Source organism: Littorina saxatilis, linkage group LG6, assembly GCF_037325665.1.
Source record: "Littorina saxatilis isolate snail1 linkage group LG6, US_GU_Lsax_2.0, whole genome shotgun sequence".
Taxonomy (NCBI): Eukaryota; Metazoa; Mollusca; class Gastropoda; order Littorinimorpha; family Littorinidae; genus Littorina; species Littorina saxatilis.
In genome coordinates this window covers 56,103,888-56,175,976 of record NC_090250.1, presented here as the reverse complement: position 1 = coordinate 56,175,976, position 72,089 = coordinate 56,103,888, and the positions used below count along the sequence as shown (strand labels likewise).

The 72,089-nt window shown below is 41.9% G+C and overlaps 2 protein-coding genes and 1 long non-coding RNA gene across 8 annotated transcripts in view; 1 reads left to right on the top strand and 2 right to left on the bottom strand.

Annotated features, from left to right (window-relative positions):
* Nucleotides 1-15,749: 15,749 nt before the first annotated feature.
* Nucleotides 15,750-48,650, bottom strand: LOC138969571 (complement C1q-like protein 3). 4 transcript variants are annotated; one of them, XM_070342413.1, is made up of 5 exons: nucleotides 47,622-48,650; nucleotides 39,239-39,471; nucleotides 37,795-37,976; nucleotides 22,007-22,120; nucleotides 19,778-21,637 (listed from the first exon to the last, which is right to left on the bottom strand). In XM_070342413.1, exons 2-4 carry the CDS (start codon nucleotides 39,450-39,452, stop codon nucleotides 22,016-22,018), a joined length of 501 nt encoding a protein of 166 aa, XP_070198514.1. In that variant the 5' UTR covers nucleotides 39,453-39,471; nucleotides 47,622-48,650; the 3' UTR covers nucleotides 19,778-21,637; nucleotides 22,007-22,015. The 4 variants fall into 4 exon arrangements, with proteins under 4 accessions (XP_070198512.1, XP_070198511.1, XP_070198513.1 ...); XM_070342411.1 differs by lacking the exons at nucleotides 19,778-21,637; nucleotides 22,007-22,120 and adding an exon at nucleotides 15,750-18,057 and having other exon boundaries at nucleotides 39,239-39,474; nucleotides 47,622-48,649; XM_070342410.1 differs by lacking the exons at nucleotides 19,778-21,637; nucleotides 22,007-22,120 and adding an exon at nucleotides 15,750-18,057 and having other exon boundaries at nucleotides 47,622-48,645.
* On the top strand, nucleotides 23,374-28,421 carry LOC138969570 (uncharacterized). The gene is made up of 4 exons (XR_011456499.1): nucleotides 23,374-23,574; nucleotides 23,736-23,805; nucleotides 24,410-24,488; nucleotides 26,760-28,421. It is a non-coding gene; the product is annotated as an uncharacterized lncRNA (long non-coding RNA).
* Nucleotides 48,651-60,195: 11,545 nt separating the features above from the next.
* LOC138969561 (calnexin-like) overlaps nucleotides 60,196-72,089 on the bottom strand; it is a 25,759-nt gene continuing 13,865 nt past the window's right edge. For 2 of the 3 annotated variants that reach the window (XM_070342392.1, XM_070342394.1), the window contains exons 16-22: nucleotides 68,588-68,703; nucleotides 67,765-67,839; nucleotides 67,216-67,365; nucleotides 64,541-64,669; nucleotides 62,376-62,549; nucleotides 61,430-61,500; nucleotides 60,196-60,797 (exon numbers count right to left, since the gene is read on the bottom strand). In XM_070342392.1, the coding sequence (XP_070198493.1) occupies nucleotides 60,761-60,797; nucleotides 61,430-61,500; nucleotides 62,376-62,549; nucleotides 64,541-64,669; nucleotides 67,216-67,365; nucleotides 67,765-67,839; nucleotides 68,588-68,703 (752 nt within the window). In that variant the 3' untranslated portion in view covers nucleotides 60,196-60,760. Of the gene's footprint in view, nucleotides 60,798-61,429; nucleotides 61,501-62,375; nucleotides 62,550-64,540; nucleotides 64,670-66,667; nucleotides 66,788-67,215; nucleotides 67,366-67,764; nucleotides 67,840-68,587; nucleotides 68,704-72,089 lie in introns of all 3 variants that reach the window. The other variant, XM_070342393.1, reaches the window with a different exon arrangement.

The following is a 72,089-nucleotide window of genomic DNA, read 5'->3' as shown; positions in this document are numbered from 1 at the left end:
TATTTTGAAGTGACCTTGACCCTGAACTATGGAAGATAACTGTTTCAAACTTAAAAATTATGTGGGGCACATGTTATGCTTTCATCATGAGACACATTTGGTCACATATGATCAAGGTCAAGGTCACTTTGACCCTTATGAAATGTGACCAAAATAAGGTAGTGAACCACTAAAAGTGACCATATCTCATGGTAGAAAGAGCCAATAAGCACCATTGTACTTCATATGTCTTGAATTAACAGCTTTGTGTTGCATGACCTTGGATGACCTTGACCTTGGGTCAAGGTCACATGTATTTTGGTAGGAAAAATGTGTAAAGCATGTGAGTCGTATGGGCTTTGCCCTTCTTGTTTTTAACCTGTTACAAATTCGTCACGAAGACCCATAAAAGCCCAGAAGGCATTTTTGTTACATTTATAACCAGAGACATTGGTCATGGATGTGAATCAGTTGTTATCTTTTTATGTTATTTTTCTTATGTTGTTGTTATGTTGTTGTATTTTATTTTGTTGTATTTTATGTTGTTTTTATGTTCTTGTTGTTGTTTTTATGTTCTTGTTGTTGTTGTTGATTTTATCCATTAAACTGATTTTATGTTTAACTCATCTGTTTTGTTTGTCTATTCAGTCATTTTAGCCTGTTATAAATTTGTCATGACTGAAGAGCCATAATAGCCCAGGAAGGCATTTTTTGTACAATTAGAACCAGAGGCATTGGTCGTGGGTGTGACTCAGTTTTTTTTTATGTTGTTGTTGTTGTTTTAATCCATTAAACTGGTTTTAAGTTTAACTCACTTTTTTTGTATTCAGTGCGCGCGCGTGTGTGTGTGTGTTATAAATGTGTGCGTTTTGGAGAGGGAGAGAGAGAGAGAGAGAGAACTCAGAAAATGTTATTTGCTACGCCAACGGTCATTACAAAGCTTCCACGACCAAAAACATTGTCAAAAGGGTTGTGGAGGGAATACACACAATACAGTTGAGCCACACACACACGCGTGCGTGCGCTCACACACACACACACACAGACGGAGGGAGGGGGGGGCGGGCGGAGAGTGCACGGCCTTATGCAAAGCAGAACAGTTCCTTACACAAACAGTTGCTCTTTCTATCGGTTGTCCTGACTGTGTCAGTGTATGTAAGTACTTGTACTTTTCCACTTGTTATTCACAACCCTTTTCTTCTAACAAGGATATGTATCAAAACATTTAAACATAAAAAAAAAACAAATAAATACAAAAATGATATGATAATGAAAAAAAACCTACTTTTATCAAGTAACAGACGCGTGGCCGGATGTATGAAAGTCAATCCACAATATTTTCATACATCCGGTTAACCGGATTTAGTAAAGACCGGATGTATGAAAGACAAAAAGTGGGTCCCGACGACTTTCTTACATCCGGTCTCGACTGTATTTATTTTTACAATAACTGCATGAGACATCGGGTCTACAGAAGTCGCTTGTTCATTCCAATGCTTGTTATTCTCTCACATGCAAGGAGATTGGTTACGCATAACTCATTTACTCTATTGCACGTCATATATGCATTAAGAGAGCTTACTTCCCCTTGTTTTTCAGATCCTAAAATAGCTCTCTGCTTTGTTAAAAACTCGTTGCATTGATTAACATTTGCTAATAATCAAACTTGGTTGAAGTTACAGGCAACATTCTCAATCATTTTTGGACAGACTGTAAAAGTGGTCTATGAAAACCTCACCAGTGGAGGGAAATACAACTGCAGCTCCTCAGATTTTGGAACAAAGTGCACAGTGATGACATTCAGTCTAACTTCACCTAAATCACCTATAAACAGCTTTATCACTTAAACGCCACCTACCTGTCACGGAGCGCAGCTTTTTTGCCCAAAGATGTGAAGGAGACACCGTCACCATCATGGAGCGAACAGCCACCACCGCACAGCACCGTCACTGAAGCGTTCAGTCACTCAGGGTGAGGATTCACAGACCTGTCCGCCCACCGCCGATGTCGTGGTCACAGTGTCACATGGAAAGTCACAGATCACAGTCACAGATCAGAGCTCAGGTCAGTCACAGATCACCTGCGCCTGGCGCTCGCCCGACAGTATTGTGACCATGAAGGTGTACCGACGTCCGACAGTATTGTGACCATGAAGGTGTACCGACGTCCGACAGTATTGTGACCGTGAAGGTGTACCGACGTCCGACGCACCAAAACGGAGCCCTGTCGTCGTCCGTTCCTCTGTGGCGGAGGCCACACCACAATGACAGCCTGAGTTGCCTCGTGCACCTCAGTCCTCCAGTCAAACAGAATGCCTGCAACAAATTAACTCCATCGTAAACTGCTGCTACAATCAAACCTTGGGGATGGGATGGGGAGGTGCACAACTCTCTATATTGTGTTTGCTTAACGCCCAGTCCACCACGAAGGGTGATATCAGGGCGGTGCTGCTTTGACATTTAACGTGCGCCACACACAAAACAGAAATCGCAGCACAGGCTTCATGTCTCACCCAGTCACATTATTCCGACACCGGACCAACCAGTCCTAGCACTAACCCCATAATGCCAGACGCCAGGCGGAGCAGCCACTAGATTGCCAATTATAAAGTCTTAGGTATGACCCGGCCGGGGTTCGAACCCACGACCTCCCGATCACTGGGCGGACGCCTTACCACTAGACCACCGTGTTGCGGTAACTCTCTGTATCGCATCATTATTCTCCACAGCAACTCAGTAACAGGCAGGGTTTTTTTCCCTGCTGTAATCTAACCCTCTGACTTTTTGCATAACTTTCTATTTCATGCATAAAGTAATTTGAATTGCCATTTGAGTTACTACATAGATACATGTTTTTTTCTTACATGGGATTTAGAACAAAAACATTGGCGAGGCCATTTCAAAAACGAATGCCAGCAAAAGCGAGACCAAAACAATGGCAACCGAAGGCATGCCTTTTCTGCGATCAACGAAACAAATGTTGAACTTTAGCGTTGTAAATTCAACTCAACTCAACTCAACTCAAATTTTATTGGCTTCAATTTTCATAGAAGAATTTGTCTTGCGCTTGGGAGAAAGTAAGAGTATAACATATAAAAACAGCATTCATATCACATTTCATGTATCACACACAGTAATCACTTGTATAAGCCTACAATTATCACATTTGTACGTGTATCATACATGCAAATAAATAGTATCACATTTCCACGTATCACACACAATATATACATTACATAACATACAGCAAGCTTCCATCTCCCGCGCCCCCCCCCCCCCTCCCACACATACATATCCTCGCACGTGCGTCGACTCCATACAAATGACATCATCAGTCCATTAACTAAAATGCACAATGACTAGTAGTGGGTACATGATACTTAATATGTGCTCAACTAGACCTGCTAACTAAAATAATAACAGAAACAAAAACAAGGACTGGGCACAACATTTACACGTGTGTGACCTACTTACATCAGGTGCCTGTGATCTATAAATAACAATGATTGCGTTTAAAGTAAAACATGAATAATGCCGATGTTTACTAACAATGAATACATAACAACTAAGATAAGAATGTATGTGCTTTCATAATATGATTATTTTATAAAACACAGTGGGGAAATTTGGAAAATAATTTTTATACGAAACTGCGCACATCGAGTCGAGCTCTGTAGCGTGTGTGTTCGGAGGCAGGAGACACACATAGCTCAAAATTCATTGGCATTGTTGACCTACTTTTGATACGAGTCACTAAGATCAAAGCAAAGAATAATTATATAATCGTGAAATTAAATGACAAATTGAGCCCCAAAATAAAGCATAATTAATCAATTTGGTCACTTGATCGAGATAAATCTCTACCCGAGTTGTCTCCCATTACAGAAATCGCCTACGTAAGATCGACAGAGTTTTCTCCCTTTCTGGTTGCGACGACGTTTCCCTTTAAAACCACATATACAAAGGGAACGCTTTCGTACATTTCAATCCGGGTAATCCATTCATAACTTGTAACAAATCTTGAACTTTAGCGTGTTAAATTCATAGTTCATAATTCAGAGGTATTTTAGTCTCCAAATTTGTAGAACCTGCACCTGTAATCATAATTTATTTTAGATCCCATATCAGGGTGGTGCTGCTTTGACATATGACGTGCGCCACACACAAGACAGAAGTCGCAGCACAGGCTTCATGTCTCACCCAGTCACATTATTCTGACACCGGACCAACCAGTCCTAGCACTAACCCCATAATGCCAGACGCCAGGCGGAGCAGCCACTAGATTGCCGGACGGTTTTTTCATTTTTTCGATAAATGTCTTTGATGACGTCATATCCGGCTTTTTGTAAAAGTTGAGGCGGCACTGTTACGGCACATATTGTCGCCCCTGCACATATTGTCGCCAGCGACAATAAAAAAAAAAGCGACCTTGGCGGCTCATATTGTCGTCCCGGCACATGTTGTTGCTACGTAACTGGGCTGAGGTTGTATTATTTGACGCCATTGCGACGGAAAAGAGAAACAGGAAAGACAAACAGGTGGACGTTAATCTGTCTCTTCTCTCCATTAAAGGGTTAATTTTAGTTGGTGGATTTCTTTAGCAGTAAGGTCTTTTGATCCTGCCAGAGATCCCAGGGCCAGCATGGTATCGCTGGGTGAGATGGGGCCTAGGCTGGTGTTAGTGATGGTATTAAACATGCCTACCAGTGTGTCTATCAGTGCCCCGGGACTTTGCTTTTGCCTGGCCTCGACCATGCCGACCAGAGCGTGTTCCACGAAATCCAAGAGCGGTGTTTGTTCTGTGGAGGGGGTGACTTTTTTAGTCTGGATTTTTATTAAAACTATCTCGGCTAACTCTTTCTCTGCCTCTCGTTGGGCTGCCTTTGTTGATTCGATCATGCCTTCTTGTACTTTGCTCATGACTTTTGAAAATATTTCGTTGATCATTTCGTCTGGGTTAATGGTTTTTGGTTCGGTTTGTCCCTCGTTCAAGTCTAGCTCTTCGGGGGGAGGGTTATGCTTTTGTTTATCCAACTGTTTTTTGCGGAGAGCAGGGACGGGGTGTTTCTTAATTGTGGAGGTGGGGGGATATGTTTGCTGCATCACGCACAGCGTCTCTGCCACGCACAGCCGCTTTAGCATAGCCGGGCTCTGGTGTGGAGGTAAGCCTCGCCGGCTGCGCGCGCCAGAACTCATCGCGCCGCTCAGCAGGGCCTGTCTCTGTTGTGTGTTTGTTAAGTTTTTCTTTTTATATTTAGTCAAGTTTTGACTAAATATTTTAACATCGAGGGGGAATCGAAACGAGGGTCGTGGTGTATGTGCGTATGTGTGTGCGTGCGTGCGTGCGTGTGTGTGTGTGTGTGTGTAGAGCGATTCAGACTAAACTACTGGACCGATCTTTATGAAATTTGACATGAGAGTTCCTGGGTATGAAATCCCCGAACGTTTTTTTCATTTTTTTGATAAATGTCTTTGATGACGTCATATCCGGCTTTTCGGGAAAGTTGAGGCGGCACTGTCACGCCCTCATTTTTCAACCAAATTGGTTGAAATTTTGGTCAAGTACTCTTCAACGAAGCCCGGGGTTCGGTATTGCATTTCAGCTTGGTGGCTTAAAAATTAATCAATGACTTTGGTCATTAAAAATCTAAAAATTGTAAAAAAAAATAAAAATTTATAAAACGATCCAAATTTACGTTTATCTTATTCTCCATCATTTGCTGATTCCAAAAATATATAAATATGTTATATTCGGATTAAAAACAAGCTCTGAAAATTAAATATATAAAAATTATTATCAAATTTTTTTTTTCGAAATCAATTTAAAAACACTTTCATCTTATTCCTTGTCGGTTCCTGATTCCAAAAATATATAGATATGATATGTTTGGATTAAAAACACGCTCAGAAAGTTAAAACAAAGAGAGGTACAGAAAAGCGTGCTATCCTTCTCAGCGCAACGAATACCCCGCTCTTCTTGTCAATTCCACGTGCACTGCCTTTGCCACGGGCGGTGGAGTGACGATGCTACGAGTATACGGTCTTGCTGCGTTGCGTTGCGTTCAGTTTCATTCTGTGAGTTCGACAGCTACTTGACTAAATATTGTATTTTCGCCTTACGCGACTTGTTCTTGAGTTACTTCGATTCGGGCTTGGTGCATGGCCTCTGAATATGGTATGTAGGTGGCCGAGCGGATTTTGTTTGCCCGCATGCGCAATCTGTATTCTTTGCACCCTTGATAGGAGGAAGAGTGACCCTCTTTGCAGTTTACACATGATCTTTCTTTGTCACAGCCGTTTCCGTCGTGGCCGTAGGAGCTACACCTGCCGCACGTTGGTTTCTTTGCTCTGCAGTGAAACTTAAGGTGACCCAGTTTCTGACAGAAGGTGCAGCGCCGCACCGGGCAGGCGAAGGCCTCCACCCCATAAACCTCCCCCTCCAGCACCACACTCTCCGGCAGAACCGCGGCCCTAAAAGTGATCCGCACGGCCTCTGAGGCCTTACCCTCTTTTGTTTTTAGTCTGCGGATCTGTCGGACGGCGGTCCCGCCTTTTTCGACCAGGCCCCCTCCATCAGTCCGAATCCGCACAGTAATGGTAATTTCTTTGAGGTCATCGTCCGAGTGGAACAAGGGGACCCTTTTTATAACTCCCTCTGTTGACACCTCTGGGGTAACGGTTTTGATCTCAATGCTCCCTATCTCTGTCAGAGACAGGAGGTTTTTTTTGTTGGGCATGTGAGACGCACCCCACCAGCACGCTTCCTCCAGGGAGTTTGCGCACTGATAAGATGGGTCCCACTGCTAGTGTGAAAGTTTTTTTGCCTGTTTAGACCCAGGCCATGAAGTGTATCCTCGCATACCACTGGATACTCGAGAAAGACTGGTGGGGGGGATGATGTTTCTGGGAACAAAGTTTTTCTTGTACTTGTCAAGGTTCTTGGGTTTTGTTTTTGTTTTTTGGGGGGAGGGTTTTCTTCTGAAGTTGGGATTTTCTCTTTTCGGTAGCGTAAACGACAGGTACCTCTGTTCCGGCCGTTTCGGACTCTGTTGGTAGATTTTGGACAAGGGTGGTTTTCCTTTTCTTGGATTTTTTTCTGTTTTTAACAAGAACGTACTCGTCCTTTTTTTCTTCTTCGTCTACAGTATTTTCTTGGGTGATCTCATCTCCTGACTCAGTAGACATTGATCGGGAGTGTGGCCTCTTACAGGGGGACCCCACCCCCGAACAGCTGGCCGACGGGGAAACCCTGCGTTTTTCGAGTTTGTTCTGGAGTAATTTGTTTTTCAGTCTTTGGGCAACTGACTCTGAGCCCCCAGGGGGGACAGACCCTTTGCTCATGGAGACATCCTCACTTTTGTTTACTTTTTCTTTGACAGGGGGGTGAAGGGGATCTAGGTCCCTCTCGTTCATAGTTGAGTCGTTTGTTGAGTCTCCGTCCTCATCAGTCTCTAGGCTGGTATCAGTAAGGTTTGGCATGTTGGACAAGTTGGGCGGGGGAGGGAGTGGGCGCTCAGGCTCCACTCCTCCTCTCTTAATCCGGAGGAATTCAGGGGTAGGTCTGCTAGATAGCTACAGCTAAAGACACTATCCTCCCACTCATTCATTCAGGACACTCACATACAGGCGGACGTGGTCCTATATAAACAAAGGCAGTCAGTAGCAATGAGCGTGAGAGTGTGCACTGATGAGTGCAACTGTTTGTAAAAATATATCGGCCAGTACAGCACCAGGGCTATTTGTTTGTTGGCTAAAGCACCAGGGCTATCTGTTTGCCTGCAAAAGCACGAGGGCTAAAAAAAAAGAAGAAAAAAAAGAAAAAGAAAAACCGGTTTAGCAACTCAGGACTAAAAGTCACGGTAAAAGCAGAGCTAGGACAGCTCACGACTTAAAAGAAATGAAAATTAACAACAACGAAGAAACAGTAAAAAAACCAACGAGCACAGGTGGTCTAAAAAACAAACAAAATCAGCATCAAGGGCTATGCTTACCACTGGGCATAGAAATAAAAGAAATAAAAGGGCCTCAGCAACGAGGCGCGGAAATAAAAGTGACCAGAGTTAAATCAAGCCCCCGGTTAAGGTCGAAAGAAAGTCACCGGAGCGTTGAGCGGAACAAAGAAAACAAAGAGCCCAAGCATAAACATAAGCAAACAGCGGCCAAAAAGGCAAAGTGAACAGCACAAACCGAAGCCAAGTAGTAAAATCAGGTAGTTAAAAGTCAGGTGTAAGCACGAAGCGCTGAGCGTTGGTGGCGTGAGAGCAAAACAAAGCGAAGCAACCTCAGCAGAATAAACGCAGTAGAGAAGCAAGCAATGTAAGGCAGACCGCTCACCCAGCACAACACCGCACAGACACAAGACACGTAGAAATGTGAGCGATGTGACTCGATGTGAGAGCAAGTTGACAAATGCGACCTCTCTCAAGCTCGTCTGGTGAGTGAATGATTCAGACTAAACTACTGGACCGATCTTTATGAAATTTTACATGAGAGTTCCTGGGAATGATATCCCCGGACGGTTTTTTCATTTTTTCGATAAATGTCTTTGATGACGTAATATCCGGCGTTTTGTAAAAGTTGAGGCGGCACTGTTACGGCACATATTGTCGCCCCTGCATATAGTGTCGCCGGCGACAATAAAAAACAAGTCGCGTAAGGCGAAAATACAATATTTAGTCAAGTAGCTGTCGAACTCACAGAATGAAACTGAACGCAATGCCATTTTACTCGTAGCATCGTCAGGCCACCGCTCATGGCAAAGGCAGTGAAATTGACAAGAAGAGCAGGGTAGTAGTTGCGCTAAGAAGGATAGCACGCTCTTCTGTACCTCTCTTTGTTTTAACTTTCTGAGCGTGTTTTTAATCCAAACATATCATATCTATATGTTTTTGGAATCAGGAACCGACAAGGAATAAGATGAAAGTGTTTTTAAATTGATTTGGACAATTTAATTTTGATAATAATTTGTATATATTTAATTTTCAGAGCTTGTTTTTAATCCGAATATAACATATTTATATGTTTTTGGAATCAGCAAATGATGGAGAATAAGATAAACGTAAATTTGGATCGTTTTATAAATTTTTAATTTTTTTTACAATTTTCCGATTTTTAATGACCAAAGTCATTAATTAATTTTTAAGCCACCACGCTGAAATGCAATACCGAAGTCCGGGCTTCGTCGAACATTACCCGACCAAAATTTCAACCAATTTGGTTGAAAAATGAGGGCGTGACAGTGCCGCCTCAACTTTCACGAAAAGCCGGATATGACGTCATCAAAGACATTTATCAAAAACATGAAAAAAACGTTCGGGGATTTCATACCCAGGAACTCTCATGTCAAATTTCATAAAGATCGGTCCAGTAGTTTAGTCTGAATCGCTCTACACACACACAGACACACAGACACACACACACACGCACATACACCACGACCCTCGTTTCGATTCCCCCTCGATGTTAAAATATTTAGTCAAAACTTGACTAAATATAAAAAGCGACCTTGGCGGCTCATATTGTCGTCCCGGCACATGTTGTTGGCCGTTCGTGCGCTTATCTTCTATTCGAAAATGTGTGTGTGTGTGTGTGTGTGTGTGTGTGTGTGTGTGTGTGTGTGTGTGTGTGTGTGTGAGAGAGAGATAAGATAAGATAATTCTTTATTTACGAGGGTGATGGAGTAAGCATGTGAATAATTGCTTTTTTACATCCAGCCCTCGCCCGTGAGGAAAACAATCTAATCAAATAAACAATGTGAGTAAATTAACAATTTGTAAACACACACACACACACACAGAGACAGAGAGAGAGAGAGAGAGAGAGAGAGAGAGAGAGAGAGAGAGAGAGAGAGAGAGAGAGAGAGAGAGAGAGAGAGAGAGATGTTAAAATGCATATAGCTTTATCAAATGACGTGACGTTTGCATCTTGCTTTTATTTTCGTTTGAACCTGAAAACACATAACAAAAACAACTCTAGAAAATCACTTCTGGTTAATACTGGACTCCTTCACAAACAAGACAGTTTGGTCAGCAAAGCGTGTGGAAGGGTTTTGGCGGCTTTTTAGATAATACTCATTAGCGAGAAGAATGCTTGACAATCCCTTGGATGGAGATAGACGGAAGTCAACAAGACTTATGCGATTTAAAATTTGTTGATTTTTTAATCATATGCATGTTATATCCGTAGGAGGTAACCTTTATCATTAACTAATATGTATGACCCTTAACAATGCAGAAACAGAGGAAAAGCAGCGCCCCGCCCCCCCTCCCCCCCAATCAGTATATGACTTTACAGTCACATGGGTAAACAAAATTGTATGCCCTTTGCAGATTTAAAAACAATTTCTGGTTACTAATTTAATTTGTCCAAACAGAATTAAAATCGTCTTCTTGTGGTCCGAGTTCCTGTCCGTTACATAATGGCGTGGGTTTTTTTTTTCTTTTTCTCGCTAACCTATTATGGAGGTACCTTTGTCAGTGTGGACATGAACTGTGCGAGAAAAATACATTCTTATTCTACTCTGAGAACTTAAATAATTTGAACCATCTTCTAGGTACTTTTTGTGAGATCTTTAGATCAATAAAAGCATTGCATGAGTTAAGTGTACAATGATATGCGAATCTATGTACCCGACATTAACTGGAATTAGTTTTCTTCCTCACGTACCGAACAAAATATGGTATCAGACCTATCGCTCCTTGTGACCTGGACAATTCCAGACCTTCAATGTAGTCAATATCAACACCATTGCCTCGATCTGTACCAGACATTGACCAGACTCTACCACTGGAACGAGTCAGGCTGTAGCCAAAGCCAGGCATCATACCACCTTGGGTTAGCCAGGTTTCTTCTGATCTCAAGTGCAAGGTCGCTCCCTCGGCCGGCTGCCTGTACCAGCCGTCTTACACTAACAGGATTCGGGACCGTAGAAAGAACTGTTTGGGTCTGTGTCCACATACAGCGTGTTTCTTATCTCGTGATTAAGACTGGACACATCTCGTGATTAAGACTGGACACATCTCGTGATTAAGACTGGACAGATCTCGTGATTAAGACTGGACACATCTCGTGATTAAGACTGGACACATCTCGTGATTAAGACAGGACAGATCTCGTGATTAAGACTGGACACATCTCGTGATTAAGACAGGACAGATCTCGTGATTAGGACTGGACACATCTCGTGATTAAGACTGGACACATCTTGTGATTAAGATTGGACACATCTCGTGATTAAGACTGGACACATCTCGTGATTAAGACTGGACACATCTCGTGATTAACACTGGACACATCTCGTGATTAAGACTGGACACATCTCGTGATTAACACTGGACAGATCTCGTGATTAAGACTGGACAGATCTCGTGATTAAGACAGGACAGATCTCGTGATTAAGACTGGACACATCTCGTGATTAAGACTGGACACATCTCGTGATTAAGACTGGACACATCTCGTGATTAACACTGGACACATCTCGTGATTAAGACTGGACACATCTCGTGATTAAGGCTGGACACATCTCGTGATTAAGACTGGACACATCTCGTGATTAAGACTGGACAGATCTAAGACTGGACAGATCTCGTGATTAAGACTGGACAGATCTCGTGATTAAGACTGGACACATCTCGTGATTAAGACTGGACAGATCCGTGGTGGCTCACATCGTTTGCGCTAGAAAGGGAGGTATCTGTATAAACTTCTTTACAAGGGGGACAACTTTGCCCCAGAAAAGGTCGTGTACGACTCCCCATTGACGCTGCCAGTACTTGTCTGTACGTGGGTTGTCTCTCCTTGCAGGAGGCGTAGGATGAACAGCAGACAAAGATCTTTGTCAGAAACTGGTTGCCTTTCCAAAGGCTTGCGTAGACCTACATTGCATTATCATCGGCTTGTCGCATCACCTGTTTGCATGCATTCACAAAGCAAAATGGGTAAAGAAAAGTCGATGGGCGCGCACGCACGTACGCGTACGCGTGTTCACACACACACACACACACACACACACACAAACCACACGCACAACATATACATACACACACATACACACCACACCACACGCATAACATACATACACACACACACGATTAATGTTACATGGTTTTCTCACCGTGAAGTAGAAGATATATGTGCCCGAGGAAGGGGCCGCGAAGTAGAAGATATATGTGCCCGAGGAAGGGGCCGTGAAGTAGAAGATATATGTGCCCGGGGAAGGGGCTGTGAAGTAGAAGATATATGTGCCCGAGGAAGGGGCTGTGAAGTAGAAGATATATGTGCCCGAGGAAGGGGCTGTGAAGTAGAAGATATATGTGCCCGAGGAAGGGGCTGTGAAGTAGAAGATATATGTGCCCGAGGAAGGGGCCGTGAAGTAGAAGATATATGTGCCCGAGGAAGGGGCTGTGAAGTAGAAGATATATGTGCCCGAGGAAGGGGCTGTGAAGTAGAAGATATATGTGCCCGAGGAAGGGGCTGTGAAGTAGAAGATATATGTGCCCGAGGAAGGGGCCGTGAAGTAGAAGATATATGTGCCCGAGGAAGGGGCTGTGAAGTAGAAGATATATGTGCCCGAGGAAGGGGCTGTGAAGTAGAAGATATATGTGCCCGAGGAAGGGGCTGTGAAGTAGAAGATATATGTGCCCGAGGAAGGGGCTGTGAAGTAGAAGATATATGTGCCCGAGGAAGGGGCTGTGAAGTAGAAGATATATGTGCCCGAGGAAGGGGCTGTGAAGTAGAAGATATATGTGCCCGAGGAAGGGGCTGTGAAGTAGAAGATATATGTGCCCGAGGAAGGGGCCGTGAAGTAGAAGATATATGTGCCCGAGGAAGGGGCTGTGAAGTAGAAGATATATGTGCCCGAGGAAGGGGCAGTGAAGTAGAAGATATATGTGCCCGAGGAAGGGGCCGTGAAGTAGAAGATATATGTGCCCGAGGAAGGGGCCGTGAAGAGCCCCGTGACGGGGTTGTAGCCAGACCCCGCGTTGTACAGAACTGTGTCAAACTTCAGGACCTGTCCGTTCCCTAGTCCGGTGATGGCGTGTGCCGTGAAGTACGCGGTGAAAGCCACCGGTGTTTCCACAGCATCTAAAAATGTATCGATAACATTGGAGTTCCCTTCTTTAAGCTACGATGTGAAGCCGACTGGAACTCACATCTGACGTCTGGCTACAAAAGAGGGCATGTTCGTGTGAGTTCGGCCGTATAAAAAGGAATTCTAAAAAAAATTGATCGATGCATCGATCATTTGACGCAGATCTGGATAATCATAACTTGGACCGCGAGCACGGTCTCGTAGAATAATAACTGCCGAGATAGAATAATGACTGCCGAGATAGAATAATGACTGCCGAGATAGAATAATGACTGCCGAGATAGAATAATGACTGCCGAGATCTGTGTCAAATGTCATATGTTGGTCCAAAATTCAAATAACGTATAATGTTCTGGGGCAAATCACCCACCTCCTTTTTATATTTAGTCAAGTTTTGATTTATATTTAGTCAAGTTTTGACTAAATATTTTAACATCGAGGGGGAATCGAAACGAGGGTCGTGGTGTATGTGCGTGTGTGTGTGTGTCTGTGTGTGTGTGTGTGTAGAGCGATTCAGACTAAACTACTGGACCGATCTTTATGAAATTTGACATGAGAGTTCCTGGGTATGAAATCCCCGAACGTTTTTTTCATGTTTTTGATAAATGTCTTTGATGACGTCATATCCGGCTTTTCGTGAAAGTTGAGGCGGCACTGTCACGCCCTCATTTTTCAACCAAATTGGTTGAAATTTTGGTCAAGTACTCTTCGACGAAGCCCGGGGTTCGGTATTGCATTTCAGCTTGGTGGCTTAAAAATTAATTAATGACTTTGGTCATTAAAAATCTGAAAATTGTAAAAAAAAATAAAAATTTATAAAACGATCCAAATTTACGTTTATCTTATTCTCCATCATTTGCTGATTCCAAAAACATATAAATATGTTATATTCGGATTAAAAACAAGCTCTGAAAATTAAATATATAAAAATTATTATCAAATTTTTTGTTTCGAAATCAATTTAAAAACACTTTCATCTTATTCCTTGTCGGTTCCTGATTCCAAAAATATATAGATATGATATGTTTGGATTAAAAACACGCTCAGAAAGTTAAAACGAAGAGAGGTACAGAAAAGCGTGCTATGCAGCATAGCGTAACCACTACCCCGCTCTTCTTGTCAATTTCACTGCCTATGCCGTGAGCGGTGGACCACGAGTATACGGTCTTGCTGCGTTGCATTGCGTTCAGTTTCATTCTGTGAGTTCGACAGCTACTTGACTAAATATTGTATTTTCGCCTTACGCGACTTGTTTTACATTTTTATATAACACAATAAACTAATTATAAGAAAATAAATGTGTCGCAGTTCTTACGGCCTGTGTCACACACGTGTATTTGTGGAAGGTGAGACGAGTTAACTAAACAAACAATTATTGCACCATTTTTGTACTTCTACTAAATCTTCATTCCCTTGTAATTTATTTCAATATACCATCACACGAATTTAACTTGGCTATCTGGAACACTTTTCGAATAAAAGTTTCCTTTTACAGGGGTCACGTGGCCGCCTCACAAATAAAGATACCCCAAATTCGAACTGACAAAAACGGAAGGTACCAATTAAAAAATCGACGAAAATTCAGAATAGGCAAAACTTTGTACTTTTGCATTTGATGAGAAAGTCAAATCTGTTGTTTATTCGGGACAAATTGTTTTGTTTAGTTATCTTGCTCATTTCTTGGGTTATCATTATGGAATGCCTACTGTTATCATTATGGAATGCCTACTGTTATCATTCTGGAATGCCTACTGTTATCATTATGGAATGCCTACTGTTATCATTATGGAATGCCTACTGTTATCATTATGGAATGCCTACTGTTATCATTATGGAATGCCTACTGTTATCATTATGGAATGCCTACTGTTATCATTATGGAATGCCTGCTGTTATCATTATGGAATGCCTACTGTTATCATTATGGAATGCCTACTGTTATCATTATGGAATGCCTGCTGTTATCATTATGGAATGCCTACTGTTATCATTATGGAATGCCTACTGTTATCATTATGGAATGCCTACTGTTATCATTATGGAATGCCTACTGTTATCATTATGGAATGCCTACTGTTATCATTGTGGAATGCCTGCTGATGAAGGTACTGATCACAAGAGCGGTCGAAAACAAGATTTTTTCTTATTTGGAAAGTTACGAATTTGTGTGCAAGTCATCCTTAACTTTTTGTGAGTAGCTTATGATCCGGTGAGACGTGAAGCCTGTGCTGCGACTTCTGTCTTGTGTGTGGCGCACGTTATATGTCAAAGCAGCACCGCCCTGATATGGCCCTTCGTGCAAACAAACACACCAACCAATACATAAACTGCAGAATTCACAGTCACAGTTACATCTTGGTCATCAGATCACACATAGACGATCGAATGACAAGAATAGTCTGGGTGGGTTTTTTCGAAAACGGAACCAAAATCTCTTATTATTATTATTATTTACGGAGTTAAAATCTCGTGGGAGTACTTTTCTCGTGTTACACCGGGCATAGTGTTCACTTCTGTGGCAATGGAGAAGAGTTTTACGTGCCACAAGTACATTGTTTTACATGTTACCACACACTGAAGTATATAACTATCCGAAGCGCGTTCACGAATCTCGTATACGTTGGCATAGATGACGCTTTTCTGGCATCCAGGTTTGTGTATATAAAAAATATAGGTGTTGTTTTTGTGGACATGGAACGAAAAAAGAAAACTCACTCTACAAGTAAAATACAGCCATCCAAAAAGCACGTCTAGGAATCTCCTACACTTTTGCATGGGTGACGCTTTTTTAAAATTTTAGTATCCAGCCGTAGGCTACATAGATGTCAGCTTGTCGACATGGAACACATACATAACTGAGTGAGGACATATACCCTCCCAAAGAAATTGAAGATCCTAACGACAAGAAACCTGCTGACTGGGATAACAGGGAAAAGTGAGTATCGGCACACATTTTTTATCATGGTTTGAGTGAGTGTTTTTGTGAAGAAGATAACTATCTTTTTTTTTTACTAACACTTGTAGAAGAAGTTAACAATAACATACTGTGCTTTGGAATCGGTTGTATCTTTGAAAATGAAAATGTTGGCTAAAACGTGAAATGCCTTTTTTTATGTTTTTTTTTATGTTGTATTTGCTTGAAAAGCAGCAACTTTTGTATCATGCAAAACCATACTTGCTGCAAGGATATTAGACAAAACCGTCAAAAACATGGTACTGTGATTCACAATTTTTTTAAATTGTCTGTAAACTCATGTATGTCATGGCTAGATTCCAATTCTAGCTGGATAGAATCAGAATTTTTAATCTCATCCAGAAGTTCACTGGATAGAACAACCGGCCTTTCTGGACTCAGAATTCCAATCTCATCCAGAAGCATGATAGACAGAAAGCATTATAAGATGATTAGTCATTGGTTGTGCCAAGGTACCCTTTTCCGCAGGGTTTCATTTACTAGTGCGCCTTGCGCCATTGGCGCATAACATCTCAAAATGTCCCATTGGAATTGCCTTCAGTGCGTCAAAGGGCGCACTGAGATTACGTACCACTGCGCCACCCCATGCACACTTTTCACGGGAGTACAATGTTCGGAATGAGCTAGGCAAAAACGCACGCCAAGCCGAGCAACTTGCGAGTTTGTAAAATGCAATGTGATTTGCTTTTAAAATGTAATTCATTAGTATTCAACCAATTCTGATAACTATCTGTGCTTGCGCGATTAGGCTACCTCTGTTGAAACTGTCAACAGAAGCGATATCGATCAAAAATCAGACACACACACACTAACCCGATACACTGGCAAATTCTCATATCAGCATATGGCACTAAATAGCACTATTTTGCATCTTTCGACAAAAGCATTTTCGGACCGCCTAGCCTGCTTTGTGCGTTTTGCCATCAGAATTTGGTTGAGGGGGACAAATTTCCCATTGACTTTTTCCCTGCTTTTCCTGAATAAGCACATGCGAACTTTACTCAGACATGGAACACATACATAACGGAGTGAGGACATATACCAGAACTCTTAGCACCACATCTGTACTTTCATGCCAGACATACATGTAAAAGTATATATATACCCATCAAAAAAGCCCGTCCACGAATCTCGTTTAGTTTTGCATAGATGACGGTTTTGTGGCGTTCAGTTCTCTGAGCATTGGACAGGACTGCAAGCACCACGACAAGAGCTTCATAGCAAGCACACAGGACTGCAAGCACCACGACAAGAGCTTTATAGCAAGCACACAGGACTGCAAGCACCACGACAAGAGCTTCATAGCAAGCACACAGGACTGCAAGCACCACGACAAGAGCTTCATAGCAAGCACACAGGACTGCAAGCACCACGACAAGAGCTTCATAGCAAGCACACAGGACTGTACGACCATCAATCACACACACACACACACACACACACACACACACACACACACACACACACACACACACACACACACACACACACAGTTAAGAGGCGGGGAGAGGGACAGTTCAAGGTTGCCGTCTGTTAAGGCATCTTGTGAAGTGGTATAAAGTCACATGCTGCGCGTTGTCCTTGGCAGTAAAGAACCGACAACCAGTGATTGTGATACGGTGACGCCCCTCCAATCCCCTCCCCCCTTTTCCTCCTCCTTGCCTTCTTTATAAAACCTTGCTGTCACAGATTTGCTGACACACACACACATCTTAATCTCGTTAACACACTTGTCGACGTTTTTCAAGCGTTCAGTTTTGCAGACACGACGCAAACTTTGACAACAGCTAGACTTTGATGGCGGACATGGAGGTGTGCAGGTTTCCCAGCAGCAGGTCACCTGATCTCATCTGGACGTGCACCGTGTCACCTTTCTCCAGCTGGAAGGCGGCCATCTTGGAGGCCCGGGTGTCGTTGATTGCACAGGAAGAGGCCGTGGTCACGTGGTGCTGGAGGCCGCGGTACAAGTCCACCTCTACACAGCTGTGTGTGTCCGACGGGTGACGGGCCACCTGGCACAGTCAATACATGTATATACAGTCGAGACCGGATGTAAGAAAGTCGTCGGGACCCACTTTTTGTCTTTCATACATCCGGACTGGTATTCAAGAAACCTCTTTAGCGCCACTTGGCCGCATGGTGGCGCTGTTTGAGCTGTAAGTCGCGCTAATCGGCATTCACGAAAGGCCGTTGTGACCCGCCAAAGTCACGTGACGCCTTCAAAGTTACGGGACCTACCCCTCGTCTCTACAATCGCTAACACCGTGTTATCTTCGTGATTCAAGATGGCGGCCTTCATGATGTTGGAATATATATGCCGAGAGAAGAAATCTGAGAAGAATTTTCCGGGATCGCATTCATCCTGTGGATAAATATGACGATGTAGATTTGTACAGAAAGTTTTATTTTTTTTTGTCTTCTCTTTTACCTTTGTTTTTTTAAGCGGGGAGCATCCTTCTTCATATTTTTTTTTAAATCAAATATTTACATGTTTAAGTTCAATAAATTAATATCATGGTAACCAAAAAAAAAATAAAAAACCCCATTCCTGCCTAAATTTTTTTTTTTTAAATCAATTTGCTATTATAACGTACTCTTTTGCACATGAAGAAAATAAACAAAAATAAACAAATGCCAAAGAGTAAAACAAATTACGGACAGATGGTGATTTGAACTCGACTCAATCGCGCATCAGGCGAATGTGAGAATCGTTCGGCCACGGAATCAGTAGAAGAAATTGGACACTGTAATGCATTAAAGAAGACGCGAGCACGTTTTCACCACAAGCCGGTATGATCGAGCATCGGTTGAAATCTTTCGCGAGCAGTATCTCGTATTTGTCCGCGTTTCGCTGTCAGTCCAGTTAGCACTTCGTTTCCTCTTCCCCTCCATCTCTTCCTCGTGTGCCTGCGCTTTCGATTGTCCGATGGATGTTCCGTACATGTCGACTAAAGTAAATGTAATGCACACGTGTTCGTTCGCGGAATAAAAGCAATGAAGGCGGATAAGACCTACTGCCCGTGCGCACTGAACAGGAAGTGAGGGAAACCCCGTGGTTTACAAATAGACAACCTTGTTAGCTAACAGCGTTCGGAGGGGGACTCGTGAATGCCAGTTAAAATCGGAAGTTAAAGCGTAGTAGCTAAAACGGCTTCAGAATCTGAAACCACCTCAAATTCTTTTTCTTCTTGAATACCACTCCCGGTCTTTACCAAATCCGGTTAACCGGATGTATGAAAATATTGTGGATTGACTTTCATACATCCGGCCACGCGTCTGTTACTTGATAAAAGTAGGTTTTTTTTCATATCATTTTTGTATTTATTTGTTTTTTATGTTTAAATGTTTTGATACATATCCTTGTTAGAAGAAAAGGTTTGTGAATAACAAGTGGAAAAGTACATGTACTTACATACACTGACACAGTCAGGACAACCGATAGAAAGAGCAACTGTTTGTGTAAGGAACTGTTCTGCTTTGCATAAGGCCGTGCACTCTCCGCCCCCCATCTCCCCACCCCCCCGTCCCTGTGTGTGTGTGTGTGGATGTGTGTGTGTGTTTGTGTGTGGCTCAACTGTATTGTGTGTGTTCCCTCCGGCTCCACAACCCTTTTGCGCTTTTGACAATGTTTTTGGTCGTGGAAGCTTTGTAATGACCGTTGGCGTAACAAATAACATTTTCTGAGTTCTCTCTCTCTCTCTCCCTCTCTCTCTCTCTCTCTCTCTCTCTCTCTCTCTCTCTCTCTCTCTCTCTCTCTCTCTCCAAAACGCACACATTTATAACACACACACACACACGCGCGCGCACTGAATACAAAAAAGTGAGTTAAACTTAAAACCAGTTTAATGGATTAAAACAACAACAACATAAAAAAAAAACTGAGTCACACCCACGACCAATGCCTCTGGTTCTAATTGTACAAAAAAATGCCTTCCTGGGCTATTATGGCTCTTCAGTCATGACAAATTTATAACAGGCTAAAATTACTGAATAGACAAACAAAACAGATTATTAATGGAGTTAAACATAAAATCAGTTTAATGGATAAAATCAACAACAACAACAACAAGAACATAAAAACAACAACAAGAACATAACAAGTCGCGTAAGGCGAAAATACAATATTTAGTCAAGTAGCTGTCGAACTCACAGAATGAAACTGAACGCAATGCAACGCAGCAAGACCGTATACTCGTAGCATCGTCAGTCCACCGCTCATGGCAAAGGCAGTGAAATTGACAAGAAGAGCGGGGTACCCAATAAACATGCCAGAACTGGGCCATTGCTGGCGTTTTGATGGCAATGCCAGTTGCCAGAACTACTGCCATCAAAGGCCCACTTATGGCCCAATGCTGGCATATTACCCGTATGCACATTGGCAAATTGATGGGCCATCACTGGCAAGCCAGCACTTTGCCAGCAAAAACCCATCATTTATTTGCTGGCTTTTTGATGGCTTGCCATCATTTTGCCAGCAATTTGCCAGCAATTTTCCAGCAAAAACCCATCATTTATTTGATGGCTTTTTGATGGCTTGCCATCATTTTGCCAGAATTTTGCCAGCAAAAACCCATCATTTATTTGATGGCTTTTTGATGGCTTGCCATCATTTTGCCAGAATTTTGCCAGAATTTTGCCAGCAAAAACCCATCATTTATTTGATGGCTTATTGATGGCTTGCCATCAAAAACCCAGCATTTTGCCAGCATTTCGCCAGCATTTTGCAGGTTTTTAGTTCCATATAAAAAAAACTTTTTTCCATATATTTTCCGTTAATGGCCCTTTACCTGCTGAAATTACCGGGCCAGTTGTGGCCCGGCAAAATGCCATATTTCTGTCTTTACCATTGCCAGCAAAATGCCAATAAGTTGCAGGAAATATACCAATACCACTGATTCGGATAGAATGACGGCTCTATTCATGTACTCGATCTGCACAGTCTTGTTAGCCCATAGATGGTTGTTAGAAGTCTATAAATATGCTTTGTTTTGTCATTTTTTACTGTGAATGTAATAACAATAACAAAACACAGCACATCAATGGACTTTTCAACCCATGCTGGCGGCAAGACGTGCGCAAATAAAGCAAAGGGCAATGCTGTCAAGCTGTACATTAGCAATATGCATATGCGTAATTATCAAATTCATCAGTAAAATGCAATTGAAATGCTAATCACATTTGTCGTGTAACTTATCTGGCAAGTAAAGGCAGTGGTTTTGACAGAATATCGTCATCAACGCAGTTATAGCGGGCACAACAACAATACAGTAATATATATTAAAAACAAAACAAATGTAAAGCTTCCAAACAGCAACGACTCATTACCGAAACATTACAGAAACGTACGCTTTGTTTTCAGTTGCTCACTGTTTTATTTTATTTGTACAGCGTTCTAAATTTCACACTCGAGACATGATGACCAAAGGCAGGAATGTTTCTTGTTCACTTCCCAGTAAACCTCCGTAGGATTGTCTTGATTCTGTCATTTCTCTGTTCGCATCCGCAACGTTGAGATAACGCTTCTTTTCTTTGTCCTGACGTCGTAGCCTACGGTAAGCCATTGAAACTCTCAAGTCCTCCTGCCGTTCACCTCTTGAAACATGAAAGCAAACGAGTTTTGTTGGTTTTAATTCATTATTCCATATCACATAACACACACACACACACACACACACACACACACACACACACACACACACACACACACACACACACAACCAAACAAACGCAAGCATACACGCAGGCATGCAAGCAAACAGCACACGCACGCACGCACGCGCGCGCGCTCACACACACACGCGCACACACACACACACACACACACACACACACACACACACACACACACACAGAGGCATTCTCACAGAGAGGACGACTTCTTGTAATCTATCATATTTTCTGAACTGACTAAAATGCCAAGCAGAAGTAAGGGGTCAACAGGAATATGTATTTTGATCTAACCTGCGAAGCTTACGTTGTCTCGGACAGCTCTCTTGCGTTTCTCTCAGGAACTGAGACCCAGGCGAGCTGCATCTTATCCAGTTGGGCAGTCAGACACTTGCACAAATCTTTGTCCTGGAGTGAATAGACACATACTCAATGTCAACATTCACAAGATGCAATTTGTTTGGTTACAAGTAAGCTTATGGTGTTTATGGTGCTTTTCTTTTGACAGAGACAAAACAAACTCAATCACACAAAGAAAGGAAAAAGGCACACACACACACACACACACTCACGCACACACACACACACACACACACACACACACACACACAACCGCGCGCGCGGGCGCACACACACACACACACACACACACAACCGCGCGCGCGGGCGCACACACACACACACACACACACACACACACACACACACACGCGCGCGCGCGCGCGCGCAGATTCTTTCTTACAGAGAGGACGACTTCTTTAAAGTGTAACTAAACAAGCAAAAAGGAAAAACATCGTTCAGCAACCTTTACACTTTGATATGAAGAAGGGCCTCATATACTGTCGAACTGCGAAAAAAAAATTTTTTTTCTCTCACTCGGACACTGTTTGACGGACATGTGAAGTGCGCGCCAGGAACGACAATCTTCTTAGTTTACCTGATTAATGCCCTTAATTTTTGGTTCTGGTACTTTCAGTTCCGGCTGTTGTCATCAATCTACCAAAATAAAAGATCAAACGGAGTATTCGATTTTTATTTCATGGTTCAGAAAAATATTGCTTATTTTCTGAAAGTCAACCGTTTTAGCGAATCTTTCTTTGATTCTTAAAAGTCATTTCAGATTTTTGAAAAATAGTTAACGGTTAGTAATTACCAATATATCGTAAACAAACATATCGATAGGTTTTGGTAAGAAGACACAAGTGCGATGAATGTGGTACCAGTATTTTTGTGGTAAGTAAGGATGCATTTCTTTGCTGTAAGCACATTTACAATGCACATTTAATCTGTTTAGCAACATAAACGAAAGCATGGTACAGTGCCGCTTGTTTGTGGTCTATCTTTTCGCGGCAGATGCGTAACAATTAGGGTCTCAGTTTGAAAAAGCTGCTCGGAACCAGAGCAGATTTGGCTTGGGTTCTTTGAGTGTGAATGATCGACGAGTGGCTTGACATTTTTAACGAATCATTACTGTAGCCTACTTGAAACCATCATCTGTTTCTGAATTTGTCATCAGTTATGATTGAGCAGTCTCATAGGAATCGTCCATAAAATGTTAAACCGAAAAAGGGCACACGATTCTGAATCACACAGGCTGCTGTACAAAATCAGATCTAAAACGATATTTTGAACTGCGACGTCTGCGTAAATGCCCTGTAACAAAATACCTTGTCCTGGTCATGTGTATACACATCAGCTTCTATTGGGAAGATCAGTATTTTATATTAATCACAAATACAAGATTAGAAATAGTTCTGAAGATCGCCTTTGATTTCAGTTTCAGCGGCAAACTAGCAGATCTGTCCAAACCGGCATCGTTTCATGGTTGAAACTTGAATAATCCCAAATAGATCTGAGTGGGGGTAAGTTTTATAGTATTTCAATTTTTTACGGCAGTTTTATTTAAAGATAGTGTAGTGGATGTCTCTGGTGAAGACTACAGTTATATGAATTTGTTGTTGTAATATTAAAGTGATTGTTCTTTATTTACACAATTGAATAATTTGTATTTATTTGTTTGCAGATGACGGCATACTGAGTGCTCCAAGAACATACGCCTGCTGGCATTTTGTGTCTTTTCTGAAGACGTCGAGGCAAGCAGAAGTCACGGTCCTGGCCACACACACACAATGACATGAACAATAAATGATATTTTTTCATGGGCATATCCAGTATTAAACCTTTTTTACCATGCAAACGCAACGATTAGAATTTAGAGACGGTCATCGGTCACACACACACTGGGCGGATCCGGAGGGGGGTTCCGGACCACTTAGGACCCGGCCTTTGTATTCTAAGTGACGATTTTGGAAAGAAGTTGGCGAATTAGTTTGCTCAGGTTGCGCCAGATCGATCAATTGTCCTTGTTGTGATTCAAATTTATCTTCTTAACCCCCCCCCCCCCCCCCCCCCCCCCCCCCCCCCCCCCCCCCCCCCCAAGGAGGTTGAACGCTTCGCGTCTTCAACTAAACACTTCGCGTCGTCAAATTGTCCCTAAAAGAAATTTGGAAACTCCCCCTTAAAAATGATGTGATCCGCCCCTGCACACACACAAATAGAGAAGTAACAAATAGATACAGTTTTTCTTTATTTAAATTACAATCAGATGTGGTCGTAGAACAGGCACTGTAAACAAAACCTAGCATATGATATACCACTTGTGTGATGTTTCGGTCAATATCTTTATTTTCCTTTCAGAAATACATTGGCGTTTTGAATGTCAAGGGAAGTGATACAAATGCTGCAGCAGGCTATCAAGAACGCGAAGGCAAACAAGGTAAATACCTACTTCTGACATTAGTTTACTTATTAATAACTCTTTCTATACTGGCCATTATCTCCCCAGTCTCTCCCCAGAAACTGGCCATTTGCATGGGTTTGCAAAAAAATTCTCAAAAATAAACAAAACAAGATGCAGCCTTCAAACTCATAGGTTTTATTGTGAATATATTGCTAAAACATATGCCAAAGTTTGGTTTCATTGTTGTGAAAAAAAATAAAAATATGATGTCCAGAATTTATGGGTATATTTTACGCAATACGAAAAAGAGGGTATGTATTTTGACTTAGAAGCATTTTTTCTTATGAAGGCTCTGTTTGCAACAAAACTGTTTCTGTTTACTTGTATGAAGATTGTGCTAACACAAAAACATAACAAATACCAACTGATTTTCCATTTGGTGGTCATGTAAGCATTGTGAACATGTCCAAAAAATCTGATCACACACCATGTGGTCGACATGCAGACCTGAACGGCCAGTGTATGGTGGCAGAGTTGGAAAATAGGAAAAGTCTTGATGCCAATCCTTCATCAAAAACCGAAGAAAATCGTCATTGTAATAAGTTTGCTTTATTCTAAATCAAACGACTAGGATAGATGACAGACACAACGACAAACACATTCAATTCTATGTAAAACATACACAATGCGCACGTTAACAAGCTGGCCATAACAATGTGCCCATCGTGCATGAAGTGTGGCTTTGGTCGGATCAGTAGCCGTGCTTTGTCTGCGATGCTAAACATGAAATTTTGTTAAAGCGACGATTTAGCAATGTTGTTGTTGCTGCTGCTGCTGTCTGTTCTTGTCACGACATCTCGCCATATAACAGTTTTTTCCCTCCTGATTCTGAGAAGAAGCTGTTTAATTGTGATATCAGGCCTAGGAACCCCTGATTTTCACTTGGAGCATTCTCAAAGAAACTTAGCGTATGTTAAGAAAAATGAGTGTACTCCACACTTTGTCTTTTGTTGTTCGTTGTCGTTGCATGTCTACCGTTCCACAGCCACCTACTATAAGTGCAAGTGTTAAATGACGTATTTCCACAAAAGACTGCTTGCAGAGAATCATGTGATGCCATTGACAGGTAAGGACATGTGGTAATACATACTACGTTTTGGAACCAGGGAAAATGCAGCACAAATTATTTATCAACCAAATTGATTGACTTGTGCACTATGACAAAAGTTTTCTTTGATCCATAAAAGGTCTTTTGCCAGAAAAATTGCTCTGAACATCAAGTACCCTGCAAGTTGTCACACATTTACATTATTGAAATAAAAAGAAAACACACCAGTAACCAGGTTAGGTACGTTAATATCTATAATCAATATCTCGGCACGTTACTGCCTTCTTCGGGATGGTAAGCTGAACATTATTCAACAAAATAATCGGTTTAGATTGTATACTTTGATTCCTGAACGAAGAAGCAGAGGTACTGCATACAACTAGGACTGTAATATCAGCTTTTGCCTGAAACACACACACATACACTTATAAAATTAATGCAATGTCATTGTATGAAGCCAGAACAATCACTAACTTACATAGTTGGTCACACAATTACCCATCACTGAACAATAAATCGAAGTCGGGTGGATTCAATGACTAAAGCAGTAAAGGCTTTGAAAAAACCTTCATCACAAAACATCCACCCCCCCCCCCCCCCCCAAAAAAAAATTAAATAAATGAAATAAAACAGGCTGTGTATATAGCGCAGTAAACACCATGCAGGTACAAGCGAAGATTTGACAGAGATTATCCTTGTTTTATATAGCACACATTTTCTAGTTTTAATCTCTCTCTCTCCCTCTCTCTCTCTCTCTCTCTCTCTCTCTCTCTCTCTCTCTCTCTCTCTCTCTCTCTCTCTCTCTCTCTCTCTCTCTCTCTCTCTCTCTCTCTCTCTCTCTCTCTCTCTCTCTCTCTCTCTCTCTCTCTCTCTCTCTCTCTCTCTCTCTCTCTCTCTCTCTCTCTCTCTCTCTCTCTCTCTCTCTCTCTCTCTCTCTCTCTCTCTCTCTCTCTCTCTCTCTCTCTCTCTCTCTCTCTGTGGAAAGTAATTTATTGACCTGTGGGTTATTTGCGTTTGTATACACATTGGTGATTCGTAAACTATGTTGAAAGAGATTGTCAAACAATAGTATATGGGGTGTCTTAAAAAAAATGTATATCAACAAAATCTGTCATTATTATCAGGCACACGGTTTTAACAAAGCTATGTCACGGAATGCAACATAAGTGGCTTAAAAAGTCGTGTTTTTGTGTGTGCAGGATATTCGCTAGGACAGGACCTCAAGCTGAACCAGCACAACAGCGATGCATTCTTCCATGGCTTCCACAAAAGTCTTTCACCTATAGCGGGCATTGCATACAGATAGTCCCTAACCCTCCTTTTTAAAAATTCTTTAGACCAATTATCCCTCTGTTCCCATGTTAAACATGGAATAATTCTGGACAAATGCGAGGACGTTAGCTTTTTTTTATTTTATTTTTTTATCATTTTACTTATCATTAAAACTTGTTTAGATTTCGATTCGTAAACCATTTACAGTAATCCTTTGTTTTTTAACTTTGTTCATCTTACCACAGTCACTTCGTTGTTTAGATTTATCATTAAATTTGTTACCATTATGCAGGAAAAATGTAGAATAAAACCAGGAGAGCTTTCGGTAGAAGATATTTCCTGTGTCAAAAGTTAATGCTTATTCTGATTGATGGGTGCTCCAAACTAAGTTATTTTGACTGCCTTATTCGAATTCATTTCCAAGACAGGGCTGAGAAGTGGAGAAGCTTAGGAGAGTATCGTAAAAATTGTCTGGGTGTTAATGCAAAACTTTCGAATATGTCAGAATTTACTTTAGAGATTTTAAATACTGTTAACTGACAGAAATGCTATAACTTCTACACCAATTGACTGGATAACTTCATATTCAGCATACTTAAACTTGATTTTATGCATGTGCAGTTCACAAAGTGGCAAATTTGTCGGTTAAATTATCTAACTTTTGCATCACCAATGACACCAACGCTTTCGTGTCTGAGGATTGCCCTGAACCTAGCTGTAACTGCATGCTTTCTTCAGGTCATCGATAGCCTGGGGGTTGAAGGGGATGTTTTTACATACTCAGACATTCAAAATAATCAAAAAGGTAAAAGCCTGAAGGGTTTAAATTAGGTAAAAATGGCTACCGCTCAATGTCAAAACTCGTTCTGTTTAGTCGACCCCCGAATTTGGAGAAAAAAATTAAAATTGCACAAAAGTCAGACCATTCAATTTACAAAATTGCCACTTACTGGAAAGGCAGAACATAAACTGAAGTTAATGAATACCATATATAAAATAATTGGTTCAACAGATGCAGAAGTAATTTGCATGGTTGTGGGTGTCCTTTTTAGGGGGGTCAACCCTGTAGAAGAGACGATTTTCTTTAATTATCAATCCGTAATATATTGTTTGTTATGCATACAAGATTAACATTGACAAATACTTCAAGACTCCTCATTCATCTTAAGAAATGTTGTGTTTTTTGTTTGTTACTGACTGATTCACTTTCTATTCACTTTACTCTACATAAGTCACGACAAGAAAAGCAAGGGAGGTAATTTCTTCGGAAGAGGTAATTCTCTCCCCTCAGAACGATTGTTGTAGTTTGTTTGATTTTGTTCCCTTCTAATAAGTATTATTTAAAATAGATCTTTACATCTTGATGTGAAAGGCGCAGTAACCCCCTCCCCCAGGATGTTAAATTCTAGGTTGTGTCCATGTAAAATCCTGATCCTCAAGATCCGAGTTGGTTTTTCATGCAACTGTGCCTCTTTATGCCACTCAATTAGACATACTTTGCAATCCATAATTGCACGAAACTAAGTACAGGAAATACGTTGTTGTCGTGTTTTTAATATTACATAATGAAATAAAAAATGTCACAACTGGTTTCGTGTTGGGCTTTCTCTCTCTGTCTGAATCTCATAATTACTTCCTTCTGAAGCCTGAAATGTGTTGCAGGCATTGTTCAGCTTACATTTATTGTTACAATGTTTGTGGATATGTTATTAAGTGTGTCTGTGTTTCTATCATTCGTTATCAGTGTGGTTAAAAAAAAAAAGCACACGTCAAAGTAATTTACCCTTCATCATTATCAAAACATACAGATACAGGTAATAAATATTTGTGATACTTTAAACAAATACAATGTTTGTTTGTTGCGTCTTTTCTTTTTTTCAGAGCAAACACACATCGTATTTGTTCAAACGTGTATATTCTGCACTTTCTAATACCCTGCATGGATCTCCAAATCAAGAATAATGAAAAGTCGTCTAATAGCCCTGCAGCACTCACACGAACATGACAGAAGCTTGCATGCATGCACCCAGGCTCGCTGTCTTCGGCTAAAAGAGCTTACAGTTGGATCTTCGCTCAGACAAATGTAGCTGTCTTGTCCACTTGCTCCTGTCGCATAGATCTGCAATGTGCAACATCATCTTTGATTAATAAGTCTGAGGCACAGACAAACACACACGCGCGCACATTTGCGAGAGAATGCACGTCAGTCTATTCAATCAAACAGTATAAAAACATACCACAGACGTGGTGGTGGAAACTGGACATTCGCCGTATAACAAACTCAAGAGATTCATTTGTGTGTGTATGTTTAATCAAAAGTTCATCTTGGGCACATTCAGTCTGTATTGTAACAGGACCCATCCCGTAAAAACTTCGAACAGATCTATTAAATTCTGAAATCCTTGACAAGTTTTTTTTCCAATCATCTGTATCTGACCGAAGTAAAAAAAAAAAATCAGCCAGTACACGCATCTACCCCCTCACACGACAATACATATGTGGCGAAAAAAGGAATCGAGAGGGGGGAACAAGGAATAAATTAGATCCAGAAATAATTCCACTTCATCATTCCAAAGTGTGAAGTGATCGGATACTGTGGTAAAGATACGTGCTTAGTATCACAACTGAAAATACAAGCCCTAGGGTTTTAAATCAAGGAAACAATTAAAGTTAAGTAAGATCAACAGAAATGTCGAGAACATGTAAAATATTGTACTTACAATCCGTTTCAGCATGCTCTTCGAATAATAATCTCCCAGTCAACCTCGTGCTTACGACTTCGACAGGATGTTGCCTCTCACGCTGAGCCAGTACATTTTGAATTCAAAGGCCAGAGATGCAGTACAAGCACATTAGTTAGATCCAATTCATTTACATTGCTACCTTGCCCAATTTATGGCTATTTCTGTTGATAACATCACACATGTGGCAAGCAGTGCTTGTTGCCGACTCTGCTGGGAGAGGCAGCAGACGATTTTATTTAGGAACCAAATTCTGATTGGTTAAAACATAAAACCGGAACTCAAAGTACCACTTGTTCTTTGGAAGTATCAAATCAAGAACAGATAATCAGGTAAATCTGAAATGGGTTCAACACTTTTAAAAAATCGTAGTAAATCAGAAAACACAGTAAACGTTGGAAAAATCGTCCAGTATCGCTTCTACAGGTCTATACTTGGACAAAACATAAAGCAATTCAGTAAAGCTGACACTTCAAAATGTCTGTTTAGTTACACTTTAAAGTCTATTATATTTTGCGAACTGACTCAAACGTCCAGCAGAAGAAAGTTGAAAAAAAGACCGACAACGGAGGAAAAGAACAAGAAGATACTAGATCTAACGCCGTTGCGACGACCTGCTCACACAACTGTTTGTGAAACTCACCACGCTTGCTTCTAGCCGGAGGAGATCGGACGCGTACTGAAATCGAAGAAGGTGCTTTGGAAATTCCTTGAAGTTGAATGCAAAACAAATAACCGGACATCTGCAGAACCACCGCGGGCCGGATTTAGTTGACAATGCGTCATCATCACGAGTGACGTCAAGATATTTCGACATTTGTTTGTACATTACGTCACTCCAAGTGAGAAAGTCATACCGCTGTGCTGTCGCAGATCTTCTTGCCAGCAATAATCCAGCATTGGCCCACTGCTGGCGTGCCAGCAAAAACCCACCTATAATTGCCAGCAAATCGCCACCTATGGCCCAATGCTGGCAAACAAGCACTGGGCCATCAATGGCGTGCCAACAGTGGGCCAATTAAGGCATTTTACTGGCCGACAATATTACTGGAATGCCAGAGATGGGCCAGTGATGGCAAGCCATAACTGGGCCTTTGTTGGCAAACCATAATTGGCCCAGTGTTGGTTTTTTTATGGCCAGCTTTACCAAACTTGCCAGCAAAAAGCCAGCAATGGCCCAGTTCTGGCATGTTTATTGGGGTAGTAGTTGCGCTGAGAAGGATAGCACGCTTTTCTGTACCTCTCTTCGTTTTAACTTTCTGAGCGTGTTTTTAATCCAAACATATCATATCTATATGTTTTTGGAATCAGGAACCGACAAGGATTAAGATGAAAGTGTTTTTAAATTGATTTGGAAAATTTAAATTTGGTAATAATTTTTATATATTTAATTTTCAGAGCTTGTTTTTAATCCAAATATAACATATTTCTATTTTATATATTTTTGGAATCAGGAAATGATGTAGAATAAGATGAACATAAATTTGGATCGTTTTATATTAAAAAAAAATTATTACAATTTTCAGATTTTTAAAGGCAGAGTAAGCCTCCCGTAAACCATCACAGATACGGTCAGGCTTTTACACACAGTACAAACACCCTTTCATTAAAACACTCACCAATTGAGAACATCCTAGGTGCCCTCCGTAAAGAGCGAACAATTTTCAAAGAATTTATTTTTGCGTGGTTTATCTTACCCCTGAGCCATCGTGAACCCGTGTGATCCAGTTTTCCCTTTCCACAATGCAGTCGTCATAGTTGGTCATTTGAATGCGACTCGACGTGAGCTTATCTAGAATAGCACGTTTTTTATGCACGAAACAACGGCTGTGGTTCACAAGAACTCTAGCGATGGCTTTTGACTGTTGAGAGGAACGGCGATTTGCACTGATAAAACCGTCGTCTGCCACGACCCTTGCGTGACCCTGCTTCCGGGCTTTTCTTTTTTTAAACTTTCACAACTTCGAATTGTTCTGATCTTGTCTTGATGAAAAACGAATTCTTTTATGATTAAAGAATGTTTGTGTAACAAGCTGTCAATTTATTATTCAGATTTTAAAAGTTAGGTCTTGCGCAAAAACGAGGCGCCATTGTTCTTCAGGGCCAAGTCCACGAAAATAAATTCTTGGAAAATGTCTCACGCTCGACAGAAAGCAGCCAGGATGTTCCCGTTCGGTGAGCGTTCAAATGGAAGTATGCTTGTACTGTATTTAGACGCTCGGGGAGCTCTGTGATGGTTTACGGGAGGCTTACTGTGCCTTTAATGACCAAAGTCATTAATTAATTTGTAAGCCACCAAGCTGAAATGCAATACAGAAGTCCGGGCTTAGTCGAACAATACTTGACCAAAATTTCAACCAATTTGGTTGAAAAATGAGGGCGTGACAGTGCCGCCTCAACTTTCACGAAAAGCCGGATATGACGTCATCAAAGACATTTATCAAAAAAATGAAAACAACGTATGGGGATATCATACCCAGAAACTCTCATGTAAAATTTCATAAAGATCGGTCCAGTAGTTTAGTCTGCATCGCTCTACACACACACACACACACACACACACACACGCACAGACACACACACATACACCACACCCTCGTCTCGATTCCCCGCTCTACGTTAAAACATTTAGTCAAAACTTGACTAAATGTAAAAACAACAACATAAAATACAACAAAATAAAATACAACAACATAAAATACAACAACATAAAAAAACCATAAAAAGATAACAACTGATTCACATCCTTGACCAATGTCTCTGGTTATAAATGTAACAAAAAAGCCTTCTGGGCTTTTATGGGTCTTCGTGACGAATTTGTAACAGGTTAAAAAAAAATGATGGAATGGAGAAACAAATTAAACAGAACAACTCGTTGACAGCTATAGAATCTGGATAAAAATCAGTTGGTGGGGAAGTTTTCAGGGCATCCTCATTTGGTGACTTGGGTCTACTTTCGTTTTCTTACAACCGGTCTTGCAACAACGCATTTGTGCTGCTCGGGACCAGAGATTTGCTTTCATACAACCGGACTTTTATACATCCGATTTTCATACAACCGGAAAATTCTAAGTAATAACAAAGAGTAGCTTCTGCCGGGACCCTGCCTACCCCTTTCATACATCCAGACTTTCATACATCCGGTGTTTTATACATCCGGTCTATACTGTATATATATATTTGTCATCATTTTCACGAGTTTTCATTCACAAGCACCTGGGAAATAAATCTCATGTTCCCCGGGGAATAAATCCCCGGTTACCATAGTTGCAGGAAGCCCTATTACATGGATAATCAAAAGCAAACCCAATAGAAACGCTCGAGGATTCTTCGGCTCTTTTCATTGGCGTTTCCCCCGACCTAAACAGACGACACTGCTTCGCCAAGTTCCAAATACGAACTGGCAAACTGGCAAACGTAAACAAAAAACAAAACTACCTCATCAAAGGTCATACATTTATGCTTTATCGCAAACAAATGAAACCTATCGATATGTTTTATCTTCTCACAAAGTCATGGAGTGCGTGTATCTCTGTTTGGAGACTTGAAACACGAACGTCAAGTTTAAGTCAAACCAATTGACCCCTGACACACACATTTTGACCCGTGCACAAGACGTTGTATCGATAAACTAAGCGCAAATAAAAAAAATAATAATAAAAAAGCAAAGAACATAGCAACAAGAAATGAAGACATCTGACAAAGCCGAGCAAGCAGAATGACAAGTCTAATGAAAAACAGAGAGGCAATGAGAAACAAGATCGCGATTATCTTTCCTTCGCGGCACGACGCAAATCGTTTGTGTCCTTTGACCCAATTCGTGCAGTGTTGCACGATGCAAATCTTCTGTGACCTTTGACTCAACGTAGCTTCAATATTCGATTACTAATTTTTACCACTGAAAACCGAGGGGTGGAATACCGAGAGGGGCAGGGTGGTAGGGCGATGGTGAAATGTAATGAAGAGACACGTGTAGCAATAAGAGAAAACCGATTCTGCAATAACACAAACAAGAACAAAAAAACCAACACTGACCTATATGAATATTTAATCAATAATACAGGGTGACACGAAAAAAACAGATCCCACCAAAAGTTTAATATTTTCTGAAATAATCAGCCGATTCTTTTATTTTTTCAGGTGAGCCAAGCTGAAATGATGTTCTAACAGCCCACCAAGTTTGAGCTTCAAGATGTCATGGACAACGGAGCATAAGACATTTATAGTCGAGGCCTATTTTCGGTCGAATTCTATCCACGCTGCTCAACTGGAATTCAAAAGACAGTTTGGACGTAGAGACTTTCCTGTTAAATCAGTTATCTATGGATGGAGGGATAAGTTCAGAGACCATGGGACTGTCAATAACCTCAATAGTAAAAACCCTAACAGGGGATCCCACTCTGGTCGACCTAAATCAGCAAGGACACCGAGGAATATTGATTCAGTCAGAGAGTCTGTTGTGCGCAGCCCGAGCAAATCTGTTCGCCGGCGAAAATAGGCCTCGACTATAAATGTCTTATGCTCCGTTGTCCATGACATCTTGAAGCTCAAACTTGGTGGGCTGTTAGAACATCATTTCAGCTTGGCTCACCTGAAAAAATAAAAGAATCGGCTGATTATTTCAGAAAATATTAAACTTTTGGTGGGATCTGTTTTTTTCGTGTCACCCTGTATGATCGTCTGCGTTGCAGGTGTGCAAGTGAAGGGTTGGGGGGGGGGGGGGTAACTTGATCATTAACTTGTGTGTGTCAGTGTTTGTGTTCATGGACTGATTGTGAGGGAGGGGGAGGGTGGGGTGGGGTGTGTTTCAGGTTTTGGTGTGGGTATGAAACGAGCAAAACAATACCCACACCACAAAATCTTGGAGGCAAAAAACACTCGCCGTCGCATCATTTTGTCCGCACAATATTATATGCACCAACAACCGGAAAGAAAGGTGACAATGGAAAAAGACTCATCTTTGCTTCCTGCGATTCCTTGCCCCCGACTCGAACGTCGCACGATAATCCACATAACAGATCTGTTGTGAGATGGTCAACGCTGACTGTGCAAGCAAATCACCTCGTTTGAAATACGACAATCCCAATACCCATCGCTCGAATGCAACATATGGGCACTATCGTCTCAAAGGCGCTTACTGTTGGTTTCACACACCACTCTGTAGTCGGAACCTACAGAACTTCGCATCCTCAAACCTGACATACTTGTCTCAACATTATAAACTCAAATCACACACAGTAAGTTGCTTTCGCACGCCAGCTTTGAACAACGTGCTGGGGCCCCGAACATGCATTATAATAACAGAACTCGCGTTTCAAACCATGGCTCCCTGTGTTGATTTTTCACTTAATGTTGAACCACCAAAATGATGACAAAAACGATGTTTGATGGTTTGTTGCCAGACCAGCTTTTTTGTCGGTCCTCGGGGGGCATATCGACTTTTGTTTCATATTTATTGACCGCGGCCTTCGGCCTTGGTCAATAAATATGAAACAAAAGACGATATGCTCCCCCTCGGACCGACAAAAAAGCTGGTCTGTCAACAACCCATCAAACATCTTATAATATTTATGAGCTGATGAAGGTCCTGTAGGCATATTGTGCTGAAGGGTAGACGAGGTTGCGTTTGACACACGAACAATAAGCACTAGCGCGCACCAAGAACAAAAACAAATAGAGGGGGGGGGGGGGGTCTGCATGTTAGAGAAAGTTCCTTTTATTCCAGTCATCAGATTGAAAACAAACAGGATATGAGTTTATACAATTGTCCTTTAAAAAGAACCAACAAAATATCAATAAAACTATTAAGCGGGCAAGAATATGAAGTCATTATACTCCTCGGGAGGATTCGATTTGCTGTTTCTAGTGTTGTCATTTCGAGCACGCTTGTGTATGTCTGCATTCGCGTGTGTGTTTAAAGGCACAGTCAGCCTCCCGTAAACCATCACAGACACTGTCAGGCTTTTACACACAGTTCAAACACCCTTTCGTTTAAACACTCACCGCTTGAGAACATCCTAGGTGCCCTACGTAAAGAGCGAGCAATTTTCAAAGAATTTATTTTTGCTTGGCCAGCCGGATTGTCTGATCAAACAATCGGACGACGCGTTTTGGCGCTAGACCTAACTTTTAAAATCTAAATAATAAATTGACAGCTTGTTACACAAACATTCTTAAATCATAAAAGATTTCTTTTTTCATCAAGACAAGATCAGTACAACTCGAAGTTTTGACAGTTTAAAAAAAGATAGCCCGGAAGTGTGTCCGGCAAAACGTGGTTCTCGTAGCAGACGAATGTTATGCATGTCGCCAGTTTCTTTGAACGGTCAACCGCCACCGCTCAGGTCATGTGACTCTCAGCCGTTTGTTGCGTTTTAGATTCTTGGACAGGCTGAATCTCTCCACACCTAGCGTGAGGGGTTCTCAGTGGGGCGACCATCCCCAACCAAGTGCGTCCCCAGGTGGCGGACAGGGGAATAGCCCACAGATATAGGGCTTAGCTGCGAAATAAGCTAGGCTTACCTGGACCATAGACCAAATAGTCTATGCCTGGACCAATAAGCAGTCGCAGACCAACTGGCGGTGATCCTCCCAGGAGAGGGGCGGGGCAACAGGTGGCTCTGTTTCCTCCATCAAATACCCTATGTATCCTATGACAGGTTCATCACGCGGGCAAGAGGCGCGGCAAAACCTCTAGCTTCGGGGTGGGATCCTCGGAGAAACAATCCCCTCTGTGCTCCCAGGGTAGGACATATGGGCCAGGAGCTAAGGGCGGGGCAACCCCTACAGAAATCCTAGAGGGCTGAAGACGGAGGTATGGAGCCTGCATGGCGCTTCTCGAACAAATCACTGTATCACGCATTATCTGCCAGCATGACACGTGGAGACAGAACTGAACATCGATATGGTGCTCGCCCTTTAGGCAAACGACAAGAAGAGAAGAAGATTCAGAGGTACACAATAACGTGCTATTGCAGATACAGCGAGTCGCATTGAAATCACAAACTGACTACTAAAGTGTGAAGAAAAGGAAAGTGTTCACGATGGCTCAGGGGTTAGATAAACCACGACAACAGGTGTGTGGTTTACGCGGCCATTCAAACGAACTGTGTCATTTAATTCTATTAGATGCTATTGCAAGTGTGTTCGATAAGGTTAGAACTGCTTTTTTCATGAGAAGATTTAAATCGTTCTGTAAACCATTTGAGACGGACTGGGGCTTGAGACGGACTGGGGCTTGAGACGGACTGGGGCTTGAGACGGACTGGGGCTTGAGACGGACTGGGGCTTGAGACGGACTGGGGCTTGAGACGGACTGGGGCTTTCAATACTTCTGTCATCATGTCAGTGCATGCACTCTTTGTTTGTCGTGTTTGTATCACGGGGATTACATTTCCTCCCGGAGAAATTCAAATACGTCATTGTACACTCTCAGCAATGCACGGATCAGTTCGATTTTTACAGAACGATTGAAATACTCGAGTGTGAAATTAACATGTTTTACAAGCTTCATTCATGAACGTGTAGCAACCAGCATGTGAATCTATTTCCTCCATTCGCTGCTCGCAGACATGCACAATAGCCACAACCCAGAGCACCAGCCATTGCTATTGTCTTGACATGCACAATAGCCACAACCCAGAGCACCAGCCATTGCTATTGTCTTGACATGCACAATAGCCACAACCCAGAGCACCAGCCATTGCTATTGTCTTGACATGCACAATAGCCACAACCCAGAGCACCAGCCATTGCTATTGTCTTGACATGCACAATAGCCACAACCCAGAGCACCAGCCATTGCTATTGTCTTGACATGCACAATAGCCACAACCCAGAGCACCAGCCATTGCTATTGTCTTGACATGCACAATAGCCACAACCCAGAGCACCAGCCATTGCTATTGTCTTGACATGCACAATAGCCACAACCCAGAGCACCAGCCATTGCTATTGTCTTGACATGCACAATAGCCACAACCCAGAGCACCAGCCATTGCTATTGTCTTGACATGCACCAACAACCTTGTACTTTCATACCAAAATTGACACCATTGTTCCTAATACAACCCAACTCACATGATAAACGTTGACGGTGTAAATGCCAGACTGTGGTGCAGCGAAGAGCATGTTTAACAAGCTTCATTCATGAACATTTACAAGCAACAATAACCAGCGTCTGAATCGATTCCCTTCATTCTCTGTCCACACACCAACTCACGTGAACGTTGAAGATGTACGTCCCATGCTCCGGGGCAGTGAAGAGCCCTGTGTCCGGGCTGTAACCCTGGCCAACGTTGGTGAGGACCTTGTCGAACTTGAGCACCTGCTGGTCGTCAAGCCCACGGATGTCAACTCTGGAGAACGTGGCCGTGAAGACAACGGCTGGAGTCAGCACGCTGGCTGCAGGGGACAGACGGAGACAATTAAGGGAAGAACCCCGGATGTCAGCTCTAGAGAACGTGGCCGTCAAGACAACAGCTGGAGTCAGGGCCCCTCGGATGCTGTCATTTTGCTTTTGAAAGGGGTATTTTATGTCTCCTTGAGGACAAGTGGGGGGGGGGGGGGTAAGGATATAGCGTGCGTTTTCGTGTGTGTGCGTGTATGTGTACGTGTGTGTGTGTGTGTGTGTGTGGCAAAGAGAGAGGAAGAAGAGGGAGAAAAGAGAGAATGGGTGTGGGTGTGTGTGAGAGACAGAGAGAGAGACGGCCAATTTGTCCGTCGCTTGGGGTATGCTTGACGACTATGCCAAAGGCATTACACTTCTACTAGATTATTACACTTAGACTACTAGATTATTACACTTAGACTACTAGATTATTACACTTAGACTACTAGATTATTACACTTAGACTATTAGATTATTACACTTAGACTACTAGATTATTACACTTAGACTACTAGATTATTACACTTAGACTACTAGATTATTACACTTAGACTACTAGATTATTACACTTAGACTACTAGATTATTACACTTAGACTACTAGATTATTACACTTAGACTACTAGATTATTACACTTAGACTACTAGATTATTACACTTAGACTACTAGATTATTACACTTAGACTACTAGATTATTACACTTAGACTACTAGATTATTACACTTAGACTACTAGATTATTACACTTAGACTACTAGATTATTACACTTAGACTACTAGATTATTACACTTAGACTACTAGATTATTACACTTAGACTACTAGATTATTACACTTAGACTACTAGATTATTACACTTAGACTACTAGATTATTACACTTAGACTACTAGATTATTACACTTAGACTACTAGATTATTACACTTAGACTACTAGATTATTACACTTAGACTACTAGATTATTACACTTAGACTACTAGATTATTACACTTAGACTACTAGATTATTACACTTAGACTACTAGATTATTACACTTCTACTAGATTATTACACTTAGACTACTAGATTATTACAGATTTTGTCTTTTGACTATCCTGTTCGTCTATTTCTATCCACTTCGGATGACTCCCTACCTAGTCGTGTTTTGAGGTCGGTGACTAGAGCGTCCTGTTCGTCTATTTCTATCCACTTCGGATGACTCCCTACCTAGTCGTGTTTTGAGGTCGGTGATCACAACATCCTGTTCGTCTATTTCTATCCACTTCGGATGACTCCCTACCTAGTCGTGTTTTGAGGTCGGTGATCAGAACATCCTGTGCCTGTAGCTGAGCGGTCATTTTGGTCAGTCTGTCCGACAGGTCGCTCGCCACAGTGTCCAGGGGTATGCCGTCTTCTGCGCGTAATCCGCCATGCAGGTAGGGAAAACAGGTCACGTGGCTGATCAAGGTCAAGGTCAGGGTCAAGGTCGCGACAGTGATGGCGACTGGATTCATGGTGTCTTTTCACTGCATCCTGCTCAAAAAATAAAAGAGTTTAGGTAACGTCAATGGATATGATTTGCCTAGTAAATGTTGAGAATAGAATAAATAATAAAAATCGTCTGCTGTAACAAACATCAGAGTGGCATTTCAATTTTAAAATAAAATTCACTGCATGGGAAGTCGGCGTTATTTTCTGACAGTCGATGTCATTGCAGTTCAGGTAAATTAGGTTAGATTTTGTGATACAAGCAAACTTCTTGCTCAAAATTCAGGAACAAAGAAATGACAGTGTACGTGGGAGTTGTAGGCTGTGAACATAGCAGATTAAAACGGTCACACACACACACACACACATGTCCTTGAAAGCACTGTGAAAGGAACACGTAAAACATGTTTTGACCAGGACACCTGTCAGTATTTATTGATCAACCCTCGTACTTCTTTTCAACAGCTGGCAAGGTTTAAACTTGAGTTTGTATTTGTGAGTGTCCGTTCCCGTTTGTTTATGTTTTCGATGTTGTTGTTTTTCTTTGTGTATTCGTTTGTTTGTTTGTTTGTTTGTTAGCCCTTGTATAGAAACACACATGCACACACACACACACACACACACACACACACACACACACACACACACACACACACACACACACACACACACACACACACAAGGGGCGAAATCACGATTATCGTTTCATTTGTCTGATACCTATTCAGAACAAATAACAAGTTCCTGCAGGACAAAACGTATCCTTTACTTAAACCCCAACGCCGACAAGTAAAGTTCTGAAAATGAAGACGCGTGATTGCAAGTAATTTGTTGCAGCTTCATCAGGAAATAAGTTCTGCCAACAACTAAAGCAAACGCACACACTATAAACAAGTGAAATGTACTATGCATGTAGTTTTCATGTGCAGTCTACCTGTTGCAGGTTTTGTTAGCTTTGAATTACTGAGCACGTAGCCTACTGACAGCTCACTAAATGAAACTTAGACCTTGAAATCACACGCCGGCCCCAGCAAAGGAACACACACACCAATATGAAGCTATCGTTATGAAACAACAACACACACCAATATGAAGCTATCGTTATGAAACAACAACACACACCAATATGAAGCTATCGTTATGAAACAACAACACACACACCAATATGAAGCTATCGTTATGAAACAACAACACACACACCAAAATGAAGCTATCGTTATGAAACAACAACACACACCAATATGAAGCTATCGTTATGAAACAACAACACACACCAATATGAAGCTATCGTTATGAAACAACAACACACACCAATATGAAGCTATCGTTATGAAACAACAACACACACCAATATGAAGCTATCGTTATGAAACAACAACAACAAAGTTGATTGGATATGTAGGCCTAGTTCTCGAGACGCCGTCAAACAATCTCAAACTACACTAAGAGCACACACAACTGTTCAAATGTATTTTAGGTCAATGCAACATGTACACTTTAAAATGTGCACTTTCTTTTGGTGTAGAGTACACGTGTTGTTGCGATAATGGCTGGGTCAGTCCAAACTTGGTTGTCCTCGTCGTGCATGTACACCATCTGACAAAACACGGTGTGACCACTTTACAGACAAGCTTACCCCTTGAAAACGAAGTGCAGCTGCCTGAATAGTCATCCATGCAAGAGTCAACTCGTGATTGGACTAGCTGTTTTATATCTACAGCCGTATCACCGAAAAGAATACACTCACACTCAAAACAACTGTTCACTTGATCACAGAAATCAATCAAACCAAGGCGAAATAAGACAACAGTAGCCATAGCGATACTGTCTGATACAAAACCTGACCGGCCGACGATTTGTTGACCAGTATTTTCACACAACAACGGGTAAAGTACAAAACCTGACCGGCCGACGATTTGTTGACCAGTATGTTCACACAACAACGGGTAAAGTACAAAACCTGACCGGCCGACGATTTGTTGATCAGTATGTTCACACAACAACGGGTAAAGTACAAAACCTGACCGGCCGACGATTTGTTGACCAGTATGTTCACACAACAACGGGTAAAGTACAAAACCTGACCGGCCGACGATTTGTTGACCAGTATGTTCACACAACAACGGGTAAAGTACAAAACCTGACCGGCCGACGATTTGTTGACCAGTATGTTCACACAACAACGGGTAAAGTACAAAACCTGACCGGCCGACGATTTGTTGACCAGTATGTTCACACAACAACGGGTAAAGTATGACAAATGCCCGGTTAACACAAACAGGGCCACATGAACAGGGTCTGGCCCAATCTTCAAACACGGTTTCCTGGTGAACAGTGGGCCCAGTGTTCATACCACCTAGTACCTCTACCCTCGAAGCGGCTCAGTGTTCATACCACCTAGTACCTCTACCCTCGAAGCGGCTCAGTGTTCATACCACCTAGTACCTCTACCCTCGAAGCGGCTCAGTCTCTCCCGCTGATTTACCGGTAGAAAAATGTCGTTCCCATATACATGTACTTTTGTTTTATGCAAGTAGCCGTACAGGCGAGGAGAGACAAGTCAGAGTTGTCTGTCTTGTGTTTTATACAAGTAGCCGTACAGGCGAGGAGAGACATGTCAGAGTTGTCTGTCTTGTGTTTTATACAAGTAGCCGTACAGGCGAGGAGAGACAAGTCAGAGTTGTCTGTCTTGTGTTTTATACAAGTAGCCGTACAGGCGAGGAGAGACATGTCAGAGTTGTCTGTCTTGTGTTTTATACAAGTAGCCGTACAGGCGAGGAGAGACATGTCAAGAGTTGTCTGTCTTTTGTTTTATACAAGTAGCCGTACAGGCGAGGAGAGACATGTCAAGAGTTGTCTGTCTTGTGTTTTATACAAGTAGCCGTACAGGCGAGGAGAGACATGTCAAGAGTTGTCTGTCTTTTGTTTTATACAAGTAGCCGTACAGGCGAGGAGAGACATGTCAAGAGTTGTCTGTCTTGTGTTTTATACAAGTAGCCGTACAGGCGAGGAGAGACATGTCAAGAGTTGTCTGTCTTTTGTTTTATACAAGTAGCCGTACAGGCGAGGAGAGACATGTCAGAGTTGTCTGTCTTGTGTTTTATACAAGTAGCCGTACAGGCGAGGAGAGACATGTCAGAGTTGTCTGTCTTGTGTTTTATACAAGTAGCCGTACAGGCGAGGAGAGACATGTCAGAGTTGTCTGTCTTGTGTTTTATACAAGTAGCCGTACAGGCGAGGAGAGACATGTCAGAGTTGTCTGTCTTGTGTTTTATACAAGTAGCCGTACAGGCGAGGAGAGACATGTCAAGAGTTGTCTGTCTTGTGTTTTATACAAGTAGCCGTACAGGCGAGGAGAGACATGTCAAGAGTTGTCTGTCTTGTGTTTTATACAAGTAGCCGTACAGGCGAGGAGAGACATGTCAGAGTTGTCTGTCTTGTGTTTTATACAAGTAGCCGTACAGGCGAGGAGAGACATGTCAGAGTTGTCTGTCTTGTGTTTTATACAAGTAGCCGTACAGGCGAGGAGAGACATGTCAAGAGTTGTCTGTCTTGTGTTTTATACAAGTAGCCGTACAGGCGAGGAGAGACATGTCAGAGTTGTCTGTCTTGTGTTTTATACAAGTAGCCGTACAGGCGAGGAGAGACATGTCAGAGTTGTCTGTCTTGTGTTTTATACAAGTAGCCGTACAGGCGAGGAGAGACATGTCAGAGTTGTCTGTCTTGTGTTTTATACAAGTAGCCGTACAGGCGAGGAGAGACATGTCAGAGTTGTCTGTCTTGTGTTTTATACAAGTAGCCGTACAGGCGAGGAGAGACATGTCAGAGTTGTCTGTCTTGTGTTTTATACAAGTAGCCGTACAGGCGAGGAGAGACATGTCAGAGTTGTCTGTCTTGTGTTTTATACAAGTAGCCGTACAGGCGAGGAGAGACATGTCAGAGTTGTCTGTCTTGTGTTTTATACAAGTAGCCGTACAGGCGAGGAGAGACATGTCAAGAGTTGTCTGTCTTGTGTTTTATACAAGTAGCCGTACAGGCGAGGAGAGACATGTCAAGAGTTGTCTGTCTTGTGTTTTATACAAGTAGCCGTACAGGCGAGGAGAGACATGTCAGAGTTGTCTGTCTTGTGTTTTATACAAGTAGCCGTACAGGCGAGGAGAGACATGTCAGAGTTGTCTGTCTTGTGTTTTATACAAGTAGCCGTACAGGCGAGGAGAGACATGTCAAGAGTTGTCTGTCTTGTGTTTTATACAAGTAGCCGTACAGGCGAGGAGAGACATGTCAGAGTTGTCTGTCTTGTGTTTTATACAAGTAGCCGTACAGGCGAGGAGAGACATGTCAGAGTTGTCTGTCTTGTGTTTTATACAAGTAGCCGTACAGGCGAGGAGAGACATGTCAGAGTTGTCTGTCTTGTGTTTTATACAAGTAGCCGTACAGGCGAGGAGAGACATGTCAGAGTTGTCTGTCTTGTGTTTTATACAAGTAGCCGTACAGGCGAGGAGAGACATGTCAGAGTTGTCTGTCTTGTGTTTTATACAAGTAGCCGTACAGGCGAGGAGAGACAAGTCAGAGTTGTCTGTCTTGTGTTTTATACAAGTAGCCGTACAGGCGAGGAGAGACAAGTCAGAGTTGTCTGTCTTGTGTTTTATACAAGTAGCCGTACAGGCGAGGAGAGACATGTCAGAGTTGTCTGTCTTGTGTTTTATACAAGTATCCGTACAGGCGAGGAGAGACATGTCAGAGTTGTCTGTCTTGTGTTTTATACAAGTAGCCGTACAGGCGAGGAGAGACATGTCAGAGTTGTCTGTCTTGTGTTTTATACAAGTAGCCGTACAGGCGAGGAGAGACATGTCAGAGTTGTCTGTCTTGTGTTTTATACAAGTAGCCGTACAGGCGAGGAGAGACATGTCAGAGTTGTCTGTCTTGTGTTTTATACAAGTAGCCGTACAGGCGAGGAGAGACAAGTCAGAGTTGTCTGTCTTGTGTTTTATACAAGTAGCCGTACAGGCGAGGAGAGACAAGTCAGAGTTGTCTGTCTTTTGTTCTCATTTTTGTCTGCAGAAGCAAAAAACAAAAACAAGAACTGTAGGTTATTGGAACGTTTGCACTTATGGTACAAATACTGAGCTTAGGCCCAATATCAATATCGTCGATGAATCTCGCATGCAAGATGTTACCTCGCCGGCTTTGTGCATATGTCACCTGCTTCTGTTCGCATGCACTCAACTAAAACACACTAAACGTTTCTTATTTTGAGAGGTTTGGTTGGATTGAGTTTTTTTTAGTCGTTCAATACACACACGTACACACACACGGGTGGGGAACTGTTCCGCGCCATTTTGGTTGGGATCGACCGTGTGCCGGTTGTGATTAGTCACTATTTTTCAAGTTACTCTGTGTATTCTGTATTCTGTATCACGTCACTGGATGGTTGGACTAACCTAAAATGATGCGGATATGAGTTTCGGGGGTCTAAATGATCAACAAGCACTCACAATCTGACGAAAGTGCATGTTTTAGTGGTTTTCTTTTAGTGTTTTTACGCCAGGTATTGTCAGGCAGTTCTGGTCGACGAACCTAATTTCGCGCGCGATCCAGAGCAACTGGAAAATAGCGACTCATCACAACCCGAACACGGTAGATCTCAACCAAAATGATGCGGAACAGTTACCCACCCGTGCGTGTGGGTTGAACGAAAACAAATAATCCAACCAAACCACTCGAAATAAGAAACCCCGAGTGTGTTTTAGTTGAGTGCATGTGAACAGAAGCAGGTGGCAGGTGCGACTAATCACAACTGAAACACAGTCGATCCCAACTAATATGGTGCGGAACAGTTCCCCAACCGTGGCTCAACTCCTCGTTATCTGCAACGCGTTTAGGTTTACAGGTTATCTGTTGACTGAAATGTCCTTTTTCCTGACGTAGGAGAGGCTTAGTCTTTGAAGGCCGTGCTTTGCATCACATAACATAATGATAATGATAAAGATAATGATAAAGTTAATGATAATAATAAGGATAAGGATAATGATAATAATAATGATAATGATAATGATAATGATAATGATAAGGAACACTTATTAATCGCCCCTTCTCATCAGAGCTCACGACGATGTACACTTGCAACAGCGTGTGCACGCACGCACGCACACACACACACACACACACACACACACACACACACACAAATACACGCTTACATTCCAGCTTTAAGTTGGTTGTGTAGGGAGGTCAAGTGTATCCCCATCACTATAACTATTGTTTGGAGTGTGTGGATACCCTATTGCCCCTCGCACTTGTCAGCCTGTTTGGAGTGTGTCGATACCCTATTGCCCCTCGCACTTGTCAGCCTGTGCCTTCGTCAGGTGTGCTGACTGCTCCTTTCATAGCGGCTGTGTATTGACTTAGGGCGAGGTGTCTACAGGCAAGCTATCGACAGCCTGACTCAAAGTTGGACTGTAACATGTGTGTCACACCAACACACACACACACGCGCGCGCGCGCACATGCACGCGCGTACACACGTACGCAAGCACGCACGTACACGCACGCACGTACGCTGGCATTTACATGCACGCACGAACGCACGCACAAACACATAATTATATACACACACACACACACACACAGTGCAGGGTTTCATTTACTAGTGCGCCTTGCAGCACTGGCGCATAGCATCTCAAAATGTCCCATTGGAATTGCCTTCAGTGCGTCAAAGGGCGCACTGAGATTACGTACCACTGCGCCACCCCATGCCATGCACACTTTTCACGGGAGTACAATGTTCGGAATGAGCTAGTGGCAAAAATGCGCGCCAAGCCAAGCAACTCGCGAGTTTGTAAAATGTGATTTGCTTTTAAAATGTAATTCATTAGTATTCAACCAATTCTGAGAACTATGTGTGCTTGCGCGATTACCTCTGTGTCAACTGTCAACAGAAGCGATATCATCGATCGAAACATAGACAAACACACGCACACACACACACACACACACACACACACACACATACACACTAACCGGATACACTGACAAATTCTCATATCATCCATCTGATATGGCACTAAATAGCACTATTTTGCATCTTTCGACAAAAGCATTTTCGGACCGCCTTGCCTGCTTTGTGCGTTTTGCCTTCGACTATGTAATGTTCCATCAGAATCATGGTTGAGGGGGACAATTGTCCCATTGTCTTTTTCTTCCAAGCTAAACCCTGCACACACACACACACACACACACACACACATACAAACACACAGACCACACACGCACACACATACACAGATCTACACACACAGATCACACATACACGCACACTGACTGACGCACACACATACTGACATAGACAACACATACACACTAATGCACAAACACACACTCACACACAGACCAAACACACATACACACAGACCACACACACACACACACACACACACACACACACACACACATACACACACACACATACACACACGCACACACACACACACACACACTATAGATAACGAGGCAGCACCAAGGCGCGATGACCTAACTACGCGGGTGTAACGATGCCAGCTTTCCGCCACTCTCACCTTTCCGATTCGGCCTCGTTGATCTTGTATAAACTCAACACTCAACAAAACCCCACCCATGGTATTGACGATCGACCTTGGGTACTTTACATTCATGGGGTCAAATTTGTCCAACCAATTTTTGTATTTAAACTTAGAAATTTGATTCATCCTAAAAAGTTTCCATGGCTCATTCAGGGGAAGTAGCCATTCGGTAGACGTTTTCGAAGAAATCGAATTTTGGGTGACATCCATTCACATGCAAGAAATTGACATGCTTTTCGTCTTTAAATAAGTTTACATCTTTAATTTGACCAGGAAACAACATTTCAGTCTCGAGTCATATCGAGTCGGAAAGGTGACGGAGGCGGAAAGCTGACATCGCTACACCGTAGACCACTTTACAGACAAACTTACCCCTCGAAACCGGAGTACAGCTGCCTGAAAGGCGGGGTACAAAACAGCTGTTTATGCAAGAGTCAACTCATGATGAATTCGAGTGTACACAGAAGGGGAAGCCCAAGAACTTAGAAGAAGAAGAAGAAGATGACGACAGAAGAAGAAGACAAGCAAGCTATTTATTTTTGAAAACAGCTGTGCAGTTTTCCACACTCCATACTGACAGATTGAGTTGATACTAACCTGTCATGAATGCCTCGTGTCACTCTCCAGGTTGGTGTTCGGTCGACACAAAGTATCAGTATTTCGGTTACACAGAGCGAAACGGTCCTTTCTCTGTTTCACAAATGGCACAAAGATTGACTAAATTATCGATTATCGAAACTCAAGTTGTTATCAACGACACCACTAGATGATTATCACAAGGGTTCACTTGCTAACTCGTCAGCAATCTTACCCCTCATACAATCACATCAACAGCAAAGGTACACGCCTTGATTATAACTCAACCGATCAAATTTCGAGTACCTGTGTACCCTCGCCCCTTGTCACGAAACATGTGACGGCGGTAAGGATTTGTGAGTGAACGTTACACCCGTGTGTGTGTTAGTCGGCTTGGTGTGTTTTCAGTAGCGTGCTTCAAATCAAGGCTTGAACAGAATCTCTGGCTTGAATCCCAAGGTCGGGCATAGTCGCGGCCACACCGCGCTGGTTGAGCCTGAAGCTTTCTTCTTTCTTTATTTGGTGTTTAACGTCGTTTCAGTTCAACCACGAAGGTTATATCGCGACGGGGGAAGGGGGGAGATGGGATAGAGCCACTTGTCAATTGTTTCTTGTTCACAAAAGCACTAATCAAAAATTTGCTCCAGGGGCTTGCAACATAGTACAATATATTATTACCTTACTGAGAGAATGCAAGTTTCCAGTACAAAGGACTTAAACATTTCTTACATACTGCTTGACTAAAATCTTTGCAAAAATTGACTATATTCTATACAAGAAACACTTAACAAGGGTAAAAGGAGAAACAGAATCCGTTAGTCGCCTCTTACGACATGCTGGGGAGCATCGGGCAAATTCTTTCTGGTCCCAACCAATATGAGACTCCCCCTAACCCGCGGGGAGCGAGCCTGAAAGGCACAGTGGGTCAGTGCAGCTCACAGTCTTCGTTTTGCGTTTTTGTTGCAGCTGAGTGCATTTACAGTTCAAAAATCCTCCTAAGGTAGTAAAACAAACCCAAAACTACCCAACGACGACATCTTTGAAGCTCGACAGTTTCTTCTTCACGCGAGTGCATAAATTAACCTAGTTATTACGTGCTGTTTGGTCGGAGTTCGATTCAACTGAATGATTCCGGCCTCCATTTTGTTTTACACAAACTCATGATGACGTCTGACATAGTTTGCTAGTGACGTGTCTTTTTGTGCATGATGTGGTGATCTACCTGATCTAAATTTAGATCCAAAAATAGGTCAAGACCAGCCGGGTCTGAGTACGAAATTAATTCGTAAAAAAAATCGCAGTTCTTGACTCTATGAAACTTGGTAGTTCTTCTAACGGATAGCTGCCTGAGGTATGACTAAAAGCCCCAGGGGCTCCGTGCACCTGGATTTGACAAGTTCAGTACCTTGAAGCATGACTGAGCTCAACTGACTGAAGAGCGTCCATGTCTGTGTTCAATCAAGCGTATTGACCACTTTGGGCTCGTTAACAAGCAGTTTAAACAACATTCAGTCCTAACTCAGATTCTGGTACGACCAAATACATGCGTTGTGTGTGTGTGTGTGTGTGTGTGTGTGTGTGTGTGTGTGTGTGTGTGTGTGTGTGTGTGTGTTTTATTCAAATCTTAAATCGATGAAGTATACATTTCTAGTTGATACTGGACATGTAATTAAGTGTACGTGGGTTGTTATCTATGTGCGGATGTGTGATGATGTGTGTGATGATGTGTGTGATGTGTTATGTGTGTGTGTGTGTAGATTTCAATGTGTGGTTAGGTGTGCGTGAGTTCACTTTACGTCCACAAAATGTACATGCAGCCACCGGCGTAAACTGGATAGCCATGTACACACATAAGAGAACAAGAAGGGCAAAGCCCATACGACTCACATGCTTGACCTTGACCTTTACATGACCTTGACCTTCAGCTAAACCTAGCAATGACATCATACACTAAGAACTGCTTTACACATTTTTCCTACCAAAATACATGTCCAAGGTCAAGGTCATCCAAGGTCATGCAACACAAAGCTGTTAATTCAAGACATAGGAAGTACAATGGTGCTTATTGGCTCTTTCTACCATGAGATATGGTCACTTTTAGTGGTTCACTACCTTATTTTGGTCACATTTCATAAGGGTCAAAGTGACCTTGACCTTGATCATATGTGACCAAATGTGTCTCATGATGAAAGCATAACATGTGCCCCACATAATTTTTAAGTTTGAAACAGTTATCTTCCATAGTTCAGGGTCAAGGTCACTTCAAAATATGTATACAATCCAACTTTGAAGAGCTCCTGTGACCTTGACCTTGAAGCAAGGTAAACCAAACTGGTATCAAAAGATGGGGCTTACTTTGCCCTATATATCATATATAGGTGAGGTATTAAATCTCAAAAACTTCAGAGAAAATGGGAAAAATGTGAAAAATAGCTGGTTTTTGAACAACATTTATGGCCCCTGCGACCTTGACCTTGAAGCAAGGTCAAGATGCTATGTATGTTTTTTGGGGCCTTGTCATCATACACCATCTTGCCAAATTTGGTACTGATAGACTGAATAGTGTCCAAGAAATATCCAACGTTAAAGTTTTCCGGACGGCCGGACGGCGGGACGGCCGGACGGACGGACGACTCGGATGAGTACATATAAGTGCCAAAAGGTGCTCACAGAACAGAAGACGACTTTGTTTTACAATAAAAATGTTTCTAAAAACGTGTGTCTGCTGAAAATTGGTGTGTGTGTGGATGAATGTGCGAAGAGATAGTGGACATAATTTCGTGTGTCTGACTTGAACGGTTTTGAAGTTATCTTTGTTTAAAGTCAAAAATAACGCCAAAACCGGCCATCTGAAAAAGGACATCGTGATACCTCGTGTTTTGAATATGCCACAGAAAAATAACAAGAAGCACAAATGAATTGCATTTAGTTTGATTGAATGCCTGAAACATCGCTTTACAGACGAGACCAAACGTCAAATCTAAATCTCGAGAGAATTTTTTTTTTCGATAACCGAATTTTAAGGTGTCGCACGCAAGATGATTCGTCATCACGGCATACATTTTTCAATCGCAGATATTTACTAAATTTCTTTTTCAAAAACTCTGGAATTGATGTCGACACGTCAAGCGATAACGGTGTATCAAACTGCTGTCTTTCAAGTAATCCAGCAAAGACTGCAGAACTTTTGAACAGCATTTTTGAAAACGATTTGAAAATTTCGTCATATCTTGCGTGCGACAAAATGTTCGGTAATTAACGGTTATTTTCTTTTAAAAACAAAATTTACATGTACAAAGATCTACTTCATTTACGGAACCACGTGACACATTCTGTGTTCAAAATTTGTGAAGAAATCACGAACCACGATTGCGCTATCAAGTGTTGAAATTATGTCGTCAACATCTTTTCAGATCTTGCGTGCGACACCTTCTTGCGTTCAACATAAAATGTCACTACCTTATCGAGTTTAATGGGTAAAACTAACTATTTGTTGTCTTAGTTTAATCTTCTTAATTAAAAGCGTAATAAAACCGAACTTCTAAGATGAATTTTAATTGAGATTAGCGAAAGAGCGGGCACGCAAGTCGACCTTAAAGTAAAAGAATGATAACACGAGCGTTTGTCGTGTTGTCTTGCGTGCAACACATTGTCCAAAAAGGAAAATGTATATTTTTCTCAGACGTTTTTTAAGTTGAAACCTTGAAACTTCACACACATTTGGGGTTTAATCGCCCCCATGCATGGTAAAAGTCTTGTTGACCCTTGTCAGATTTCAAGGTCACGGCTGGGTCACATGTGGTTCAGAAAACGGATGAAACATATTTTTTCAGAGATTTTTGAAGCTAGAACCTTCAAACTTCAAACAACGCTTTTGCTTAATGATTGTTCAACATGGAGAATTCAAGGTTGATCCTTGAGAAATGTGAAGGTCATAGCAGGGTCTCGTGTGGGTAAAAAAAAAAAACATAACCTTTTTCTCAGAGTTTTTCAAAGCAAGAACCTTGAAAGTTCACATTTTTGGGCTTAATAGCCTCCATACACGGTTAAAGTCTTGTTGACCTTTGTCGAATCTCAAGGTCACATGGGCAAATCAAAAACACGAAAATGCATCATTATCTCAGTTGTTTTTAAAGGGAGAGCCTTCAAACATCACACAACTCTCAACTCCGACTTAAAGAAGTTAAGGTAGATCCTTGTCACATGTCAAGGTCACAGAAAGGTCTCGTACGGGTAAAACAAACAAAACAAACAGATAATATTCATTTTTTCAGCTTTGTTGTTAGCTAGAATAGAGGCACATGCCACCATTCCATTCAACATGACTCATAGAAATGTATGATGTATGACGTAATTGCATTGTGTGTAATGACGCGGCTGCCTCTGTAGTTATTCCAGCCTTTGAAGAAATGGCGTTTTTCCTTGCTTGGACACATTTTTCCTTTTCTTGGATGTTTCAGGAGTTTGGGTGAGTTTGGTGTATATGGTTGAACACAATTTAAAATTTGCATAAAAGTGTATTAAAATAAACAGTGGTAGCCAGTCTCATCTGTTGTGTCGACAATTTAATCTCTTTTGTGTGACCTCAACTTGACCCCTCTGAATGCTCTCAATCATGGAAATTGACCACACTTTGATTATAACCAAACAACATCAAAACTTTGGAATGTGTGAAGTTTCAAAGGTGTTGCTTAAAAGGCGTTCGTGAAAATGACAATTGTATGTGTCTGACTTCAATGCGACCCCGCTGCGACCTTGACGTTTGATCTTATCAACCAGACTTTCATCATGTGTGAATGACTTCAAACACTATAAAACTAGTTGAAGAAATTGACAATTTTTCAAAGTTTAAGCCAGATGGCACTGCTGTGACCTTGAAATTTGACAAACATTAACCAGGCGGTCACCTTTTTTAGAAAATATCCTTAAAGGATCTTTAACCTTACTGTGACCTTGGAATTTGATGAGGTTTAATTTAACTTGCGTAGTGTGCCAAGTTTCAAGGCCCTAGCTTCAAAAACATATGAGAAAACCTCATTGAAAAATGTATATGTTTGACCTCAACGCGACCCTGCTGTGACCTTGACTTTTTCAACCAGACTTTAATCGTGTGTGAACATTATACACTAGAACTGTGTGTATTTTCAAAGCTCGTGCTATAAACGCGCTGAATAAATTGAAAATATTCCACATTTGGACCAGATGTGACCCCGCTGTGACCTTGAACTTTGACAAAGATTAACCAGCAGGTCACTTTTAATGAGGTTTTATAAAAATGCTGAAAGTATGTGAAGTATGTAAAGTCTAACTGATCTAGTATTAAAACATGTAAGGCGTGACAACGACAATTTTCCAGTTTGCAAAGGAAATGTAACCTCGCTGTGACCTTGAAATTCAATGTTGTTTAATGTGATGTGCACCATACCTGGAGGTCATTATACTTTGGTTGTGTGCCAAGTTTCAAAGCCCTAGCTTTAAAAACGTGCGAGATAACCTTAATGCTATGACTCAGTGCCGTTTTGAATGATATAACGAACAAAATTATCGTTATTTGTAAAATCATTTGGGTAAATTTATCTTTTCTTTTCGTAATTGGGTTCCAGCATCTGTTGTCTTAACAAAAATCACAATATCAGTCGTGTTTGTCAACTTTTATTTTTTAGCCCCTTTGTCCGCTTTTCGTGCGCACCTTTTGGCACTTAGTCATATAGACTCACTTTTGCTTCGCACGTGAGTCAAAAATGTGTTTTTGAAGCAGCCGTGCCTTGCAAAAAGTTCAAAGTATGCCTGTGTTGTTTTGAATCGCATAGTCTCAGCGATTTATCTTCGTCAACGGTCCATTTGGTATATGATGTGCGTGCGTGACAAGCGATCATCACTACTGCCAAGTGAGCCTGACAGACTATTTTATGTTTTACGCCCTCACAGGTTACTATGACCCATACAATTGATTAGTCAAGGCAAAGAAGGGGAAGGGCCAGTGACTGTATACGATACAATAAGGATTGCATGATATGTATTTCCAATAATATTCTAAAAGGTTATGAAATTTAGAGGGGGACACCCCGAAGCGTCCCGGTACCAAAGCGTCCCGGTACCGAAGCGTCCCGGTACCAAAGCGTCCCGGTACCGAAGCGTCCCGGTACCAAAGCGTCCCGGTACCAAAGCGTCCCACTATAACGCGTCACAGGACTTAGAGTGTTTGGTTTTTTTAAACCTTGAGTCCAAGGGCGGATCAATTCACTTTGGAGGGGGGGGGGGGGTTACAAAATGACTGCGAAGATACAAGTTGACGGCGCCGAAGGCGCCTAAGCCTCCAGGGGGGTCCGGGGGCATGCCCCCCCGGAAATTTTTTTTATCCAAAGAAGCAAAATAGAGCTATCTGATGCATCCTGAGCCAATAAATTACCTCTTTTTTGGGGGTGTGGGGGGGGGGGGGGGGGTTTACGTAACCCGTGTAACCCCCCCAGATCCGCCCTTGTTGACCTTGATTTGACCTTGACTTGACTAACCATATTTATTTTTTTTAAATTTAATCTTGACCTTGATTTGACCTTGACTTCACTGATTTTTTTAATTTTGCACAGACCTTGATTTGCTTTCGGTAAAAAAAAAATCACTTTTTGTCCAACTTTTCCCCAACTTTACTTTAGATCTGTACTCACAACACACCAATTTGGAAATACTGTACCCGTGTGTACAAGTTCGGGGGAAAAGTCCGTAGGCTTCCGTTCACAAGAGGGATATGTCTGTTATCACACACGCTTTCTGGCTTCATTTAAGCGTGAACTTCGGAAAAAGTCTTTTCAGTTCTGCCTCCGACTTTTAAATTGTATCATTTGGGTTAATTTGGGTTTGTTTGGGTTCATTTGGGTAATAAAGAACGCTCGCGCTGGACCCGAGTACTCTTCAGACTGGCTCGCTCCACCAGTATGAATGTTTTTGTCTTGTGCACGTTTAAGACCAAGTGATTGCTCTGTGTGAATTACAGGCATTCCCTTTGCTATATAATACATTGGCATGCGAGCCGAGGATGTGCGTGGTGACTGGTACCGGGACGCTTCGGCACCGGGACGCTTCGGTACCGGGACGCTTCGGCACCGGGACGCTTCGGTACCGGGACGCTTCGGCACCGGGACGCTTCGGTACCGGGACGCTTCGGTACCGGGACGCTTCGTGATGTACCCAATTTAGAGTACACCAGGAATCGAGACGAGGTGATAGTGTGTGTGTTTGTGTTTGTGTGTGGCCAGCGATTTACTGAAAATTACACAGCAGATCTTCATGACACTTAACAATATGACTTCTTCCGTTTTTCCCTTTTTTTCCGATAAATGCCTTTTATGACGTCATATCCATCCTAACAAAAATGCGGCCGCACTGTGGCGCCGCATTTTTCAAATAAAATTTGTTGAATTTTTTTTCCCCCAGCAATCTTGGAACCGGTCTGGTATATTGGATTCCTAACATTTTATTTTACTGATTAGGTAAATAAAATGTTGCTTGAAATTATAAATTCAACCTGATTAAAAAATAGTATTGCATTACATTCTTTATAATTAATTATTATCTTCCACAGATGTGTTGTGTTTGAATTGAAAATGCACTCAGACATCCGTTTTTTGCTGTTGGCTTTTGTTACCAAGACCACAGAGACAGTGTTGTCTTAATTGAAGAGTTTTGACCATCCCAGGCCGTACTACTGTAGTTGTGGTATAACTACTAGCCAGTGAGCGAAGTTTCATTCTTCAAGGCAAACAGATGACTCACAGTTTTGAATTCGTTTTGCATGACTTCTTTTCTATCACCTTCTTTCTGTGTTTTTGTGTCAGCAGGTTGAGCTTGGTGTTTGGTTGAAATAACATACACATCATCGTACAACTCCTTCAGGAACTATCATAAACCCTGAACATGCATACATACAACTGTCACAAAAAGTGGCTTTTTTCTGTTTTATTTTCAACACAAACAAATGAAATGTAATGTATAAATGGAAGGCATTCAAAACAAACGAGAATGTGAGCACAGTCATACCTAACTGCATGCTAGCTTTACGCCATGAGAGGACGTGGTAAATATACCTTTGGCGTAATTACAAATGATGCTACTGCTGCCTCACACGATATCACACAATCAGTCACCACACTCAAGCCAGCACACGGGACAGGGGTTCAAGCCAAACAGCTGTTTCAGCAGGACTAAAGTATTCAGGTTTTGGGACTGTTACGGTATAGTGCTTCTCGTCGTTCCAAGTCTTGTGCAGTCTCAGAGATGAATTAGTAAGATTTTCATAAATGCTATCACTATCAGTCACAATGTTTGCAAGGATATAATCTTCCCAGAAACCAATTCAAGCTTTTAACAGTACATGTATCTGAAAGCACAATGATGTCCAATTCTTACCAACTGAAAGTTCTAGGCTTCTATTGGCTTCCTGAAGTTGTTTTTACAACATATTCACATTTGCAGCTAAGATTAAATTAAAATTATGCAGAATAATTTGGAATTCCTTGTCTCTCAACATCAACACTCAGAAGTTTGATATAGTGCAAAATATCTATGTCACCAAGTGTGTGAACTCTCAAACTTAACGCTCTCAACAACAGAAAAACAGCCACCTACTTGTACAACAGCAAGTACCAATTCACACACTCCATGAGACGCACACAGGAAAATATCTCATCAATCTCCATACAAGGATTGATGAGAATCAAAATCAACACAGGAATACCTACATTAAATGACAACAAATTCAGGCCAGAAAATATATGAGAAAACGTAATCTGTTTATGACCTCCCCAAAGAGAGTGATTATGTGAGTGCCAATCAAAACTTTTAGTGAGGTGGACAAAAAACAAACTTGACTGGGGTGACTAATATGTTCCTTGGCCGATACCAACAGTGACTTGCATTGAAATTTGATTCACGAGATGACAGCAAGAGCAGATGCAAACTAGACAATGATGAAATAATGAACTCGGACATAATGAACTTTTTTCAACAGGCCCATGTACCTTTGATATATCTTACCTTCAAGAAAATGTATAAATGTATGGTTAATGGGGACCTGTTTAAAGCCATTTGCAGCATAACTAAACGGCAGAGCGGGTGCACTGCATGCACAAAGCAGGTACTAACCAGGCCACAACTAAAATAAGGATGCAAATGAAGAGAAGTTTAGGAACGACACAAGCAAATCTGTTCCAGTTCAACACTGCTGGGGGAACTACAGAAGCATCAAATTAATCATCTCAAGGACCCAAATACATATCAGTCAAATTAATCATCTCAAGGACCCAAATACAGATCAGTCAAATTCCATCAAATGAGCTCCAGCATGTTTTGACCACTAAATATTTGCAAAGCTTGTTTTAGGGTAAGAGAAAAAGCTTACAGCCTGCTAATGAGAGGAAAGTAAAGGAAACATGACACCCAATGTCTGGCTATATACAGATACATGTGTACATCGATAACACCTCTCTCTCTCTCTGCTTACACACACCAATGTATCACTCCAATTCCACATTCACTGCTTAATAGAATTATAGGTAAAACCATCCATTCAACGGGCACAAAAATCACCTTCCACACACACATACACATATCATCTGCGCCTTTCTGGACAATATCATGCTGCATTCAGCATTATGAAAATGATGTATCATTACATGTAGCAACCAACACTTGTACACAAACACCAATCCTCATCAGACCCCTTTCATGGTGCCCAAACACTAACTGTAAGGCGAAGCAAAAATATATGTTGGTTTAGGGTAACGTGACCAAAAAAGATAGGGTCGGTAGGTCGTTTTTTTATTTTACATGATTGTTTTTTGACTCACATGCGAAGCAAAAGTGAGTCTATGTACTCACCCGAGTCGTCCGTCCGGCCGGCCGGCAAACTTTAACGTTGAATATTTCTTGGACACTATTCAGTCTATCAGTACCAAATTTGGCAAGATGGTGTATGATGACAAGGCCCCAAAAAACATACATAGCATCTTGACCTTGCTTCAAGGTCAAGGTCGCAGGGCCATAAATGTTGTCTAAAAAACAGCTATTTTTCACATTTTCTCTGAAGTTTTTGAGATTGAATACCTCACCTATATATGATATATAGGGCAAAGTAAGCCCCATCTTTTGATACCAGTTTGGTTTACCTTGCTTCAAGGTCAAGGTCACAGGAGCTCTTCAAAGTTGGATTGTATACATATTTTGAAGTGACCTTGACCCTGAACTATGGAAGATAACTGTTTCAAACTTAAAAATTATGTGGGGCACATGTTATGCTTTCATCATGAGACACATTTGGTCCCATATGATCAAGGTCAAGGTCACTTTGACCCTTATGAAATGTGACCAAAATAAGGTAGTGAACCACTAAAAGTGACCATATCTCATGGTAGAAAGAGCCAATAAGCACCATTGTACTTCCTATATCTTGAATTAACAGCTTTGTGTTGCATGACCTTGGATGACCTTGACCTTGGGTCAAGGTCACATGTATTTTGGTAGGAAAAATGTGTAAAGCAGAAGGTCAAGCATGTGAGTCGTATGGGCTTTGCCCTTCTTGTTTGTATTTAGTGGAGTTTAAAGGTTACTTCCCTTAGCCTCGGTATGGTTCGCATAATGTGTCAAAAGTTGGGTGTTTTTTTTAGAAATGAAAAAATAGTTTTAGGGTTGGTGGGATTTACATGCGGAGGGTGTTTTTATGTTTAAACCTTGTAACTGTATTCCTACTATGAAACAAGACTGACTGTTTCATCTTGAGAACACCACTGACTGTTTCATCTTGAGAACACCACTGACTGTTTCATCTTGAGAACACCACTGACTGTTTCATCTTGAGAACACCATCAATATGTGTGCGCAAGGTTTAAGGAGTGAAGCCGAATGCAAAGATGACCGTCATGTGACACAAGCTACAAATACAATAAAAGAGATATTGCTCGCTATCTCTTAGGCTTCATGACGGAATTGGAAGCCACAACTTGTAGTTTTAGCCAAACCCGGGGACATCTAAGTCATGAAATGTGTCCTGAGGAATTGTAACACAATGCAGTCTAGACCAGCTTCGGCCTGGCATCATACACTTTCAGTATGTCCAAATTTTCTCGCCAGCACATTGTAATTTGGAAATGAGACAGCTGATGACGCTTTTTCAACGTCCTTTCAATTATTTTCAATTATTAGGTGCTGAAGACGGCTTCATTTTCTGGCTCCAGCAAGCAATCTCTGTTTTATAGTACGACGTATCTTTGCACAAGCTGAATCCTATTTGGCATTAAGCCAGGCATGAACAGAAAGCTAAGTAAACCCTCACAGATCTAAGATGTGTACATTTCATCAGGTTCGCCGTACTTCCACCAACACTCGGTCAATCTCGTGTTAACTTTTATTGCTGTCATTATGTCAAGTGTTAAAATGGAAACATTAGCCCAGCAAGCAAAATACTTTCCATTTTCAAATAAAATGCAAAAACGTACACAGTCAAACCTGCCCTGGCAACCACCTCTTGATAACGACCACCTGCCCACAAACACCACCCAAAGGATCTCAAACGAGGTTTTTTTTCTTTCTCAAATTCCCCTCTTCACAGTAATCGCCTGTCGAAAACGACCTCTGCTGGTCCGCACCTTGGGTGGCTGTTACTGACAGGTTGGACTGTACCAATAAAGTGCAGCAGTAACTGAAGTATCGTGTTCAAGTGAACATCAACATGCATACACCACCCCTCTAAGGAAATGATCTAGTAGTAGATCACAACCTCTTTTCTATAAATACTAAGTATGATACAATGAACTGAGGTTAACGTATCACATAAGTCGAATTGGTATTCTGTTGAACTGTTTTAAGCTTTTCACACAAAAATACCTTTTTAAAAATAAAACAAATCTGTAAAAGGTAAGTATACTTTTTCCCCCCCTACATGTGACACTTGAAGAGCTCTGCACTGCTATTCAGTGTACCATGGAAAACGTCACAAGTCTTCCATATATCCCCTATTCTTGTTGGAAATAATGACAACAGGGGGTGTTTTCCTAACTTATCAGTGTATCACATCTTTCAATGCATCCAACAATGGACGTGTGAATGAATTGTGTGTATTTTGTGTACATCGTTTCTTGTTTAAAACCAACATTAATATACCTGAGTGTGTTCACCAGCTAGAAGATCAAACTCATCAGTTTAACTCTGGTAAATATGAGCTAGGTCATACATAACCAGCACTAGAAATATGAAAAGCATTATTAGAATCCACACCTCATTCTTTGCACACAACAAAAACAAAAATAATTCTCATCCACAGAATAATGGAAACAAGCTTACAGAAAACGTGTATCATGTAAAAGACAAGAAATAATGAGCGTCTGGACATTTCTTTTTCCTTTATTTTCTCTTCGTGCTACTCTCTCCAAGCCCCCCTCCCCTCCTTCCTTCTCTCATGCACACACCAACTCACCCCCCAACCCCCCCCCCCCTCCCCTCCTTCCTTCTCTCATGCACACACCAACTCACCCCCCAACCCCCCCTCCCCTCCTTCCTTCTCTCATGCACACACAAACTCACCCCCCAACCCCCCCCCCCCCCCCCAACAACAACAGATTTTCTCCCCACACTTAATTTCATAGGATTGCATGTTCATCAAAAACACCTTAATAAAATAAGGCTTCCCTGCCTGGTGTAACAACAACTTCAACTTCTCTATGTAATTCACTATTTAAGATTTGTTGCCTGGTGTAACAACAACTTCAACTTCTCTATGTAATTCACAATTCTTTACAAAATAAATGCACTGTTACTCTTCTTTTGATAGAATATCATAAAGATCATTTATTCAAGATTTGTAAACGCAGTCAGTGAAGTTGACACACACAAGAGACAACACTTTGATGGTCGCTGCCTACACAGCCAGCCACTAACACCCATCCTCCAGCTTGCATAAAAAGAAGGGGACACAAACACCCAGAGCTACATGTACACTGATCAAAACACTCAAACAGCTCTATCAGCCAGACTGGAAATGGTGGATGTTCATACAGGCGGGAATAGGTCCAGTCTCACCACGGCTCACAACCACAGCGCTCCCACTTTCTCACTCTCTCTCTCCTGATGGCTTGTTGAGAATAAGCGTGCGCATTCTCATGCACAGGATCTAACTACTCCTTGCGTGCTTTTCTCCTCCTGGGGGATTTTCTGTGGAAAGAAAACATCAATGGTTTAAATCTCTCTCTCTCTCTGTCTCTGTCTCTCTCTCTCTCTGTCTCTGTCTCTCTCTCTCTCTCTCTCTCTGTCTCTCTCTCTCTCTCTGTCTCTCTCTCTGTCTCTCTCTCTCTCTCTCTCTCTCTCTCTCTCTCTCTCTCTCTCTCTCTCTCTCTCTCTCTCACACCCACACACACAAAAGGGAGGGAGGGATGGACAGACAGACAGAAACTTCATAACTTCTGGCAGGCTTGTGTTGATGTAAGAAGCTTTCAAGAAGTAGAAAAGTCAAAATACAGCAGGAATGATCAGAAGATAGAACAAGAATGATGAGAAAAGTCAAAATACAGCAGGAATGATCAGAAGATAGAACAAGAATGATGAGAACAATGTGACAAGGGCTTGAAAAGAGGGAAACCAATGTGACAAGGGCTTGAAAAGAGGGAAACCAATGTGACAAGGGCTTGAAAAGAGGGAAACCAATGTGACAAGGGCTTGAAAAGAGGGAAACCAATGTGACAAGGGCTTGAAAAGAGGAAAACCAATGTGACAAGTTGAATAAGTAAAGTCAGAATAGACAAGAATTAAAGAAGGAAACAGCCGAATGATGTGTCCACACTACTTACTTTGGGGATGGAGATTTTTTGGCATCTTCATCTTCCTCTGCATCAGCTTCCTCTCCTTCGTCAACATCGTCCTGATAACACAACACCACACACACTTCACTTTTCTTTGTTCACTTTTCACTGAGGAAAGCAAATGCTCATGTGACTCCCCTTCCTCAAACAAGTTATCTGCGGCTGTAGCTCATTGGACATTAAGAAAATAACACTTTTCTACTTTCTGACCCAAACTTGACCCTACTGTCAGCTGGAAATGCAGGGTAACCCCAATATTGCCTTCATGTGTTCAGCAAAATACTGCAAATTTGATTTACATCAACTTCAAATTATGGATGATCAATTCACAAAGTTTCATGTTATACGTCAAATGGTCCGACTTTTATGCTCTTTCAAAAATATGTTCCAAACTCAAGGATCGAATAAAAAGTAGGAAGTTTTACATTGAGCGTGAAGTCCTCAAAACTTGGAAGCCTAGGAAGTTTCAAGGCCAACCTCAAAAACGTTCAAGAAAATTACGAGCCAAATACACTTTATCCATGGATCCTAAATAACAGACAATAAAGCTGTGATGTGTTGTACTGAACTGTCCTGTACTGCACGGTGATTTTCCATTGGACTATTGTGTGGTGTTGTATTGTACGGTACAGTAGAACCCTCCTTTTTAAGACCCAATTTCAGACCACCCCTCTTTAAGACCTTGCTTTTTTAAGATTTTCTCTGCATAACCTGTGCAACTTGACCTCCATAACCTGTGCAACTTGACCTCCATAACCTGTGCAACTTGACCTCCATAACCTGTGCAACTTGACCTCCATAACCTGTGCAACTTGACCTCCATAACCTCTGCACCTTGACCTCCATTTTAAGACTCCCTCATTGTTAGACCCAATGTTCTCACATTTTTGGAGGTCATAAAAGGAAGGTTCCTCTGTATTGTCTCGTCACCCACCTCTGTGGCCTCAAGGTCAGCCTGGGTGACCTTGGAATCCCCTTCACCGTCTCCCCCGGCCCCTACGTCAGCTTTCTTGGCTTCCTTGTCTTTCTTCTTCTCCTCCTCCTCTTCCTCTTCGTCATCAGGGGAGGCCTCGTCAGTCTTCTTTCGCCGCGCACTCACATCCTCCGGCTGTATGAGAGAACACAAGATTACTGCCACTGTCTTTAGGAGCGATGGCTTCATGTCTTCACATTACTGCTGTCTTTCAACTAAACCTGACAAAAGATTCACACTAGATACATGTACATTTTCTTCCTTTTTACCCCCAGGTCTTGTATTGGATTTCTCATTGTTAAGAATATAATCTGTGCCTGTAGATTTCTTTCTTATCAGAAACACGAAGAAAGAAGCAGAAGCTACGAGCAGAAATGTTATCACTCTTTCTGCTGCATATTATTGTATCAGTTCTTCAGTTAGAGCTGTTAACTTTAGATGACTCATCAGTCTGTCAAATGTGAGCATCAGGCAATAAGCTTCCAAATATGTAAGAGACTCGTTCTATTTCTGCTTTTACCTGCTAAATGAAATATAAATAAAGGTTATCCAAAATTGAATAAATACCTAAAGCATTTACTGAATGTGAATTGGGTAGAAAAAAAAAGAACAAGAAGGGCAAAGCCCATACGACTCACATGCTTGACCTTGACCTTTACATGACCTTGACCTTCAGAGTCAAGGTCAAATAACTAAACCTAGCAATGACATCATACACTAAGAACTGCTTTACACATTTTTCCTACCAAAATACATGTGACCTTGACCCAAGGTCAAGGTCATCCAAGGTCATGCAACACAAAGCTGTTAATTCAAGACATAGGAAGTACAATGGTGCTTATTGGCTCTTTCTACCATGAGATATGGTCACTTTTAGTGGTTCACTACCTTATTTTGGTCACATTTCATAAGGGTCAAAGTGACCTTGACCTTGATCATATGTGACCAAATGTGTCTCATGATGAAAGCATAACATGTGCCCCACCTAATTTTTAAGTTTGAAACAGTTATCTTCCATAGTTCAGGGTCAAGGTCACTTCAAAATATGTATACAATCCAACTTTGAAGAGCTCCTGTGACCTTGACCTTGAAGCAAGGTAAACCAAACTGGTATCAAAAGACGGGGCTTACTTTGCCCTATAAGGTGAGGTATTCAATCTCAAAAACTTCAGAGAAAATGGGAAAAATAGCTGTTTTTTAGACAACATTTATGGCCCCTGCGACCTTGACCTTAAAGCAAGGTCAAGATGCTATGTATGTTTTTTGGGGCCTTGTCATCATACACCATCTTGCCAAATTTGGTACTGATAGACTGAATAGTGTCCAAGAAATATCCAACGTTAAAGTTTTCCGGACGGCCGGACGGACGACTCGGGTGAGTACATAGACTCACTTTTGCTTCGCATGTGAGTCAAAAATGAAATTTTAAAAAACTGAAGAAAACAATACAAAGAAGTTCTATAATCCCAAAGTCTATCTTTACAAAAGGCTGAATAGTTGAATACAGATTCTGAACGAAAAAACAACGGCAACAATCAGGAGAACATACACAACAGCAAGGAATGAACGTCCAAGTGAGTGTGAAAAACAAATCTAGTTGTGCGACATTAAAGAAAGCTACATTCACATGTCCACACACACAAAAGCAAATAAAACACATTTAAACTAGACCTGCACCAATGGTCAGATACTCTGCATAAACACTCAAACATGCCCATGCACAATCATACTTGTCCAAATAATGCATGAGCATACACATACACACACAAACACAGCTGCATATATATATATATATATATATATATATATATATATATATATCTACAAACACATGAATGTGTGCAAACGTACATCTCTCTTTATCTCCTCAGTTAACACACACACACACACACACACAGTCTTTCTCTTCAGTTCATGAAAACACACACACACACACCTCTTGCTCTCACTTCAGTTCATGAAAACACACACACACACACACACACACACACACACACACACACACACACACACATGCATGCGTGCAAACGCACATCTCTCACACACACGATCACCCAAAATACACACACTGTAAACACGCACACGCACACACACACAAAAGCCGATCTCTCTGTGTGGACGAGCACCTTGATGGGGCCTGACTTGGGGCAGAGACAGATGGAGAGCAGGACGATGGGCAGGAGCAGAACCACAACGTACACAGCCCACAGCCACTGGCGCTGCTCGGCCGCTGACATCAGGGTCTGCCAGATGCCCTGTGCGTCACAGCAAACACTCTACACCATGCTAACACTGCATCCACACAACACATCCCACACTTCAACAGGGGGGTAGGCACACAGTATTCAGACAGGCCGCCATCTCAGCTGCAACCTCCGTGCTGGAAATTCAAGGTGGTGAACGGTCTACAAATTGCATAGTGAATTCTGCTGTGGTTTCTTCTCCCCCTACCTCTTCTTCTCACTTGTTTTCATCGGCTACAACTTCCATGTACATTGACATTTCATATGAGTCCGCCTTCAGTTGTAATGGCAAATATTTGTATACTCGAACCCTGGGTTTACCAATACTATCCCTCCATTACCGGGGGTACCGTTATCGTTAATCAAGCTCGGTCTTTTAGACACATGTTAACAGCACAAGTTCTTATCCGTAAGTGTTCATCTTTGAGAAGTTATGTGTCTTCTGCTCTTAAAACCGACTGCCACAGCAAGACCCACTGTACAACCACACAACATCAAGTAACTGGGCACACACAACTCAATTCAAACAAACAAACAAAAACCATCCAAACTAATACGAAAGCCAAAGGGGAAAAGAAACAACACTAAACAGGTCGACTTCACTGCCGGTCTGACCAACAATACTTGGTTGACTTCACTGCCGGTCTGACCAACAATACTTGGTTGACTTCACTGCCGGTCTGACCAACAATACTTGGTAAGCATGTGAAACTTATAACATTTTTGTTTCCAGGAATTTCATTTTGGGGTTTCGTATCATTTTCAGGAGTTAACGCCTAATGTTTTAGTCCCAGAGCAGCTCGGCATTCCACTCAACTAACTTTGAAGCAAGCACAAAGATTATGAATTGCTTGACTCAGTGAGCTGCAAGACATTGCAGACCCGACCCCCCCCCCCCCCCCCCCCCCCCCAGCTATCATTTACTAACAAAAACTGAGCATTAACCAAGATTAGTAAGGTCAATTCAAATAAATAACAAGAAGGGCAAAGCCCATACGACTCACATGCTTTACACATTTTTCCTACCAAAATACATGTGACCTTGACCCAAGGTCAAGGTCATCCAAGGTCATGCAACACAAAGCTGTTAATTCAAGACATAGGAAGTACAATGGTGCTTATTGGCTCTTTCTACCATGAGATATGGTCACTTTTAGTGGTTCACTACCTTATTTTGGTCACATTTCATAAGGGTCAAAGTGACCTTGACCTTGATCATATGTGACCGAATGTGTCTCATGATGAAAGCATAACATGTGCCCCACATAATTTTTAAGTTTGAAACAGTTATCTTCCATAGTTCAGGGTCAAGGTCACTTCAAAATATGTATACAATCCAACTTTGAAGAGCTCCTGTGACCTTGACCTTGAAGCAAGGTAAACCAAACTGGTATCAAAAGATGGGTCTTACTTTGCCCTATATATCATATATAGGTGAGGTATTGAATCTCAAAAACTTCAGAGAAAATGGGAAAAATATGAAAAATAGCTGTTTTTTAGGCAACATTTATGGCCCCTGCGACCTTGACCTTGAAGCAAGGTCAAGATGCTATGTATGTTTTTTGGGGCCTTGTCATCATACACCATCTTGCCAAATTTGGTACTGATAGACTGAATAGTGTCCAAGAAATATCCAACGTTAAAGTTTTCCGGACGGACGGACGGACGTCCGGACGTACGGACGGACGGACGGACGACTCGGGTGAGTACATAGACTCACTTTTGCTTCGCATGTGAGTCAAAAATCAGTTTATCCTCACTATGCCTAGCATTGCTGGTCAGGCCCGCTCAAGTCTCACGACAGCTACACATCAGAAGCACGAAGATAAATCAAACACAAGAGAGCCACAAAGAGCCATGTGAATACACAAGAGAGCCACAAAGAGCCATGTGAATACACATGAGGGCGAGTCAAAGAGAAGAAAGCCAGCCAGGGGATAACACCGACAACATCCAAAGCCAAGGCTGGTATGAACGCAAGGCGCCATCCAGAAAGTCCGGGTCCTTCACCTTGCCCATACAACAGTACGCCACTATCAACACCACCGGCAACACAACCACGATGATGAACACCGCCCACAGCCACGGCCGCTTGTCCGTCGCCTCTTTTATCGCTTCAAATATCGTACGCTGGAACAGGGGGGGGTGACATTAGAGCATGGCATGGAACTGTGTCAATACTGTGTGCCCACCATACACAGCAAATACATGTAACACTGTTTCTTCAACACAACGTGTGCTTCTTACACTATTGACAGAGAAGGCTGAAAGTCTCTTTAGAAAAGTTAACATGTTTAAGCGTATATATATACAAACTGAAACACCTTTTCATTGACACTAGCTCTGTTTTAAACAAAAACAATCAACTTTATAATCTGAGCTTTTTGTTATTAGTAAGAAAATTCAAATGAATCAAAAGCCTCCATATCAATCTCATAAACCATACAAAAATTCATGGTCCACATGTTAGATAGCTTGTTCAGTCAAAACAGGTCAATCTCAACGTCTTGTGTATTTTTTTGGAAATTATTTTGAGTTAAAAAGCGGTGAATGAATACCCCTGCTGAAGATGCTGCTCGTTCTTCGTTGCTCTTGATATCCCAGCTGGCGGCTGCAAATTCCTTGGCCACTTCAAGGTCATCCGTCATGATGAAATTGTCAAAGAGAATCTCGTCAGACATGGACCAAAGCTCCAGACCCAGAGCTCCCTAAATGAGGAAAAACAACACATCATTGAAACTGGAAATGTTAAGCTACTGTTGCCCACAGTATGCCATACAGAGCTTGCGAGAAGTGTGTCGAGTCCGCAACTATAAAGCTAAATGTATTTGTAGCCTGGCTGAAAGTTACTTGGTAGATCTGTGCGCTGGAGCTGTCTGACTGAGAAAACGTAACGTACTCTTGCTTGAAATGAGCCTGCCAAACTAGTTAGTTCAGTTATAAGTTTGTTTCAAATAAACCCAGGCAAGAACAACAATAGGTGCGTGGATCAGTTGACGACATTCATCTCGTTACACAACCATGAATCCAAGCTCTTCCGTCCGAGTCAAAGTGTTCAATACATTACTATAATAAGAGGCCGCCAAAAAAAAAACATGTTGACTTACAATGGGTGTCATCTTGTAAGGTTCGCTGTCCTCGAAGTACGCTGGATTCTCAATCGTACGTGGCTTCCATACGCCCTAGAAAGAAAGTAAAACATCAATACAATTAGTCAGTTGCATAATACAAATATTTACTAACAAGTCTACACAATTTCTAAAATGTAATGTGGTAAATGTGACCCTAAAAATAATGCTGAATGACTCACAACACGAGTATGAAACAATCCTGATTGTAATCAAGGAAGCAAGACCTTTACAAACACACTAATATATTTCAAGGTGAAAAGATGCTACATACAAACTGCACATTTCATGACGAACCTTTACGAACACACACACAGACATCAAGCATATTGACAGAAACGTTTATCTTCTTGATACAGTGGAGTCCAGCTATAACGAACCTGGATATAACACAATCCCGCTTTTAACGAACTGCCATTGATTTCCCGGCAGACAGCCTTCTATTTCTTACTTGTTACTTTCCGACTACAACGAACCTTTTGAACTCATTTGCATAGGTACATGCTTTTACACGACTTTTTAAATTTTACTTCTAAAATTACAGTAAAGTGAACATTTGAACTATGCCTCTCTATGGATTATATTATGAAGCTGTTGAAAACATGCAGAGATTGTACTCTCCAAGGAAAGATCGATGGGACGATCATTTGAAGGTGAGTGGGAAAACTTGTCTCGAGGCCATTTAGGGTTGAAAACTCTACAGCGAATTACTGATATAACGAACTAAAATGTATCTCCCTTGAGATTCGTTGTACCCGGACTCCACTGTACACGTTCTACCCCCTGGGGTTCCCAGCCTCACCTTGTAGTTGGGGTTGTCGATCATGGGAGCAGACCACTTGCCGCGGTGCTTGGGGTTGGGGATGGTGGGGGGTTCCCATTCTCCGCACCCAGGGGCTTCCTTACACTTGGGGTTGTCTGCACACACACAGGACAACCTCAACCTCAACCTCAACTTCATTTCACTCATGCTGTCAATTCTTCATCCAAGTACATGCATACTCTACAGCTTACAGAACATCAGAATTGCCTTTTATTGGTCGAAGAAACATAGAACCGATTCCTCAATATCATATAGAAACTCTTCATAAGAATCATATTCTTTGAAATAAATGCCGAAATTTGCCCGACAGAAAAACTGACACATAAAAAACAGTTATATACTGTTCAAAAAAAGAAACGCATAGTTGCTACTTGCCAAATTTGTTTTATTTTTCGAAAAAATTAACAGAAAATCCAATATTTAGATTATTTGTTTGAAATTTGGTATGGACACAGTTGAATGCACACACAGTTCATTTGCATCTTCAAATCAATCAGTCAATCAATATGATTGGGTGCCGAGGCTGTCAAGTCAGTAGGGGGTGTGACTGCCTTGAGCAGCAACAACTGCCCGGCACCTTCTGGGCATGGACTGGATCAGATGCCGGATATCTTGCTGTGGGATGGTGTCCCACTCCTCCTGAAGTGCCTGCAATAGATCGCGGTGATTTGCCGGCGCTTCTTCTCGCCTGCGCACACGTCTGTCCAATTCATCCCAGAGGTGTTCTATCGGGTTCATGTCTGGCGACATGGATGGCCAGGGAAGCACCTGGACATGGTGGTCGGTGAGGAACTGGGTGGTGAGTCGTGCTGTGTGCGGGCGAGCGTTGTCCTGCTGGAATATGGCATCCTGGTCAGCCAGAAGAGGAAGGGCGTGTGGGCGCAGAATTTCCTCCACGTATCGCTGGGCAGTTATGCGCCCTTGGACGTGCACCAGGGTGCTCCTTCCAGCGGTATTGATCGCCCCCCACACCATGACGCCTCCACCACCATGAACGGGTGCCTCATCCACACAGTTGGGCGCGTAACGTTCGTTTACTCTCCGGTAGACCCTCCTCCGACCATCATGTCGCTGGAGCAGGAAGTAGGACTCGTCGCTGAACCACACGTGTCTCCAGTGATTCCGGACGGTCCAGCGGAGGTGCTGGTTGCCCCACTGCACTCGGTTCTGGCGATGGCGGCGGGTGAGGACAGCTCCTCTGTGAGGTCTGCGAGCTCTCAAACCAGCTTCATGCAGGCGGTTCCGCACGGTCTGGTCCGATAATCGGTGTGGCCCGGGGAGAGCCTGGACAGAAGATGAGGCCGACAGGAAACGATTCCGGAGGTGGCGGAGCCGTATGAAGCGGTCGTGAGCAGCAGTTGTCGCCCTTGGTCTTCCCGCTCGTGGCAAGTCAGCAACGGAGCCAGTGGCTTGAAACCTGACCCACAGTCTACTGATGGTGCTCTGGGACACGTGGAAGTGCCTGGCGATTGCACTTTGACTTTGGCCTGCTTGTAAACGACCCAATGCAATTTGGCGGTCTTCTCTGCTCAATCGGGCCATCTTTCGTCGCTGAATTGTCGTCTGATTTCTTTGTGGCGAACAATCCGCTTTTATGGGTTTTGGAAGACATGGTGAGAGCTCAATATTCCCCGAGTTTCACGAGATTACACTGAAGCATGACGAGTGGTCATGCCAAATGAGCAATTTTGACATTGTAGCCACTGATAACGCATGCGTCACGTGCAGAGCTCACTTGTGGCAATGGACGAAAGGTCGACGACCAGATAAACATTTTCTGCAGTTTGGTGGATATCCTTGTAGCCATATAACTAAATTAACCAAATATTACAAGCTATGCGTTTCTTTTTTTGAACAGTATATGAGAAATTAAAGGCACAGTAAGCCTCCCGTAAACCATCACAGATACTGTTAGGCTTTTACACACAGGACAAACACCCTTTCATTTAAACACTCACCGCTTGAGAACATCCTAGGTGCCCTCCGTAAAGAGCGAGCAATTTTCAAAGAATTTATTTTTGCGTGGTTTATCTTACCCCTGAGCCATCGTGAACCCGTGTGATCCAGTTTCCCTTTTTCACAATGTTGTCGTCAGTTTGTAATTCGCTGTGAGCTTATCTGCAATAGCACGTTATTATGTACCTCTGACTATGCACGAAACAAACGGCTGTGGTTCACAAGAACTCTAGCGATGGCTTTTGCAGACCTGTGCACACTCAAAACGCTCATCAGTAGTAAACAAACCAAATTTCAGTAGCTTTTAAAATGTTTCAGTAGTAAGCTGTAACGACAGTTCAAGACATAATTCTGCTCACAAAGCACACAAACTGAAACACTATGACGCAGTAGAATGGGAATTACTATTTATTAACAAGCCAAGGTGAAACATCAGTCACCCCAAGCATTCAAACGAGCACTTAAAACGCACCTCTTCAAGAAATACAACCCCTGATTTTGTTTTCTCAGTCCATCAGTAGGCTACATGTAGTGTATTTGTTGTTTTAGTGATAATGTATATAAACATCTAGGACAGTTTTCAGCATTGTTGATAACATGTTCTGTTTGATTAAGGGTATTCAGCTGGTATTTCCTTGTTTTTTACTACCTATTTTATTCATGTTTTTATTACTTAGTTAGTGGAAGAATCTTTTGTAATGTATGTGTGATGGTGTATGCTTTTAATTAAGCGTTGTTGACTATGAATGTAGATGTAAATGCTTGTATAACTGTGTTTTAATTTTAAATGTGTCAAGCGCAAAGCGCATAATTGTAAAGTTATGATGTTGCGCTATATAAATGCTCATTTATTATTATTATTATTATCAACACTGTTGTAACATTTGTTCTGAAAATGTCTTTGGTCTCGTCATTCTGACATTCATTCATCACTGGACTGTCTTGAGAATAACTGGACTTCCAGCACTGTTGTGCCGTTTTTCTTCTTCTTTGGTGACAGAGCTGGTGTCTTCTCTTCACCATCTGAATCTCGCACTCTTTTTTTCTTTTCCATGTTTCACTTCAATTACAAGTTGGCACGCAGACGCTGAACTAAGTCTAAGAACAAAGATTCAATGCTGAGAACACGCGCGCTTCCGGTAAATCGGAAAACGTCTTTTCAGCGCAACGGCTAACTAATTGGTCAAAACATCTTAAAACAGAAAAAAAGTACACAAATATTTTGTTTCAATAAAACATCGGAATTCAAAAATTTTAGTAATAAATTTTCATTTGATTAATATACTTACCCAACTCACATATAGCAATTAACCCTAGTTCAGTGCTGGTAACGCTGTGCGCGTCCCCTTGGTAACAAGGGAGACAACTCTAAACAAGAAGGGCAAAGCCCATACGACTCACATGCTTTACACATTTTTCCTACCAAAATACATGTGACCTTGACCCAAGGTCAAGGTCATCCAAGGTCATGCAACACAAAGCTGTTAATTCAAGACATAGGAAGTACAATGGTGCTTATTGGCTC

What these genes read in the sequence shown, in the direction of transcription:
- LOC138969571 (XM_070342411.1), bottom strand. Translation starts at nt 39,452, where the DNA reads ATGAATCCAGTCGCCATCACTGTCGCGACCTTGACCCTGACCTTGACC. An exon ending in CGACCTCAAAACACGACTAG is followed by an intron (nt 37,977 to 39,238) that starts GTAGGGAGTCAT and finishes TGTCCCCTGCAG; the next exon opens with CCAGCGTGCTGACTCCAGCC. An exon ending in CGTACATCTTCAACGTTCAC is followed by an intron (nt 18,058 to 37,794) that starts GTGAGTTGGTGT and finishes TGACTGTGCCAG; the next exon opens with GTGGCCCGTCACCCGTCGGA.